Source organism: Anopheles ziemanni, chromosome 3 (genome assembly GCF_943734765.1).
Source record: "Anopheles ziemanni chromosome 3, idAnoZiCoDA_A2_x.2, whole genome shotgun sequence".
Classification (NCBI taxonomy): Eukaryota; Metazoa; Arthropoda; class Insecta; order Diptera; family Culicidae; genus Anopheles; species Anopheles ziemanni.
In genome coordinates this window covers 4,863,787-4,924,734 of record NC_080706.1, presented here as the reverse complement: position 1 = coordinate 4,924,734, position 60,948 = coordinate 4,863,787, and the positions used below count along the sequence as shown (strand labels likewise).

Below are 60,948 nucleotides of genomic sequence, written 5' to 3'. Positions count from 1 at the left end.
TTCAACCAGATTCACGCATTCGAAACTAACATGTACAGTGCTCCGTTTAGAAGTATTTTATTCGGTTTAGTATGATTTTAAACATGAACTCAATACCATAACTCTATTTTATATACCAAATTAGTGACCATAATCTCAACAAACGGCAAAAGTTATGTTATGAAAGAAAACAGTGCCATTTGAAATGAAAAAAATTATACAAAATAAAAACAAACGGGAAACACAAAACCGTAACGATTTCATCTCATCAACACGAACAGCAACAAGCCAAACTGTTCGCCCGGAACCCGTTGGTGCGTAAATAAAAATGTTTCATGCGTTGGCGGTTTCTCGTCATGGCGGTGCGTTCAAGTGGTGGAATGACTCTTCATAACATCAAATTAGCATAATTTACTCTTTCCCCTTGCCGTTCGCTTCTTTATTATGTTTTGTTTTTGTTTTGCTGAGCCAAACCCCGCTCCGGGGACTGACCTTTCAGGGGCTGTGGTAAAATTATGGAAAGAAGGGCTGATATGCCCATCCGCCGATGATGTTGCCGATGCTGATGATGATAATGATGATTATGAGTAAAAGTGCATCATCACCAGGACCGTTCTGTGGTCGACACCAAACGGAAATGGAAGAGACTCGTTAGTATGGGGGTGTGAAAAATACAAGCTAACCTTTTTTTGTTCATTCACTGATTTCAGGCCTCGACCTATTCGCGAGCTGCAATAATCCTCCAGAGTTACGTGCGTAATTAATCTGAATTTAGTTTCTGTTAAATATACTCCAGTAAAACAACACTAAAACATATAAAACACACAGCTTAATATCCTTTTACTTCGTTTTTATCAGTTTCGTGTTTGTTTTAATCACCGTTATCCAATTGAACACATCATACGACGATTATGTTGCGTTTTCCTGCAACCAGGTGTGGCCTAAACGTTCGCGAAAGTGACATTCCAAAATATACGCCCCGAGGGTTCCATTTCTCGCCGATATATATGTAACACTCACAATCAACCAACAAGTACACCGTACACAGGGCGCTATCAACCGGTATCTTTTTTATCACGATATAAACATGGATACAAAAGCGGAAAATCTGAGAAAAACGCACCCCCGGCGTCTTGCGTCCGAAAGGAAAGAATGGAAGAAGCACGTGCAGCAGAGCAGCCAGCAAAAAAAGGCGAGAAAAAGGCCCATCGAGGTGCCAATAAAAAACGAAACACATGTTTGTACTCGATGCTCGATTGGGTGTGATTCATTCGAATCGATTACGATACAAACCGATATGTTTCTCCCGAGGCCCACAATGATTTGGCGATGTGGAAAAGCGTGGCGTGTAAGTGGCGCTTATGTTGATTTGGCAGAAAGTACCTTCCGCGCCCGCCCCCTAACCCCTTTTTATTATTCATCGGAAGGAAACGGCGCCGTACTGCCATTTTTATCTTCACCGAAAAGCTAACCGCCAGCCTTTGGCTTCCGCAGCATCATCGTCAATATTTTCTTGTACGTTGTTGCATACCCCCACCCACCGTCCTTTCTACTGCTGCGACGATTGGAAGTGGGCCACCCTCATTTCGGTCCACCCATCATTTCGTATAAATTTTCATAAATCGATGACTTTTATTGAAATATTATTCAGATTTACGCCACCGGAGAAACAGAGGGTTCGATTCGATGCTGTCCTGCTTCGGAGAAACCTTTTGCTGTTTGATTCCAGTTTTGTTGTTTTCCATTTGATATGACTACTTTTCTTCATTGTATGACGAAGCTGTGTAGCATGCCTATGCTATACGGCTTAAAATCCACCACCACTGAAGTACCGTGTTTTGCTGAGCGTGGAAAGCACAATGAACTCTCCATTCCATAATCAAATGTTATGAACTAAGTATCGAAAACAACTAGATCAGGTGACACCGCCAGAAAACAAACAAAACACATTTCGATAAACCCTCAACTCAGAAACAACAACTAAATACCCCAAACTGCAATCTAGGCAAATTGATAGATCGACGCACCCAGCGATACAGCGCAAGCAAGTTGCGACACGATGGTGCGCGAGCATTGCACCTAAGTAATATGACCCACGGCAAGCCGGTGCATGAAAAACAGGGAACCAACAGGTTCGGGCATTTGAGCCAAGTAAGCATGACCCACGGCGGGCCGGATGTTATGAAACAGACAGGGAACGATGCGCGCAAAAACGTTTGCGCGATCGACGTCAATAACCTAACCATGATTAAAAACACCAAAATTATCAAACCAGCATTTATAGAACCGATAAACAACTTTTGTAAAGTAGGTCAGCCTCATTACCAACACTTATTAAACCACCTGTAAACTAGCCTTAAGAAACAGTATAAATAAATCGATGCCGAATAGACAAAGGAACTATTCGGTGGAAACTGATCGGACGTGGTCGTAATGCCCGTCGCGAATCCAGTAACAAAATTTCTCTGAGTTTCATCTGATTTCAAAGTGTTTTCCCGATGACAACCTTCCGCTTCGACAAGTTCCGCGACCGCGAGTGGTTTCTCGCTGTATTAAAAATTGCATGGTGACCACGAACAATGGATACCGTATATCCACCACATGGCGACCGTGACCATAATCAGCAATCTTCGGAGTGAAGTGATTAATAAGTGACTCGAATCATCGTGACCAACAAGAACCCTGATGATTGATAGTGCGGAAAAGTGTAATTATACATTCAAAAACGATAACCTTTAAAAATAGACAAAATGGGAGGAAAATCGTCAAAACCGCAGGCTGATGTCTCTGGAACAAAAGACATTACAATTGTGCAAAATCAGGAAGTGCACACAGAAATGCACGAAGCACATGAGCTCAAGCTCAACATTCTTTTGGTTTTAGTGACAGCAATCTTACTGCTGCAGTGTTTAAAATGCGCATATAAACTCGTTGTAAAACACGCAAAAAAACAAGCATTAAAGGCATTAGAGCTACCACGTTAAAAGTGACGATAGTTATCGCAAATTTGAGTTTAACGAACACAGACACAAAGTGCCAATTATACAAAGATAAAAACAATTAAAATAATGGTGCGCGAAAAAGCAGTGTCGACGCACGCAGCAAACAAAACAGAGTGAAATGCATAACGCCTATCGTTAGAAAATCATGTTGTGTGTATGAGTGACTATGTTACGCAAAACACAGTTATTGGCGGAAATGAATCGAATGGTAACCGGAACGGCACTTGTATCAAAGGAAAAGGCGCACACCAAGCGACTACAGCAGTGAAGACGACTCTACCGAAGGAAGGAAGGAAGGAAGGAAGGATGACGATAGCAGCAATATAGGATGATGACGAATATCCCTGCACCCCAGGTCAACGATACACGATGGTGGCGAGAAGCATGAAAGTTAAGTTTATTACATTTTTATCATAAATATATTAGAGTAAGAATAAGAACTAAAGTAAAGAAAGATGCTCCACGGATAAAAGAAAATAATACGACAATGAAACAGAATATGAAGAATGAAACGAAAAAATATGAAAATATGAGACATTGGGGATAATATGCGTATAAATGAGAATTTCTATAACAAAGTTTACAATTAATCCAACAAATAGTTGCACGATGAACGATGCCAGACAATATTAAACCCGCGGATGGAATTAAAAAATTAGAAAGGATCTTAGATAGGATTAAAGATTATACGAAAAGGCATAGAAAGGCCACATTAAGAGCAATCGAATTAACTTCAGAAGAAACATTCGAAGGGTTACAACATTATTTCCTTAAGCATGAGAGCAAGTACTCGGACCACGAAGTAACTGCATATATGGTAGCAGCAAGAAACTTGCTGACAAAGATTAAAGAGTTAGTCAAGTTGCATATGTCAAAACCGCAACACGTACAGTTCAGTATACTGGTACGTTGCATTATTAATTTGACAAAATTACACAAAAAGCATAAGAAAATGGCTACGTTCGATTTCAAAACGATTAACGCGGTTGTACCGTCGTTTGATGGCAAGCCAGAAAATGTGAAAATGTTCATCAAGGCGATCAAGATAGCCAGGGATCTGGCCAAGGATAATGAACCAATGTTAGTAAGGGTATTAGAAACAAAGCTGATAGGGAAGGCAGCTCAAGCGATGCCCGAGGACATTATGAAAATTGATGACTTCATCGCCGAAATCAAGAAGCGATTTGAAGAAAAAACGGATCCATTGAAAGTGATCGCTGCTATCAAAGCAATCAGAAAGTCGGACAATAAGGCAATAGGAGAGGAGATTGAGCTCCTCACGAACAAGCTGATGGCTTTGTATAGGGAAAATAAAGTCCCTGACGACTTTGCAAATAAGATGGTAGTAGGACTGGCAGTCGATACACTGGTAGAAAAAATTAGTGGCGAGAGAACGAAAACATTGCTAATGGCAACTAAATTTGCAACTGTCTCAGAAGCAGTGCAAAGAATGCAGGAGCTCGATGCAGCAAATATGGACACCAGTAGAGTGTTAGCAGTTCAAAGGGAATCAGGAAAGGGACAACCTTATAGGAGACAGTTCGAGCCTTCCTATCAAAACAGAAACGAAGACAGATACCGGCAAGCTGGGAGGTATCAGTCGAACTACAGGAACGAAAGAGGTGGAAGAGGAAGAAGAGGAGGTTGCCAAAACTGCAACCACTCTAACAATGGATATCCATCCAATCGTTATGGATACCCACCCAACCCACCCAATCACTTCCAACACCACGCTAATAACCAAAACAGACAGGTGATTCCAGGCCATGCACGCAATGTGCAAACACAGCAAAACTGGCGTCAAAACTCGCAACGGGTTTTGATCGCGCAGGAAGGTGAACAAATGAATCCACCTTCTGGCGGCGAAGCGTATATGGAAGAAAAAATGCGCCAAGCGCCCAACGCCAACGCTGACCATTTTTTAGGCCAACAGGCGCAATCTCAACAAGATTGCCAGTTTTTGCAGTAAACTTATCAGCAAGCAATTACATTAAAGTAAAACTGGATATGTCAAGGGATGCATATAGCATACTAATCTTAGATACAGGTGCAAACATATCCCTATTCAAAATGAATAAAGTCAAACCAGATCAAATGTTAAATACTAACAGAAAGATCAATCTGAAAGACCTTAGTAGCACAGTAACTACAACAATAGCGGCAACATCATCAAAAATGCTATTTGGAAATAACTGGATTGAACATGAATTTCACCTCATACCTTCAACCATTGACATTAATGCAGATGGAATTCTTGGAAAGGATTTTCTTACAAAATTCATGTGCAACATTAACTACGAACATTGGTTACTTCAATTTCATCATAAAGGTGAAGTGATATCGCACCCAATTGAGGAAGAAGCCAGTAATCGAATAGTTTTGCCATTTAGAAGTGAAGTCATTCGAAGAATTAAATTAACTAATGTTCAGGAGGACTCAATAGTACAAGCCGAAGAAATTAAGCCAGGTATATTTTGTGGAAACACAATTATCACACAAAATGAACATTATGTTAAATTCATTAATACAACTGACGAAAATGTAATTTTATGTTTGAATTCATTTAAACCACAAACAGAACCACTGAGAAATTATAACGTTCTCAAGTTCATGAACAACAATAGCAACAACTTAAAGCGAATACAAACAATTCTTGATCAAATTGAACTTAGTAAAGCACCAATAGAAGCACAAAAAGATCTCGAAAAATTAATCATTGATTATTCAGACGTCTTTTGTGTTAACGATGATCCAATTACAACCAATAACTTTTACACACAACAAATCCAGTTAAAGGATAACATTCCTAGCTACATTCCAAACTATAAACAAATTCATTCACAGGCAGAAGAAATCAACAAACAGGTCGATAAAATGCTTAAAGACAACATTATAGAACACTCTGTTTCAGCATATAACTCTCCAATTCTTTTGGTACCGAAGAAATCGGATGAGGGAAACAAGAAATGGAGATTAGTTGTAGATTTTCGGCAATTAAACAAGAAAATCGTAACTGACAAATTTCCATTACCAAGGATTGACACAATTTTAGATCAATTAGGAAGAGCCAAGTACTTCAGTACTTTAGACTTGATGACAGGCTTCCACCAGATCTCTCTCGACAAAGACTCGCGAAGATACACAGCGTTCTCAACTCCTTCAGGCCATTACCAATTCACAAGAATGCCATTTGGACTAAACATTAGCCCCAACAGCTTCCAAAGAATGATGGCAATAGCCATGGCCGGGTTGACACCTGAACTCGCATTTGTATATATAGATGATATAATTGTTACTGGATGCAGTGCACAGCATCATATCAGTAACCTAGTTAAAGTATTTTGTAGATTAAGAAAATACAATCTTAAACTTAACCCTAGTAAATGTAAATTTTTCAAGTCTGAAGTGACTTATTTAGGACATAAAATAACAGATAAGGGCATTTTTCCGGATGAATCAAAATTCGATAAAGTAAAGAATTTCCCAACACCTACAAACGCAGACGAAGTGTTACGTTTTGTAGCATTCTGTAATTATTACAGGAAATTTGTCAAAGATTTTGCAAAGATTGCAAAGCCGCTCAACCAGTTGAAGAAGAAAGGAGTAGCATTTTTGTGGACTGACGAATGTCAGCTGGCGTTTGAGCAGCTAAAGCAATGTCTGCTATCGCCAACAATCCTTAAATACCCAGATTTTACAAAGGAATTTATTATTACAACGGACGCATCCGACTTGGCATGCGGGGCCGTATTATCCCAAATAACAGACGGAAATGATTTCCCTGTTGCGTACGCAAGCAAAAGCTTCACGCCGGGAGAAAAGACTAAGCCCATCATTGAAAAAGAGCTTACAGCGATTCACTGGGCTATCAATTATTTTAAACCCTATGTGTATGGTCGGAAGTTCAAAGTAAGAACCGATCATAGACCACTAGTATATCTATTTGGGATGAAAAACCCAACGTCTAAGTTAACTAGAATGAGATTAGATTTAGAAGAATTCGATTTCGAGATTGAATTTTTAGCAGGTAAAGCCAATGTAGCTGCAGATGCATTGTCCAGAATAGTCATCAATTCAGATGAACTAAAATCATTTATTCCCAAAAATAAGGAGGATAAGATGAATGTACAGATGAAGAGCACAATCTTAACAGTGACAACGAGAGCAATGTTAAAGAAGAAGGAGATAAACAAATCTGAGAAGAGTGAGGAAAAGAAGAAGAAAAATGAATCGAGGACTGATCATCCTGCGATGTGGGAAACGGATAGACCTTCCGAGGTATCCAAAATACTGAAAATAAAGACAAATGAAAGTAGAAAAGGAATAGAGCTCATGGTATATAACCATAAAGGAAATAAAGCGCTAGGGTCGATAATAATCCCCTCTAATAATGATGCACCGAAAAATGGAAGTCAAGCACTAGAGCTTGCTCTTCTAAAGTTGTGCCAAGTAGCAAAAGACTACCACAGAGACAAGTTAGCTTTGTCAATGCAAGATATATTGTTCAAGTACTTCTCCCATGAAATGGTAAAGGAAGTAGCCAATAGGACTATTTCTAATTTCAGTATAATTCTGTTCACTCCAACCAGTTGGATCACAGAAAGGGAAAATCAGCTGAGAATAATCCACGATTATCATATGACCCCTTCGGGAGGACATATAGGCCAGTACAGAACGTATCTAAAACTTAGAGAGAAGTATAGATGGAAAAACATGAAGGAAGACATAAAAAATTACGTACGAAATTGTAACGCGTGTATTAGGAATAAAACAATTAAGCATACTAAAGAAGAGACAGTTGTGACGACAACCCCTTCGAAACCATTTAGCGTAATATCCATAGACACAGTTGGACCACTTCCAAAAACAAACAACGAAAATAGATACGCAGTTACAATTCAATGTGACCTAACAAAATACGTTGTTATAATCCCCATACAAAACAAAGAAGCAAACACAATAGCCAGAGCATTGGTAGAAAACTTTATTCTCACTTTTGGTAATTTCTTAGAACTAAAATCTGATCAAGGTCTGGAGTACAACAATGAAATTTTAAGCAAAGTAGCAGAAATTCTCAAAATAAAACAAACATTTGCAACCGCATATCATCCACAAACCATAGGAGCGTTAGAAAGAAACCATAGATGCTTAAACGAATATTTAAGGTCATTCTCAAACGAACACCATAATGATTGGGATACCTGGACTAAATTTTACGAATTTGTGTACAATACCACAACCCATACAGATACAAGATATACACCATTTGAACTAGTTTTCGGGAGAACAGCAAATTTACCACAAGATTTATATAAAGCAAAAACAGAACCAGTTTATAATATCGAGCAATACTACAATGAAATGAAATTCAAGTTGCAAAAATCAAACGAAATAGCCAGGGAAAATTTAATCAGAACAAAAGAAAAACGACAGGCAACCTTGAACAAAACCACAAATCCAATAAACCTAAAAATAGGAGATACAGTGTACATTACAAATGAAACAGGAAGAAAACTAGATCCCATGTACATTGGACCATTTTTCATAAAAAGCATACGGGAAACCAATTGCGTAATACAAAATTGTCAATCTAAAAAGGAGAGCACAGTTCATAAAAACAGAATAATTAAACAACCTAGTGAGTAAGGTCATGATTCTTGACAATTGAGTAAGAACCATAACCTTCCTCAAGAAAAGGGGGGCGTGTAGCATGCCTATGCTATACGGCTTAAAATCCACCACCACTGAAGTACCGTGTTTTGCTGAGCGTGGAAAGCACAATGAACTCTCCATTCCATAATCAAATGTTATGAACTAAGTATCGAAAACAACTAGATCAGGTGACACCGCCAGAAAACAAACAAAACACATTTCGATAAACCCTCAACTCAGAAACAACAACTAAATACCCCAAACTGCAATCTAGGCAAATTGATAGATCGACGCACCCAGCGATACAGCGCAAGCAAGTTGCGACACGATGGTGCGCGAGCATTGCACCTAAGTAATATGACCCACGGCAAGCCGGTGCATGAAAAACAGGGAACCAACAGGTTCGGGCATTTGAGCCAAGTAAGCATGACCCACGGCGGGCCGGATGTTATGAAACAGACAGGGAACGATGCGCGCAAAAACGTTTGCGCGATCGACGTCAATAACCTAACCATGATTAAAAACACCAAAATTATCAAACCAGCATTTATAGAACCGATAAACAACTTTTGTAAAGTAGGTCAGCCTCATTACCAACACTTATTAAACCACCTGTAAACTAGCCTTAAGAAACAGTATAAATAAATCGATGCCGAATAGACAAAGGAACTATTCGGTGGAAACTGATCGGACGTGGTCGTAATGCCCGTCGCGAATCCAGTAACAAAATTTCTCTGAGTTTCATCTGATTTCAAAGTGTTTTCCCGATGACAACCTTCCGCTTCGACAAGTTCCGCGACCGCGAGTGGTTTCTCGCTGTATTAAAAATTGCATGGTGACCACGAACAATGGATACCGTATATCCACCACAGCTGAATCTCTTACCATATCTATAAACACGTCTATAAAGGGATCAGTTGAATATTCCTATCATTTACATCATTTGCAATGTAATGAGTGTGTTTTTGATAACTAGAAAGGCTATACAATTTAAAAATATGTTGCATAAAAATCAAACAGCAAACTAATAAATATTTTAAAGAGAGATGGTCAAAGCTACTGGACACTAGCATTTTAATTTAAAAAAAGCGACCATTCTTTACGACACTTCAATAAATGATACTCAACAGTACCGCCTCTCCTGCGCTGAGTGTGAGGGTTTATTCAGCTCGTCACGTTGTTCACCACTTGATGCCCAACATAAAACGGCATGGTGTCCGGACACTTAATTAAAAATCACAACAGACAGTTACTATTAATAATAATCTTCCATTCATAAAAAAACCACTTTCATTTGAAATGTAGGTTGCAGTATGTTGTCTGCATGTTAAAAAATAAAACGATTATAACAAACCTATCCAGTTGTGATGCAATCAGTGATTTCCGATAGCTGGTTTGCAATCAATAAATAAGAGTAAACGATTCAAACCTAACACCGTAATTATACGAATGCCGTTAATTCATTTGGACGTGACCAACAATAACAATAAGTCTCACATTATGATAATAAACTGTAATATTTATTCTATTGCGATTACATCAGTCAATGGTGCAAACATAAATACGTTTCATTTGCATCAGAATGTGTTTTCGAATGAATAAAGACAAAACATAACGGCTGTCCGTACTCGACAGATTAGGTATTTTCCCAATGTATTTAATTCATTGGGCAGCTTCTTACATCAACTTTCACTTCTTCAACCGCACGGGGCAACGACTTCAATGTATATTGAATGAATTTCATGCCCTCTTACATATTTATTCCTATGGCCACCGCAGCATCCGCAGCTTCTTCTCATCCCATTGCGTAAACGCTAATCCACGGGTTTCTGCTACAGAAGCGTAACAGCGGAGTGTAAATCGTCAACGCTTGTGAACAAAGATAAATGGACGAAGATAATTTTTAACAACCCACCCACCCAACAACCCAAGACGAGCCAATTGTGCGCGCGGGGCAGAAAAATGCGTCAGAAAAGACGGCATCCAACTGGTGGCACCGTAAATGTTTGGACTGACCACAGGGGTCAATTCATCGTTTTACGATTGAATTAATAAACGTCACAAGCATCATCATCATCATTGTCGCCCTCGGTGCGCACCCTTCACATAAACTGCGGCTGGCCAACACAGATTCAATCACGCTGTCAAAGACAAATGGATAGTGAAGGCACTGAAGAATAAGATAATCAACGTAAATGTTCATCAATGTATAGATGATTCACAAAGGAAAACATTGCTCAACTTTATTGAAATAGCGAATAATCCTAATCCAAGCAAGCACGCAACATAAAATACAGGTAAAAAAGAGAGACAATGTACAATTCTAACCACAAACACCTTCTTCCTGTAGTGGATTCGATGCATCCTATTTTATTACATCCTTTACCACAAAATCACCCTAGCTATCCAAAATTGAGAGCCCTCACAAACCTCATAATGGTTGAATAATGCAATATAATAACTGCAACGGTTGCCACCAAAACACCCATTTAAAATGCAGTACATTGTATGTCTACCGACATTTTAAACAGCACCAAACCAGGGTTAGATTCCCATTCCTACTGTACGCATCTACTTCCAATGATTTTCACTACAAAACGATTTCCTAACGCAACATTCCACCGGGAGCAAAACGCCAAACGCACAAACGATTGTGACGGTTATTTTCATAATTCGCTGCGCCAAATCCTGCTCCGGTAACGAAGCGGAAGAATCTAAGCGAGAGGTGAACCCTATGGATGAATAATTCAAAATGGCTATGATTGCAGCTGGCATGATTGCATGAACGATGGAGCTGCCGCTGGACAGTTGACCGTAGTTGTAAGCAGCGCTAAGCGTTACACATTCGCGATGCAAGTCTGCCGTAAGGGAACTCACTTAGCTCCACTAAACTGGCCCTGCATTGGACCGATTTGGACTGTGCATTTGTAGTTTAGCGAACGGGTGGCTCCATTCATCTACACAAAATTGCCGATTTGAAACTGTTTGCAGTCCATTTCAGGACTTCAAAGAGATTGCAAATGGAACATTTAGAAAGCATAGTAGGATCTATGCATTTGAGATGCATACTGTGGCCGTTGAATGCTTTCAAGTGCAGTGTGTTAATACAATTTTGATTTCTGGTTGAATTGGCCTAATATCCCCTTGAAGTGGGTCTTGTTTGAGATCTTAGGACTTCTATTACTATGCATTCTTCAAAGGAGCTTAAATATGGTGAAAGATCACCTAACGGATGCCATTTTTCAATAATTGACTTTGGCTTATAACCATCCCAATTTCTCAATTGTGGTACAGATAAATGATCATGAATTGAGCACCAATTTTCCCCAAGCAGCGCAAGTGCAACAAAAGCAAGACAGGCCAGTGGCGTACTTTATTTCATTTTTATTAACCGATGGGGAACTATGAAAAATAACGAGATGTGAAAATTTCCGCTATGGCCAACGGAGGGCTTAAAATTTCTTCAATAGCAGCTACAACCTGCCTTTAAAGCTCAGGTCTGTCCCCGGAAGGATGTGTCCGTTGGTGTTTCAAAGAAGCGACTTCTTCATCGCTTCAGCTCATAAACGGGCATGTGTTCGTGTTGATTCTTTCCCTCCTCAGCTGCCCCGAACACATTCCACCATGATCAGGGCGTGCAAATATTGCGCTGAACATGACAACAAGGACGCCAGGCAAAACATCGACCTTCCCACGCTGAACTGAGCTGGCTGCTCGTTTGCCATCCCGGCGGACGGAGATTTAAATAATTTAGTGGCTCTTGTCATGAAATGTTCTCGGGCAGGAAATGTTTCCCATTGCACTCTCCCACGGCCCTTACACCTTGCGAGATGCCGAGGCCCAGGACCTTGTCCGCCAGATCGACATTTTTCTACACGTGCTTTCCCATACCCAAGCGATCCCCAACATTCGATGGTTTTTTTTCCTCGCTGGCCACGCTAAGAGGTAAGGATAGAACGGCCAAACGATGTAGCACATATCTTAAACATCGCCAACATGCCAACGAAAATCAGATTTGACGGCGCACGCCGTGCTTCGAGATTTACGCCGTGATTTGTGACGATTTGACACGATATAATGGTGTCGAGAAAAACATGCCAAGTAACGAACACCTATGAACATGGTTTGCCCCGAAAAAAATTAATGTTACTAATGTATAGTTCTTTTTCGCGTAAGTTGACGCCTGAATGACTTTCATTTTAGAAAAAGCTCTTGGATTTTGTATATTTTCTTGAAAAGAACACAAAATAGATCTCTCTAAATATTTCCATCCTTATAAATACTACATCCTAAAACTTAAGCTATAAAACTTTTGCTAAGATCACCTAAGGGTTCTAGGAATATCTTGTCTTAATTAGAATCTTACAATGAAAGGCAATCCCTTTTCCATAAAATTGTCGTTTAACCCAAACTGCCAATGAGTAATTGCTAAGCGAAACGTTATAAACCGACCTCGATCACCTTTTGAGAAGTTGTTTCATCCTTGGAACACATACTCAATTACCAAGATCCGGAAAACTTTCCTTAGGAGTACTTTCGTTCCGTTCGCATGGAAGATAAATGTATGCTCCTTTGAAAACTATTTAAACTACTATGTCTCATTTCCCTCAAGAAGTTGCCTAATTTACCCCAGGTCCATCATTGTGTTCACCATCGTGCAGCCCAAAATTTGCCTCACGGCACCGAGATAAAGTCCAGCATCTGCCGGATGTGAGTACTTTCCAGCCAATTGCCCAACATTCAAGCCTCCCGGCAAACGGGGCTTATGTGAGACGTCCATCAAATTCTAAAGCATTCCTGCCAATTTCAACATGCTTCAAAAAGATCCTTTCCTTCCGATTATACCTTTTTCGCCTGCTCTACTAAATCTACAAAGGGCTAAGGATCTGGTCGCTTAAGCTAGAAAACTTTTCCTCTTTAATCAAATATTTATGACATCTAATTCTGGTACGGGAAGGATGCTTTTTCGAACTCATTCCTGTGGGACTTTAGGGATGCCTTCCCTAATCCATACGGGTAAAACTTCGACAAAGATTGACAGGGACAAGCGTAAAGATGAAATGTTTTGACAAAATTCACTTTCAATTACTTTTATCAATGTTAAGATGTATTGCAAAAATGTTTTTGCTTATAGGAATGTACTATTTTTCAGCTTGATGTGATGCCAATTCTTGCCAACTAGGTTTTTTGTCGAATATCGAAAACATTTTTTTACTTTTTTAATAATTTACCATCATTGCACATTCGTTAAGCTTACTATTGATTTATGAGAACTCCCGACATCAACCAGAGCATGGTAATTAATCTATGCATATTCCCGTAATTCTCCTTCTGTTAGGAACATAAAAATATACACATGGAAAAATGAATACGCTCTTCAGGGCCTAACGATCCACCATGTGTGAACTTGCGGCAGAAATAAACCACCATACTTAACCCAACTCAGAATAAGTCACCCATTGTGGAACTTCTTTTGCACTAAAGGTTACGTTCGGCTGGACGTCGTTATACCTTAGCGAACATCCCAAATTCCGGTGCGTCTGTTTGACATGACTATCGAAGGATATTTAACGGCCCATGAGACCGGATACGCACCTTGCGCTTTAGGGTAATTTGTTGCACCTGGTTGCATTCAACTCACTCCAAACCCTTCAAGCCATAAATCTCATTCTTTCCACGTGGAAAGCAGGTGCACATCTGCATGGCGTGAGCTTTACTTCCGTACTAAGTTTAATTAATGCGACAGATGGCAAACAACGGAGACGGTAAAACTTAGGAAATTGAAACTCCTATAAGAAAGTTTTACATTAGTGCAAGACTAATGTGCGCTAAATATTAATCAGAAAAAACAGTAGCGAGAGAGATCCGGTTAATATTCAACCAACTAAAATAAGGTTCCCACCAAACGCGCTGCGAGCAACCGTTTCACCACATTATCGAAAAGCAACTGAACCCAACAAATAAAGGAATTGACATCGGGAACGGAAACCACTGTACGAAAACGTACATTTCCACTGCTAATGAAACTTTTGTGGTGGATTGACTCGTTTGCTTATCGTACCGGAAGCGATGGTTGAGGGTGAAACAACCGGTACACAATCCGGACCGGGTTGCTGGAAAACTTTGCGACCGCCGAGTGCCAGATTGAAGGCAGGAAACGGTAGTGGCCCGACAATGTTCATCCTGCGGCGCCGATCTCGACATCGCCTTCACCGAACCGGCAGGATAATACCCACGAGATGTACAAGGATTCGATCTCTATAGGGACTGGCTAATAGAAGAGACAACGCGAAAGAGAGAAAGAGAGATGCCAAATGTGGTACGCCATGTACTAACGAAACCAAAGTCGCTCCACTCCGCGACGAAGCGTCATTCGAACGGAAATAGTTTCATTTTCTCTGCCCGTTTTTCCCGACCATTGTCGTCGTCGTTGTCACCGGCCCTTCATTGACTGTCGATGCGAGTACACTGTACCGTAACGGTCGCTTATCCATTTCCCGTCCCTGCTGTTTCCGGCCAAGCACTCGAGGGTTCCATGTTTTCGTAGCATCAGTTGGCATACTTCCTTTTGCTTTGGAAGAACATTTATTTCGTGGCACTCGTTGTTTCTGATCGTTACAGCTGCTTGCCAAGACCTCCTCCCTATGGTTCACAGAGTCCAACGTGCACCTGATGCTGTCGATCGCCGATTGTTTTTCCGTTCCCTATCCCCTTTCCCTTCTACTACGCACATCCAAACATGTGGAAAGCGGATTAAAAGTAGAACAGATCGTTTTCTCTGTTCGATTGCTTAAAGGTTGGAAGCGGGGCAGGAAATTATTTATACAAGCTTGATCTGTACAGACACCGATACCCGAAGGATTAGCAAACGGGTCATTCGAACCAATACAGAACAACAATGGATTGAAAACTTTTTGCCACCCTTTAACAAAAGGGAAATAGATTTCTCATATCCGTAAACTTCATCGTACTCAACAACTGGTACACTTTAACGCTGATATCAGCTGCTTTATGGTAAACTTTAAATGTCAAACTTTATCGTTACATAGGAAACAATCACCAAAAAAATATTTCGATTTAAGTTTGTAGATCATCAAGTAACGATTCATCGTTAACAAAGGCAAAACACAAAAATGCCAACTCTTAATGTCTTTAAAGTGGATCTTTCAAATAGACACCTCACTTTAACACGCGTGAGGGCTAAAAACCAGAACCGAGACCAAGTGTAAAGTGGACTCCCAAAAAGCCAACCGAAAAGAACAAACGCAGCTAGCGAGGCGAGACTGAGGAAAACTTTCAACCATATGGTCCTCCCAGGGCTAAAGTAGGAAAAAAAAGAATCCCTTTACCCTTGCGGAAAGGGAAAACAGCCACCATGGGCCGAAAAGCTAAAAACCATGAGGGAAAAACTTGGCTGGTACTCGACTGACGTTAGACTTGGCTAAGGGACATTGTGGACTTACCCGACCCCATAACACTAGGAGGGTGGGAGGAAATGCTAAGCTTGATTGCGGAGTGTCACAGGTGTAGTATGTTCGGGTGTGTGTGTGTATGCGCGCATGTGAGGTTATGCCTGTGCCAGCAAACGCGTACATGTGCATGTGTTCGAGGTTTAACCGCATGGTAGAAAACGAGGATAGCGGATTTAAGGACGAACGGGCGATTATAGCATAGGGCAGCGGTGGAATAGATTTATTACTGCACCAAAAATTCGCCCTCCTAGAGCTGTGGCTGCCGACCCAAAACCCCGGCCTGCAGTGGAGCTCGAGCACGGAGTACGGAGTAGATCCAACGCGCTCCCGGGTGCCTACGCCTCGTGCAACCTGGGACCAGCATAACCACAGTCGGGCGCTCTTCTGCGCCAGCACCGACCACAGGTCCGTTGCACATGCCGAAGGAATTAAATTCCCAATTTAAATTTATTCACTTCAGCGGTCCACGTCCAGCGGCACACTTTGACGATGACAACCGAGAGCGAGAGAAGGACGAGTTCTAGAGTTGGCACGGGCTATATCCGAGGTGGCCGTTGGTCAGAGGTAAGCGGAGCGGTGGCGACAGGGGTAAATAGCAGTTGGCAATGAATTTCTCGAGTCCTGCAGTCGAAGAAACCACCGAGCGTCACTGCTGCTGCTGGTCATTGGGTTTAATAATAGTTGAAGGGGTTAGCTAAAAATTAGATGGTTCGCCTCAAAATTAGACCAATCGAAAGTTTCGACTCCTGGCGTCCGACCCAGTTCGGTACCCGCACCGGATGAGCGCCCGAGTCGGAATGGAACGGACGTGACTGCTTTGCATATGAACGGGGAATAGAAATGGGGAAAATCATCCTCGCAACCGACCCGTCTCTTTCCTCGCGGGCAATTCTTAGAAATTTGATCAGACGTCCATTGTGGATTTTTGTGAAGTCCAGAACTTTGTAAACTCCACACAAGAGGTTCATTTCTAATTCAGCTACCGCCGGGGCGAAACTAGTCCACCACACGCCACAGAATGGTCCCCCGTACGGGGTTGGGAAAGGACCGAATCACCTTCATTTGGATAGTTTCGCCAAACGCACTGAAAATCCGGAACGGTCATCCGTCCCGGGTGGGCAAGAACTTCCCGCTGAAGGGTGGATCCCGGACTGTTGCTACGTGAGAATGCCACGCCGGATGACCGAGAGACCGAGTCCCGAGCTGGTCGGTTTGGAAGTTTGTTTGTGTATCCGTGAACAAATTGGGATAGGGCACGTTCCGAGCACGAGAGCACGCCGCCGATTGCCCAATCTCGGAATGTGGATCGATTTTCCACATCGCTCGAGGAGAGCCAGGCATGCACGCAACGCAGTGAAAAGAATTGACCAACTATCGGGTCCATTCGGTCAGATGTTTATTTTCGTTCAACCCAAAAAAAGGTTCTGCCTTTGACTGTTCAAACTAGCCTATATCGAACGGTTTTGTCCAATAGGCCAAAGATACGATGACACGAATCCTGTGCCTTCGGCCTAGAAGCGTAAACAAGGGCAGTATCCTTGGGTCCACAAACCTGCCCCAGAATCGTAGGATGAAGTCGAGGACGTGCCATTTCGGATGGGTTACTTTGGGTTGCACGATGTCGGACTACCGTCCATCAACAGAGGAAGCTCCAGGGAGTGTGAACTAACCTACCGAACGGTCGAATGAAGTTCCTTCCTAGAACGGAAGACAGCGAGTTTACTTTTGCGACAAAACGCTGCTGAAATGGAACATGTTTCATACAAAAATGGCCCTCATCTACTGAATACTTATACACTTAAAGTCGGTTTAATTGACTGCAACTTTCAATTTCCGTTAATTGACAAACGCTTTTAGAACTTTTAACCAGCATTTGTAAACGCAGTTTCCATGGCAAAGTGAAATGTTTCATCCGGGCAATCCTTGGAATGGAAAAAATCATTTCAAACAGAGAAAGGAAATATCATCGATACTTCTTCGAAAATGCTTGTCCTTAAGTGGAAACCATTTACTTCTCTTAATGATTCAATGTAAACGAACACAACCACGCCTTGACAGGAGATTATGACGTTCGGAGAAAGAATCGACATCAAACGGATGACTTCCAAGAACTCATTTGTTTGCAGTAAAATTTTATGAGAATTCACTCTGAGTTCATATGTCGTAAGTAACGACGGAGCCATTTTGCATGCTATCGTGCATTGTTGCTGAAGGATGTCCGGTCGATGCTAAATGTGTACTTTATCGGTAAACTCATCATCATTCCTGGATTTTTTTGATGATACCCTAAGTACATCGTTATCGGAATAAATTACGAATTATATACCTTATTTTGAGAGAACATGTTTTGAAGCTAATAAAGCTGGCCGGAAAAACTATTCAAAAAGTGAATTGCATTGATGTGTTGGAACAACATTGGTAAACAAATTCCCTACCACACAGTTTGATGAACAAATTAACCTCCGTTCCGCATCTCGAGCCCACTACAATTCGGATAATCACTTGACCACCGAAACGATTTTCTCATCAGCGCCAGCGCATTATCCGTTATTATAAAACGCTCGTCATTCAACGCACCAAATCTAGATTATTGTGCGTGATCAAAATTAACGTCAATCTACAGAATGACTTCACCAGAACCGAACCAGCGATTGACCGCGCGTTAGGTACGCAGGGAATGGCCAGTTGTTCTATTTTGAACCAGCATTCCCTTTAATCGAATTTACGAATTAGAGAGTCTGCTGCACAAATTCTAATGAAATTAGCCAATTTTCTATTATCTTTTTCCAAGGGTTGCGTGCCTGCAGAAAACACAATTTTGCATTCCCGCGCGGTGAGTTCGTGATCGGAAAAGCCTTTTCCTGTTTGAAAACCTGTCAAATAATCTACGGTGAGCACTTTCGCTCAAAAGCACCGACATCGGGTACCATTTTCGCCCCCAATTTTACGCACGTGCCTTCGTTGTTTGGATGGCGCCCCTCAGCGCTGATGCTCAGATTTTCTCACATGATTTTCCCACGCACATAGAACGGGAAAGCACGCAATCGTCACACAGCAGAACATAAAACACAACATTGGAACTGCAAACGCCGCTTCGAGCAGGATTGTTTTCATACCTGTCGATTTTACCCGCGGGCAGATTGTATACAACTCTCCCGACATCTAATCCCTGTGCAGGCGAAAGCAAGAAATAAGGTAAAAAAAACGCCATCATGTTCGCGAACCACCTTTTGCAAATAAAATATAAAACAAAAAGGAATTTTACGCGTTTGCGAGCCGACGTGCTTCACCCGTTCTGCGCTCTGCTTTCCATCCACGTACCTTTCATTATTTTCACCTTTAATTTCATTAAATTTATCATCGAGTCCGGGAGTCCGTGCAGGAAAGCGTGCCTGGCCTAGTTGATGATGGCCCTCACGGAAGGGGTTTCCCCGGGTTGGTTTCGTTTTTAACTTTGAAAGTTGTGCGTTTTCTGTTCCATTCTGCAGTTCCAAATTGAGATTCCCCAGGAAAAAGGAATCGTTTCCGGGAAATTTTCCCACTTCCAAAAGCTTACGGAACACATTCCCGAACCTCGTAGCCACCCTTTTAGTAAAGAAGGATGGTATTTCTTCGAAAGGTATCTGGAACACTTGGTCTGGTGCAGGTGAAATATTACCAAAACAGTTACAAGAAGAAGGAAAACAACACAGCAGAGCAAGTAAATTCAAGCACGAGAATATCAACGAACGAAGAATCGACCCTTTGCTTTGCAGAAAGTAATGAGCTGCCAGTTTCATAGTGAGTGAAAAGAATATTTAATTTCATCCGGTTCGCTTCGAACGATCCAATGGGAAAACTCTCAATTTTCCAACGACAGCGTACGGGTGAAGGTAACAAATCGAAAAAGTCTAATGAAACTCAGGTGCAAATGCTCAAATGCTGAATAGAAAAGCTTGTTCGTTTGTTTTTGGTAAGAATGTACCAACAGTGTTGAAGAAATAAACAAATGCTAAACGTTTCGTTCGAACCCAATTCATCTGGAATGAAGCTCGTACTTCCCCAAGTTCATTGTGGGACATTACTTTAAAATGAAAAAATGCTCAGAAATCTTTGATTTATATCGGTTTTAATAAAAGAAACACGATTGAAAGTAGTTAAAAAATAAGAGATGCAAAATCTTCGAATCCAGTTTCTAAAGGATTCTCTAAAACAGTACATTCTTGAACATTATTTAAATTACAAATACTCTCAAGCTTATGCAAAACCTATCCCTCGAACAAAGACCGCGGATTCAATGGCACAAATTCAAATTGACACAATTCTAAATGCGCGCACCCTAACCTTCGCGGAACAAATGAAATGAAGCGTATGACAAACTCCCACGCGGCCAAGCAGAAGCTGAAATAGAAACTCATTTAAATCCCAGACTAAATTCATCGTTTCCTCCCCCGTAACCTACACTCCCGGCGGGGACATAAAATGGGGAGACTTCTATTCGCGCCTGACGCTTTTACCAGCGGAAAGCCGATTGATTATTCAGCATTCGTACGCAACGCAGCCATGCTGCTGCTGACGGACGGGATTAAAATTCGGTTTTCGTTCTCTCCAGCCGGGCAACGGAGAAAAAGAACACGGAGAAACAAACGCCTCATCAAAAGGTACAAGCTGCTGCTTACTTTCAATGCCAAGGTTTCCTCCTTTGGGCTTTTCATGCAACCGCGTCTAAAACGACTCTCTACGCTGTTCTACGAGACGTACTGCTACTGAAGAAATCGCTCACGTACCAATTCCGACACCACGCTCGCGGACGAATCGACGAAAGCAAATCAATTCCAGGAGCGATCGAACGTTTGATGAAAGCTTCCCTCCTCGTTGTTCGGCAACTTACCTGTTGAGTAAAAAAGGTTAAATGAAAGATGAATAAATAAGTTATGCTGAAGTGTGATGAATTTCAATACAATGCCCTACAGTATGGAACACGCGGGGAGTTTATTATGAGCTCGTTTTAATATGTTTCTCAGAAAAAGATGTTCCCCGTCATATGACACCTTGGTTGTGGTGTTCGCTTACATACGATCACTTACGACTATTTCAACTTATAGCCAAGGGTAAGTTGTAAAGGCAAGCCCATCACATTTGAGTTGAACACATACAGAAGCAGAACCGGATCTGACTTAGTTAAACTTAGTTAGTTAAAAAGTCACAGCGTTTCTTTTAGTAAAATGTTGGTAAAATATATTTAATCTGGATTCTAACTTTGTTTAAAATTACCACCCAAATTTTCCGTGTTATTATTCCTTTTTATATAGATTTTCATTTTATGTTACTCATCTTTCCTCGTCTACTTTTCAAACAAACATTCAAAGTTCACAGCTGTAAAGAACAACTCTTAGCAATAAAACATCCATGTTAACATTTAATCTGAACTACACATTTTACTAGAGTGCTTAAGAAGCGCAAAAGCTAGCCAACAGTGCTCAAAGTGCAAGTCACAATGCACACACAGCTAAACATCGTTCCTCGTCGTTGTACAGTAATTGCAATATTGCTCCTCTTAGCAAATGCTGATAATGGTTGTGTTGATTACTCTCCGCCGCTAGATGGCTTCATCTGTCGGTGGTCTTAAGATAGACCCGACCCAACACCTCGAGATGCTTACAAGAACGCCGGAAAATACAGAGTATGATGTAAAAGTAGCGCACACTAAAAATAAAAAGACGATAACAGCTCGACAGTAAAACTACAGATATGCGGGACTAACTTTCATCCTATAGCGTTCTGTGAGAAGGAATAAGGAACGCTTGTGTAGGTGGCAAGGGAAAGATTGGTCAACCACTAAGCTAACGAGCAGTTCGATCGGGTGACTTGCGCCATTTCCGGAAACTGCACAACATGGTCAAGTAGCAAAAAAAAAAGGATAACCATAACGATAATGTCGGTGGCATTAGTGACGACGTAATGATTGAAAAAATGTCTTAGTTTTATGACCTGAAGAGCGAGAACGGGAAGTGAAAATAAGTAAACTCATCCCCCGAAGGGGAACCCATAGGGAACATCTTCTCGGTTGGTTTTCCCGGGCGGAAACCAGAAGCGACAAACAAATACAACTTCTTCCATCAACGCCATCAACCGTCGTCATCATCCCGAAGGCGCGTCCATTCATTCCAGTGTCCTCGTTTTCTCCCGGAACCGTCCGTTTTTTCACCGCTGCTTAATTGAAAATATATTAAACTTTCCCCATTTGGCGCTATCTTCTCTCAACCGGCCTCGGGAAGGTTCTACCCCTAATGAGGCACCCAAAGGGAGGAGGGAAAAAGAACCCCGACATAGACGAACACCAATTCGTCGTCCCTTGACCATCGACCAAGACACCGTCATCCGAGAGCAAGGTGTTTTCATTAGTTAAGATGTTTGATGCCGGCGAAATGCGCTCCAGTTTTCTTCCCGATCCTTCTTCCCCGCCGATGATTGGCGATCAGACTTTACGACTGTTTTGTGACTTTTTGTGGCGATGGGCGAGGAGAAAACTTTGACACACGACTCAAGGGTCTCCCGAACTGGAGTGACGAAGTTTCATTAGAATTAATAAAATAAAATCCAATCTTCTCCACGTCTATGTCGTCGATCAATGGTGACTGTTTTTTCTAGCTCTAGGTTATGAGAAGCTCTCCAGGAACGAAAGGGAATGCACACTCCTCCATTGGACCATATGGAATGTGTGTGAGTGTGTGTGTATGTTAGCTTCAAAGGACAACTTGAAAGAAAGCTTAATTAAAATTTATTCTCGTAGCACTTTGATGTATCTGCGTTAATTATGTTTACGTTGTCATGAACGTGTGACGAGAAATATGCTTTCGCTTCAAAGCAAATTAGTCGGGCGCTTGAGCTTTATGCTTTCTTTATTGCATTAAAAATCATACTCCCAACCATGTCATGTGTCTTGTGCTGGGGTAAACAATTATGTTGGATAAGTGATTCAAATGATTTAATTTAATATTTTTTTCTGCGCAAAGCGAATTATTTCTTTTTATTAAATAGATGCCTTGTTCCGTATTTCGACGTGGTTGTATTAACATATGCGGTAAATTATTCATGCAAATAAGCTCCATCACTTTTCTTGCCGAAGGTATGTTTGTCTACAACTAGGTAGTCAAAATATGCGCTCCTCTTGCGTAAGAACTAGTCTCCAATTTGTCCAGATGGTTGGGAAAGTAACTCCCAGCGCCTCTCAAAAAGTGCGTCCTGCGAAGAAATATCTTGCCAAACATTGTTGATGCTTTAGCTCCACCAACAACCCACTCATATACCCGGCAAGACACCAATTAGCGTCGAGCAACACAAACAGCCTACGTCGAGGCTTTTACGTCAAGGATCAACTGTGTGCCGCCCAACCTGACCGTGCCGCTAACTTCCCACCGGCGTCGACCTCACCCTCAGAACTCATGTGAGCTCGAGGATGAAGTCAAATTAAACTTTCAGCTAATAACAAGCTCGACGCTACAGCGTCTTTGACCTCCCCGGCACCCAGAACCACACCTGGCCACCCGAGTCCCATAGCCCCAGACACGCCGAACAAATCTTTTCTCCCCTTCCCTTTGGCAAATTTGAGGCAAAGGAGGCATAAATTTTCAAACTTTTCCGCTTCCGGGAATACCACCACCAACCGCCAGCTGGCAACTTTTTGCTAAAACATGCCACGGATTGGAGGGCAGAGCACAGCTTGCCCGATTCGTTTCGGTGACTCCTGTAGGATTATTTAGTATTCATACGTGCAACGTGACATCCCGGGGCGAGGGAAGATTTGCGCTCGTCGACTCCATCACGTGTAAGACCCGCTACCCGCGACACATCGTACACGAAAGTATTGAGTTTTCCATAGTGTGATGATGCCGGAGCGCACCAGAGACAGTCATCGTGTCGACCAAGAGACACTAAGTCCTCCTCCCCTCCGCAATAGCAGGTACCATCGCACAGAACTCAAGTAAAAGTTCCACACCCTGTTCCTCCAACCTGCTGTTTTATTTCTTCACTTAACTAACCCCTCGAAGATGTCTGAACTCTGACGGTTTCGCTCGATGACAGGAACCGATGTGCGATTCGAACCCAGAAGAAGTCATCAAGCCGTCAGTTTATTTCCTCAACTATCACTCGACGATTTCTCAGACCCCGAGCAGAAATCCTTTATCGATTCCATCCGGACATTCTCGACATAGTGGAATGGTTGCTTCTACGACGTACTTGGTAAGGGTTCTATGTCCAGCTATGTGTATCTATCCCCAAAACCGTACGCTTGGCCGCGATTGTCACCGAACATCGAGTGCAAACTTTTCCCACTCTTCCCAGCTACCGTAAGTGGAGCACAAACATACTTCCAGAAACAACCAGTTCTCCCAAAACTTCACGACCCACCGAAGGGGGATCTCTGCCGACGTGGTGACGAGATTTGGAAAGTTTACGTTTTGTACCAACGTTAATTTCGCACACACTAGCAAAAGAAGGGAAGAGAACCAAAAAAGTTGCATTTCAGTGCCCGGTAAACTTTGGGAGAAAGTTTTCCCAGGTCCGGAAACATCCACCCAATGGGACGATTGACAGTATATTCGCATTCGCTGTATCGATTTTCGAATCGACCCGTTGCTGGTGGTGAAGTTTGTGCTCTAGATTTCACCACCATTTGAGCTAGGACTAGTTACGTTCATTCTGCAAGCAATTCAAGGATTACCTTATTGCGCGCTAAATAAACTTTCTGGCAAGCGTTTTGTGTGTTATGTTCGTTCATTCTCTTGCGCTTAACCACATTCAATTAGGTTCCTAAACAAAGCATTCATTCTCAATATTGTTAAAGGAACTTGTTACTTGATACACAACCATGCATAACTGTAGTCACAACAACGATTTGCACATTAACCACATTTAATGAAAAGAATGAAAAATTTATAATTTTAGAAGATCACACTTGTGTAAAAGAAACTAGAAAGATTATAAAAACATGTGAATAAAGCTTAAAAAAAAATAAAAATGATTTAAGAAACCATGTATGGAGAAAAGCATTATAATAAAACAAATCCTTTTGACCCATTTTGCAGACAACATTATTTTTATTCCAACCGTTGCTTAGAAAACCTGGATACACTCAACATTCCGTGTACGGTCCTATTGACGGAAAATTAGTAGTTTTGTTCAAATGTGGTAGTTCGTTACAGTCGAGCGGATTGTTGATTAAATTTAAGTAATCTATATCTTTCGGAAGACTGCTCATGTTCAGTGCAGATATGTTATTATCATAAAGATACAATGCTTTCAGGTTGATAAGTGGCGTTAGGTAAACAAACGAAATATTGTTGGTCGAAAGAAACAACTCACTGAGCCTTATTGGAACTTCGTTTACATTCGAACTTACATTCACCAGCATGTTGTTAGCCATATCCAACGAATTCAGACTGTTCATAAAAGAAAAATGCATAAAGTCTAACTGTTCTATTTTGTTTCTTGCCAAATGGATGGATAGCAGAGATGCGAAGTAATCCGTACAGTTAGGGGTGGGTCGATTGTCGCCAGGTAGTTGAGATCCTTCCTGTTCCAAATAATAACTATGCCATGAGCAATATCCAACAGTCGTTTCATTCGAATCACCAGATACATTTAAGTCTGAGGAATTTTTCGTTAGTTCGACGCTCATATTCAAACTAACCAGTTGGTTTTCTTCCAGAAATATTGTCTTCAACTTGGCCATCAGCGCTAGCACGCTAAAGTCTAGCTGTTTCAATCGATTGCCGGATAGAAAAATTTCTTCCAAATTCTCGCAACAAACCAACCCTGGTGTTATGGAGATCGTCTCAATTTTGTTTCCCACCAAATAAAGAAGAGAAATGGACGAGTTGTGTAGTTTGTCGAAATTGAAGGATGTCAACTCCGAATGCGTTATCCAAAGAATATCCAAGAAGAGCAGTTTGGATATGGTCTGTGGTACTGTTTGCAACGATGTGTAATCCGCACGAAAATCTTGTATACCGGTGTTTTCATTGAAAATTAGCTCCTCAATGACCACGTTACGGAAGTTTACCACACTAGTAGTCATTTTTGAGGGAAACACTACTCGCGACACATTTGATCCAATAATCGACACCTTCCATGGCGTAATTTTCCTCATAGCCCCTGAGAGATCCAATGTGTCTAGCGATGCGTTTGTAAAGATGAGCTCCTCCGTTCTGTTGCTCAGAAACGAATAGTCCCCCATTTCGCTTTCCTTCGACAAGTTGATCACTGTACACGATACGTTTCCATTAATGATGGTAAAATTCAATGAATGCACCTCGCCAATAGCCGCAAAGCTGCACAAGGCGAGCCAGCACACCAATCTAAGGGAATGACATTTTTCCAATTTTAGTTGCTTTACAATTCACTTTACCAGTCAGTCAAATCTGGATATGACGAAACATTAAACAAACTTCAAAACAAAACGAAACCATAAAAGAAACATGCTACTTATTCGAACACGTGATTCTTATGTTTAGTCTGCATTATCCAGGTTTGACTGTTTATATCACTTTTACCTTTTCCACAACATCACAACGAACGATGATCTACGAGCCACAGCTTTAACTGGATTATTCGAAACTCACCACAGTGCGCCAATTTATAAATGTAATCTCTGTGAAATAATCATTTGCCAAATTTGCCATAATCAGACTAACAAATTATCACACCACGAATTCCCGGTATTCAAATGTGATTCATATCCGTTTTCAAATTCATCTGAACATCATTAGCATTGTTGAAAATTGAAACAGATCAAATACACATTACTAAAGTCATAAACATTAATATCAAAGGACTGAAGACACGAATAAAAACCAAGATGTTGTTTTTACCCACTTTATTTCTTCGCTTCACAGCAAAATTACCCTAAATCGAAAACAATAATTCTTCTTCTTCTTGGCGTAACGACCTCTTGGTCATGCCTGCCCGTTAAGGGCTTACGAGACTTGTTTCCCTGTTGTACGTGGATAGTCAGTCCTCTCGTACAGGGGAGGGTCCGATCTCGGTTGGGATTAGAACCCATGCCGTCGAAGTGGTGAGCCCCGACGCTCATGGGCCGATTTTCTAACAATAATTAGGAAGCTTTATTAATTTTGTTTCAAAAATGTAAACATATGTAAATGCATACCAAAACCGTAAGTGGTTTTATAAACGATATCATGTCTCTTACAGGTCACTCGAAGTCAAAGACCCGCGTCATAACCGTGAGATGCAACGAAGTCCACTCAAGCTAAACGATATAAATAGCATTTGTAAAAGTCAACGTCTTATTTTTGTAAATGGATGGTACTGCCTCGAATATTTAGTGGCCGAGGTATCTGTTAAGAGAAAACTTATCTCTTCAGTGCATCTCAGTTTACAGATACGTTATCAGTAATCATCGAATGCTTAATCGGAAACGAGAGCCAGATGAGGAGGTATTGAAAACACTTCCTGAACCAAAATCACGAGAAAATGACAATCGCTACACCCTGCTATGCTAAAAATACCTTAGCTTATATATGTTAAACATAGTAGTGGTGGTCTAGACCCAGGGGTCGCCATCTTTCGGCATAGCATGTCATTTTATCTCATGCATCTAATGGAAACGAACGACCAGGATCTAAAATGTATGATAATTTCATAATCAACTAAATAGGGAATAATGCTTTCTTCTACATAACAACTAACACATGATGAACACTTTCTTCTATTTAGAAAACATTATGAAAATACAAAAGAAAAAGGCATGGCAGAAGGTTCCTACAATCTCTTTCGTTTGAAAAGAATGTGCTACTGTTTGGCCTCCGGGGTTGCCACCCCCTGGCCTAGATTCTACAGGATACGCACTAATATCAACCCAAAGTGGCGCGACCGACCGGTACCCTCAGCTGATTATTTTACACATCGACCAGCTGTATCAACGACAGCGTTCCTCCAATGCTGTCGCGCACGCACGTCTTTTACGAATGTTTGTGCAATACAGCCCTCTCATAAAGTAATAATGCGAGATAAACACGCGCTACTTAAGCGTCTGCGCTCGACGCGAAACAGTGCGTTCGGACAGATGCAGGTTAACGGGCCAGTTTAAGATCCCATCTTCTCAACATCGCGTGTCGTTTGTCTTGTGTGTTGTTCTATCGTTCCTTCTTCGCTGCACAGAGGTATTCTACGCCTACGGCCGAGTTGCAATGGCAGGGATAGCGTTCGATGACATTCTTATAGAAATTGGATCGTTTGGGAGATTTCAATTACGACAGTTCCTGCTGATGATTTTACCTCTCGTATTCAACGCGTTCTCTAATCTATCATACGTATTTACCGCAGCGGATCTCCAATATAGGTGAGTAAATTAGGAGAATTGCTGTAATCATACTCATGCACTTTCATGTGAATTTCAGATGCTTTATTCCAACCTGCGAAAATCGCAGTAATGCCATCTACCAAACGGATTGGCTTCAAGCGGCGGTTCCCTACGAGAATAATCTCCCAGCAAAGTGTCTGCGATATGAGCCACTAACTAACACCACCACCGACCATTGTCGAGCCAATGATTTCAACCAATCTGTTATCGCCCAGTGTTCCAGCTTCGTTTATCAAGAGCCAACAGTAACAATTGTCAATGAGGTATGAGATGAACGCTATGCAAATCGTTCGAGTGTGTGGCAGAAGCGCAAATTCTGTCATTGGACTACAGCCTTGTACTTTTTATTCAATGTTTCTTTTTAGTTTAACTTAACATGTGACGAAAACATCTGGAAGATAACCCTCGTCGGTACGATTCACAGCGTCGCACAAGCCCTAGCGCTCTTGATCGGTGGTATGTTCTCCGATCGATATGGACGCAAATGGGCTTTACTAATTTGTATAGCGCTGGGTTCCAGCCTGGGTATAGTGCGGTCGTTCTCGGTGAATTACGAAATGTTTCTCGTGTTTGAATTCTTGGAGCCGCTCCTTGGATCGACGATGTACACGACGGCCTTCATCCTCGGACAGGAACTGGTTGGACCGAAGAAGCGCGTACTCGCCAAAAGTATGTGCCTGGTAGTGTTCGCACTCGGTGAAGCGTTCATGGGACTGATCGCGATGTTCATCCACAACTGGCGTTACTATTTGCTGGCCCTGTTTGTACCAGGACTAGTTTCGCTGACCTTTCTCTGGACGGCAAAGGAGAGCGTACGGTGGTTGCTTTCGAAAGGACGCCAAGGGGAAGCGATTGTTATTTTGCAACATGTGGCACGGGTCAACGGAAAGACACTCTCTGGAAATACCCAAAAAGCACTGGACGATCATTACCAACGCGAGCTGGCAGAACCGGCTGAGCAGAGTGCCTCCTTCGGTGATCAGTTGTTAGAAGTAATGAAATCGAAACGTCTCACCATCCGTTTGCTTATCTGCTCGTTTTGCTGGTTCACAAACGTGATGGTGTACTACGGACTCACATTGAACTCCGTTAGCTTGGCAGGAGACAAAAATGTTAATTTCATCCTGATAACGCTCGTTGAAATTCCTGCCGCCCTAAGCATGAACTTCATCATGAACCGATTCCCCCGACGGATGACTCAGTTTGTTTCACTGGCGATATGTGGTCTCCTATGTCTGGTTACGCTGCTCATACCAACAGGTAACACTATTTTAGGGTTACTAACTAAAAAATCCCAATTGATAAATTTATAATATCTTTCATTTTTCTCTCACAGATATCTTCTGGATGAACACGTTGATGTTCCTTCTAAGTAAAATGGCCATTTCCTTTTCGTTCGGCGTACTCTACATCTACACGGCCGAGATTTTCCCAACGAATCTTCGACAAAGTCTGCTTTCAATGTGCTCCATGATTGGACGACTGGGAGCGATCGTTGCTCCACAAATGCCACTGTTGGCGAAGGTTTGGAAACCGCTGCCGATGGTACTGTTCGGAAGCATCGCGCTGTTCTCCGCCGTCACAATTCTGAAGTTTCCCGAAACGGGCAACATACGACTGCCAAATACGGCCAGCGAGGCGGAAAATCTCAGGGCGGATAGCTCCGACTCGGAGCGATCGGAAAGTTAAGATGTAGAATAACGAAGGAACGAAAACATAGGTTAAGAAATATAGGATATCTGCAAAGAATGTACAAGAGTAAGAAATCTGTGGTTAAGTTAAGTCTTCTTATAAGAAAACTAGTAATACTCCCAGATATTTTGCAAAATGTTATTTGATTGACATTTTTAAAAACATGAACAATAAACAAATTGCATGTTATGTTACAACTGTACGTATATTTTGTGTTTGGATACACACAAAATATGGTTAATTCTTTCAATAACACGTGATAAAAAAAACTGCACGGAAAATAGATTGAACATGTAACTCCAGGCACCCAGCAAGAACCCTGGCGCTGTATAAAATAATTGCTTTAATAATTTTTCAAACACATACTTCGGTTATGAGTGTACGTGCTAATAAACGGTACGTTTGACTCCTGCAAAACTCCACAGTCATGCAACCTCACCAACTTCTGCAACAATTCCGTCGCCAAACGAACCGATTTGTGTCCAGGAATCGATACAGACCCACCGCGGTTCGCATCGTTGGGATGCCGTACGCTACCGTTAGTGGTTCCAGTGGGCCCAGATTGTGTTTAGTTAAGGATCGAAGCGTTCCATGACCTGCCCCCATTTCCGGCTCCATTCCCGCAGCGTCCCTTTGCCACGAGAGCGAGGGCAGGCAAAAAATCGTCAACATAGCTTCCTTTATACACGCGCCACATGCAGTGGCCGAACAGAAAAACCAATTTCCTATTACCGATGATTTATCGACGGTAATTCGCAACTTGGACGCAGTTTGCCATGGCGGGCCACAAAAAACGGTCAACGGCGGGGAATAAAACCATGTGTTAGGTACTCACAAGTAACCTCGCTTACTACGTTTTCCAATGAAGATGTAGCAAGCCCCGTGTTCCGGAGGGTGTTCTCGACCTCTTGCGATGTGAAATAAACTTAGAAGGCGAACAGATGAAGGAAGGAAGGGAACGACTTAGAGCAAGACGGGATGGAGTGCCAATTTATTAAAGAACGATTTATCGACTTCGATCACCTCCATGTCCTCTGATGAGATCGGTCGATGTAACAAAGGTCACCGTCAACACATTCCGAAAGTTGTTGAATAATTTCTATAAACTTACTGCTTTTCCATCTTGGCAAACAAGCCATAATGCATGATTACTTACTGAGAGTGGCGAAACTATTCTTCTAGCTACAGTTACTTCAACTCAATAACAAAGAGTTCAATTCCTTCTATCACAAAAGCACGTGAAGTATAATTTGTAACCAGAAAGCAGCACAAAACCAGACTCCAGTGGACCAGTTCTCCTTCTTTACATTGTCTTGTAATGATAAACCCAACCCCTTTATTAGCTCCCCATACTTTTTTGTTCCTGGTTCCACCAACCCATTCATCGACGAAGCACTTATCTACGCAAATGTTAAGTGTTGACATGAGCTTAATCTCCATCAAGTAAACAGACACCACCGCCCGAGACCTACTACCCAGTTCTCGGTTCCCCTTCGAACCCAACACCGGTACGCATTTGTGCCCCATTATCACCTCCAAGACAACGCGCGACGTTATAGGCAGGCAGGCGTTCAGCCTTATTAGCTTGCGGACGAAGCTGCGGACGCCTTATGAGGAGGAAGAGCATAGAACCACTCCGGGAGCATGTGGAGCAAAGAACATAAAACGCCGACCGGCTCGATTCGTCTCAAATCTGCGCAAACCAAGAGTAGAGTGAAAAAGATAACGAAGAGTAAAGAGAGAGTGAGAGGGAGTGTGAGCGAGCGCTCTATAACCACCACACGACAGCATAATTATCATTTTATTCGCATAAAATGCAAAATTTATTATAATAGTTCGTTAACATGGAATCGTTAGTTTATAAATTATTTATTAAGCGACGACCAAACACTATCGAGCGCCGAGCGCGCGTTGCCAACCGGGACGTTGGATGTATGTTTGGGAAACGGTGTATGTGTGTCTTCATACGCAAAAACCCCATCGATGGCAAGCCGAATACTCGGGAAGCTCGGGGATGGAATGGACCAAAGTAGGGCAAACCGGTATGCCACGGTTCGCGACTTCGCCGGGGTTGGTGGGTTAGTCCCTCTCCTCGAACGTGTGATGCGTGTGTTGTCCAAATGCCTGTATCGGTGTCCATCGCTCATGCCGGAAATGTGATGAAATGTGAAGGTACCACAAACGCCCGAGAGCCTGGAAGAACGTGCACTTTCAACACATTGCCGCACAGGCAGGCGCCTTAACCGTCGTCAACATCTTTGCTTTGCGACCCTATCGAGCTGAACCCCAGAAGAACTCGTCCCAGGTTCCCCAGCATACAACTCACACATACACACAAGCGCTCGCGTTCATTCAAAATAAGTTCCTCGAATGGTAGGCATGTCTTCGACGGAGGTTTTGTATAGCTTGTCTGCTCGGAGGCCTGGTCAGCACAGGCGCAGCCCTAGATGTGTTTAGTATGCAAAACAGACCCTATTGTTGTTGGGCCCTTCCTTGCGAATCGTTCTTCATACACACAGGGAGCACTCGGGAGGGCCGCCGTCTGCTGGGCGGAACTCGCTAAATAGGGGAATTCTTTTCCGCTTGGGAACCACAACGGGGCCTGACATCAGTTCCAAAAAGTAAGTCCATCGAGCAACGACTTCCCAAGGGGTACTGCCCAAGAACCCCAGTTTTTTGGTCAGCAACCGTTTTGGGACTCGATGAAAATACCCTATCCCGGTCCTTCTCGGGTATTCTGGCATGTCGAGGCGCTGTTTAGGAATTGGTAGTTGATGTGCCTACTGCAAATCCAGGCTATAATAGTCTCTCCTCCCAAGCGGGAGTTGCGCGACTGCGATTTAATCGAAAGGTTAGCCACAGTGACCACCACCTATCCCTCTTCCTATATCTCTCCCGGTGTGTCATGTTTGATAGAAGTTTGCCAAGAATTGCGCACCAAAGGAATGGGAGGAATGCGTTCGTTAGCGTCTCCGGTTCCGAGCTCTTCCGCTTGCCGTTCCTTTGCGGAAGAAGAAAGGCGTGTAAATTATACAACAGAATAAGGCCAACGGGTGACAGGAGAGCTGTGGATGTAGATGAATGGTTAGAAAATGTTAATGAAGATCTCCCACTCCCGAAGGAGGAACTCACACACTTTGTACAGCAGACCACATGCAGGCCTTTGACATACCGCCACTACAATGTCCACCGTGTCTCGCGGTTAGAGTTCTGGCAGGAACTTGTCGCGCCATTATCGCATACACTACCGTATACAACGGTGGTAAGGAATTTTATTAATCAAATTATGCCACCAGGGAATTTGTGGCATTTTTGGTCGAACAACCCCGTCCCCTACGTTCCGAACCTCGCGGAATCGCTGGAGAAACACTCGTTCGCCTCCGTAAATGGGTCCTGCATGGTGTTTACTTGTTGTCCAAAAAGTTGTCCTTCCGGAAAACTTGCTCCCCCCCAAAGCCACTGCGCGTCCCCTTTCCGGGAAATACACCGGAATCCATTTCCAATTATTAGGCAAACAAATGGCACAAAACCGGAGGCAAAGTTTTCAGCCCACTCGGTTCTTGTTACCGACAAACTTGGTGTAGGAGTAGGGGGTTGACCCGGTCATAGCTCTTTCTATTAAATCCAACAATGTGGGAGACGGCTTTAGTTCGGCTGCCGATGCGGTTGTTCTACAAAACACGGTAACATTGTACGTAAATCATTTTTTACGACTATTATGACGGTTTTTGGGGGGACTGCTAAAGAAATCCGTGCTCCATAACCTCAGGGGTTTGGGGGTTTGTTGATTTAATTAAATGGATTTTCGGGAAATTTTGATACGGTGGATATTGCTAAAGTTACGCTTCTACCAGTTCGCTAACATTTTCGGATATCTTTCACCAATATTAATTACAAAAATTGTTAATCCTATAAATGGACGGAAGAGTAATATAACGTCTAGGCACCTACTAAACGACTCCTAACAACCCGACCGTATAATCGGTAATACAATTCAACCAATGAATGCAGAAACCGCAAACCTTTAGACCCTCTTGCAGATAAATCCAAACACGAAAGCGAGCTCTGGTAATAAAATAAATTGTAAGCTCTCCATACCAACAACACACAGAATCTTCCAAAGGGGCTCTCAATGGACAATGAATCAGGATGCCAATGACACACGAAATGGGTAGAAAAACGCATTCCGCTATCTATTTTCACCCACTAGAAGGGCTCCTTGACAAACGGAAGTATAGCCCCAAAAAAGGGCACCAGAGAATCTTTTACAAGGCGCATGGCAAAGCCTGCAAGAATTACACGAATGTCTTCCAGGAGATGAATATCCTTTTTCTACGATTGCAAGGAAGCGGGGCAAAAAATTATCTAATAATTTTCCCGATGGGCCGACGGAGCGCAGCTTTCACCGAGGTCCAAAGAAAAAACCGAAGGAATGGGACAAGTACAAGAACATGATGACAATCCTGTGGAGCATCTTCTTAAGATCAAGCCCAACTCCCGCGAGAAAGGTGCTGAAAGCGGTGGAGAATCTGGAGAAAATTTATTCGACTTCTGCCCGATTCCTCCATATCCATATCCTCCGCTAAAACTGCTTCCTGAATGTAACAATCTCATTGCTCGCAGTAGAAGGAAAATGTCCTTTTTTCCACTGGTGCTGGCGACTAAGCTCTTGTCTCTCTCTCACCTTTTCGAGCCGCAGCTGCAGAATGCCAAAGTTGCACCACCAGGCACTAAACTATCATCCTTTCGCCCCCGTCGAGCATAAAATCCCGCACCGGAAGCGGGAGCGAAGGAGAAACTGTAAACCCAAACGAAACAGGTCACCGTCGTCTTTCTCATTTGCTCATTTCATATTCATAAGGATTTAAAAATACACCTTAAAATATCTATAAAGCTGAATAAAACATGAAACCGGCGCGCCCGCGCTTACGACGATGCGGTGCTGATGACGATATGGAACCGTTTTCCGTCCGCCCATCGGGAGCCCGGGATCGGGAAACTAGTTCTCGGTAAGCCCTCGCTGCTAAAACCGACTCGAAAGGTGATGGTGATCATGGTCTTGGCGGCGAGAAGATTTATTTGCGACCCGTGCAAATCTGTGTCCATCGCTGGAGAAATTTCTTTCGGCAAAAAATTAAGTTACTTGATTTGGGGACATTTTCCTGCATCGTTTCCTGAAGAACAACTTACGAACACCACAACGAGGAAATGTTGTTCTTGAAATATTCTTTTTCTGTTTTCTGTATAAACTGAACGCATACCTCCCCTTTTTGGAGATGCGAATAAATTAACTTATGTGCACGCAACCGGAAGCAGCTTATTACGCAAAGCGGTTGCATTTCCTGTTTCTCACGCCAACAGCTTCATGATTCATCACACGACATAAACGATTATCGTTGAGACCTCGAAATTGTGGCCAATAACATTTCCATCTCCTTCACTCGCTGCAAATTCAAAATTAATTGAATGAAATGATATTGCAAAAGAAAATTACCGACTGACAGCAAGTGGTAAGATTTGAATATCTGTGGTGTGTTGTGAAATATTTCAACAAAAACCTGCGTTTATGACATTTGCAAAATATGTCAATGATGTTTTTCTTCGGGTAGACCATAAAACGCACATGAGTACCTGACATACATTGTCTTCTAAATGCTTAGACGCCTCGTTGCCATACAAACATTCCATTTCAAACTGCGCCTCACTCTAACGTCTGCCAAAGTGGTGTGAGAAACAGTGGAATGAAAAAAAAACACTCGAATATAAAATATGCCACCGCCGGTCAAAGACCAGACAGCGAGCGAAGCTGACACCGACACGTTCGCGTTTTCGGGCGGCATCTTCAATTTAAGTTGTTCCCTTTCAAAACGTCAACCCGTCTGCGTCGGCCTGTCGGCTTCGCGAACCACCGACTTCACTCAAAACTCACGGCCCGCCACGACTTCGTCATAAGTTGTTCGCAACAAACTGTCCAAAACAAAACGAAAAAGAACACCCAAGGCATTTGGCAAGCCCGCGTGATCCCCAAGCAGAAAACTGGCAAAAACAGGAAAAAAAGCTCATCACCCGGAAGGGATGCCAGAATCGCTACCGCTCTATCCGAGTTCCGCTTGTGTCAGATCTTCTTGCCGCGTGCGTCGCGGTAAATGTGTGTCGGATGAAAATAAATCCTTGCCAAATCGAAAAACTCCCCCCTTTTCAACTGGCGGAGATTTGTAGGCGGTCCTGCGACATTCCCCATCAGCCATACAGCCAATAAAACTAAGTTTAATGCAGCACAAAGTTATCAAAAACTAATCATCCCCAACTCTTCTGCTGAGTGGCATCATGTTGAGGAAAGTGAAGAAGGCTGGAGAGATTTCGTTTTCTCTTCTTTTGATTCGCGCCAATATTTTTGGATTTTGTATTTTGTCGTCTTATACACAAGTACAACATTCTAAGCACGTCTTAACGCAAGTTAAAATTATCCACAATTTAAACAGGTAACTTTCTAAACATGACAAATGAATTCGTTCACCGTTCACTTCCAGTGTGAGCCAATGAATAATATGTCCTTCCGTAACTGCCTAGCGGCTGAACCACTCCCTACTAAGTGGAGATTCCTAGTCTGGAATTCCACACCATCGGACCGCGAACACCGGGAGGATTCGAACAGTTCTTAACTTAAAGAAAGTTCAAAACTAGCGGAAGTTACTGCTCTCGGAAGGAAAATCGAACCAGGAAGTGCCTTCATCACGTATTCGATATTAAACTTTTACTTTCAATTCTCGCCGGCATTCCATGGCGTCTGTCAGTCAGACGCGGCCGGGCTTTCTTTATCCTTTATCCTCCGCAAGCAATCGGAAAAGGGCACGAAGAAGGGACCAAAGATCTAGCCGGGCTAAAGCGTGCGTCCTTTGCAAAGAGCACGTAGGAAGCTGGAGCTCCTAAAAATTCAATGGAGCCGAAAAAGCCTCCCAAACCCCTCAGCACGAAGGGGGAGTGATGGGAGGGAGGAGGGGGAAACACTAGCCTGCCTGAACGGGGAGATCAACTTGTGAATCGATTTTCTTCTCTCGTTAGTCGCTCCCGTTTTTGGGATCGATTTTTGAGACGTGGAGTAACCTTTTTCCCTGGCCAATCTTTCTCTTTCTCTTACACTGGAAGCACACTGGAAACTCATTGCTCCGCGGGCACCCCGGCAGAGCCCTTTTCTTCGTAAAAGACTACCACAGCAAGGCAAAGGAAAATAAAAATCGCTGCATAACCAGGCTCACCTTTTCTCGTTTTACGACTCGCCCTCGTTCGACTGCCGTGCACGTTGCTTTTCTTTTTTGTGATGAGTCCCGCAGATGAAAATATGACAAAACTTTCTGCTCCTACCCCCCTCTCATCCTCTTCCTCCAACGCAAAGCAGTGGATATAAAAATATCCTTTCCCCGAAGCCGACGATCGATACGACACGAACACGGACGACAGTTTTTGACAGACCCTGCCCAAGGTAACTCGATTATTTTGTTGAGTGTGACGGTGCGAATCCCCTTGCCCTGCAGCAGGACCATTGGGGGAGGGGGTAGGAGACCTTTCGGTTGGCATTTACATAATTTTTGCAACCCACACCCACCCCCGACGGAAACTTCCCGTAAAAATTATATCAACTTTGCCGGGTGACCTTTTTTCCGCTTTTGTTTTGGTTGCGAAAGTGAGCTTTAAAATTTTTTGATGAATTTTGTCACACACCTTACGGCGTGTGGCCGTGCAAGGCCAGGACGAAATTGGAAGTTGGAACATTGTGGAAAGCGAGGGGACATCTTTATAGCGCCAAACCATAAACTTTACGAGCGCGAAAAGGAAAACTGGAGGGTTGGATTAAAAAAGCGCGAATGTTCCAACACGCCACCAACCACCAACCGCTTTTGCGTGTGATGCACAGTCACTGCATCCATCCATGGAAGACCGGTACTTCTGGGAGCCCTTTCCTCGCGGAAAAGTGTGCCACACACTTCCGTTTCGCTTACGAGAGTGCGTAAAGCTCTCATCGGTAACGGCGTGTAAAAAATCACAGCACATACCTGCAAACCACGTCCCAAGGCATCCCTCACAGCAACAAGACTTTGCTGCTCACATTTGCATGATACCTTGCTGTCGAGGTGTCGGTCTTTGTCTTGCGAGAAACAACAACGACCAAGATTAAATGTTTATACCCAAAAAAGGTTACCGCTTTCACTCACTTTTGGGCCGGAACAAGGGATTGGGGATCGTTTGGACCTACCATAATTTGTTTGCCGGTGAGATGTTTACGCCAAATCGAGATGAAATCGGCAAATCACCAGTGATTGCAGGACATGGCATTACATAAAACTTTAGATTATGCGCCTGAAATTCAATTGTTGCTACAACATCTACAAAGAACCAAAACAGGATTCGATCAATCTTGAAAATAACGACGATTGAGAAGTTTTTTTAAAAATAAAATGAAATCTGTGCTATTACTACCATTGGATTATTGCAAAATTTTGTAAAAGACATTCGTCCACATCACTAACTCTAATTATACCGCAAAAGAAAACAATCATTACTAAAACAAGCTAAGACAACAATAAACTGGAAAATATACAGGACAATCGAATCAAATCTGACCATTGCGATATCAAGCGATAATCAGGATTCTTTTGCCACTTGATAAGATCCCGTGCCATAAGGCTACGCACCTTTAACAGCGGATTATCCGATCCTTCCACCTAATTTCACCCGAAAAACGATTCCAACTAAATGTCTCGTTCCGCAGCGGCCGTGACTTGCAAAAACGCTGACCGTTTCTGTCAATTTATATAAATAGCTACTTAATTTGCTTCGTTAAACGAATGTCTCTCAACCGTTCCGCAGCACTCCACGGCGAAAAGCCAAATCTATTAGCGGGCAACAAGATTTTCCCACCCCTCGTTCGGCGCAAGAAGTTCCCCTTGAACGTGGGTTCAAAGGTCTCGACCGGCGTGGATTGTTTTCGCAGTCCGCATCTCCATTATCAGGACACGCTTGTACCTTGTGCAGGTGCTTGGCGGGAGGCTATTTTCCGACACCGACCCCGGGACGGCTTTTACCCTTGACCCATTGGAGGAGGAAAAGGCAAAGACACCTGGGCAGGTGAATCTCGATGAAGCTCGATTTGCCTCTTACGGTTAAAGTAGCACCATTTTTGTGCGCTTCCAGGAACGTTCATACATTTAAGATGAAGAAACGTTTAAAGCTGGAACAGCTGAAGATGGGGAAGCGAGGAGGGCTTTTATTGTAACGTCTAATCAGCACGCGCCTGACCACGACCACCAAAAGGACGGTTTTCGACGATTCTAGTGAAAGCTTACGCGATTCTCAGCGAAACACACGGAACGACACAAGTAAAGCTCTTCTGGACCAAGGATAGAAATGGATTCCTAACAACTGAAGTGACTTCGTCCTTCGCAAGGTGAAACAGAAGCAAAAAAACACAATCCAAGCATCGCTTTAAGTCCGTACCGTCCGAGTATCCTCTTTCGGGAGGGGGGCCTGAATTATTAATCGAGAACGACTTTTCCTTTTCATCGGAGACCAATTCGATGGAGATCGAGATTAGAGAAAACAGAACACCCATCCAGTCGTTTACGGTACAACAGATTTTGCGAAAGAAGAACTTTGGCACGAGAGCCGCTGCCGGTCTCCGGGGAATCTACTGAACCGAAACCAGCTCTTTCTGCCTCAGCTTTTGCTAATGGAGTGTCTCGGAAAATGGTCCCTTTACGCTAACCAACCCTGAAGCTTGCTCGTCTTACCGGTCGGTTGTTGTCTGTTTGGTGTTGTTTCATTCTTTTCACACACACTCTAGTGGATCAAAATTGTCGATGAGTCGTTGTATGAATGCGCAAAACACACAATGCACCCTTTTAGTGAACAATTTAATCGTACAAAGATTGTGTTTTCCTAAGCAACAAAAACCAAACGCTGCTGATAGGAGAACTGAGCAGGATCTAATAGTAAAATAAACAAATGAATATTAAAGCCAAATACTATCGCAAAAAATTATCACCTTTCAAAACGGTACAGGCCACATCACCAAACGAAATCTTCAGTTATCACTCGACGATTAACAAAACCTTGCTAATCAACGCGGTAAACACTCTCGAATAATCGAAACCGCAAACACTTGATGCACACGGTGACCTCACGCGGACGCACCAGACGGTTCTACGAAGATTCTACTCGAGACAGCACGCAAAAGCGACCCGATAAGGGCACCCATCTTGCCGACGCTGTCATCTGACAGTAGACAAATACCTCCTGTAGGCCTGACTTTGTAGAAGACACTTGTTTTTTTTCCTCCTTACTGAAGTCTGTAATTCAACAGGGAGCAAAAAAAAGTCTCGTGTCAATTTCCATAAAAAAACGGATGAAAAAAATTAGAACATGCGATAAGTCAACCCAGGCAAGCAATCTGTATCAAATGCTGCCGCCCTATCGGCCATTCAGTAGGTCACCCTGGGTTTTTTTACTTCTGCCCCGTTATCGGTTGAGTGATAAGCTCATTGATTGGGTTTGTTCTAGAAGAAAATCCTGCTTGACGCGAACCGCCGAAAACTGGTGATTGTTTTGCTCGATTATGTAAGAAAGGTCAGGTTTATCTTCTTGCATTGACAAATTTGCTGGTCATCGGTGCAATGCTGATAGCTTTTGTTTATCAAAAATCCCCAAACCCCATAAAAAATAATCCATGCCACTCCTCTCTCTTAATGTTATCGCGCAATCTATATATGAATACAATATTCAAACCACCACTACCTTGCATCTTTGAAATGACCCGTGAAAGATCGATCATCACTGAAACCCGATAATCTCCGATCTCAAACGAACTCTTTAATGATCAGAATTCTCATTTTCGAATTCCCGGACGAAAATATTCGACGTCAACACAATGACAATCATGCAGGAATACTGATGATGAGCTTTGGGGGATCGATTTGCATAACCCGTTTCTCAAACTGAACCAAAACTTGCGAATGCAAATACATACACGGCATAACACCATGCCAAAAGATCGATTTTGTATTCGTATTGAAACGAATTCGGAAGATGATTGTCCAGTCGGTCTTCAAACCGATCCAATTTACGAGCGATGCTGATTCCTGTGCGTTCTTCCTTCTCTGTATCTTCCAAAGACAACCCAATCGTACAAACAAATAAAATTCGCCATTTTTCCTAACATGGACAAAAACAAATCAATACCAATTGCTGCCAATCCAATGTAAACTGAAGCGAAGGCGGACAACAGATCAAAACCAATTTCCCTAGTCAAACGAAGTCTCCCATGCCCTCAACGTCAAACGAGGTGTAATGCAATTTGTGAACTGATTTTTCGCAATCCATCATTTCTTAAGCATCATAAATCACGTCACCCCGGTACAACCGCGAACTGCTGTTAGTCCGGTGACACGATGACCCTGGCGCTGGTCCGCTACAAGAAACGCTGGAACCCGTTTCTGCCTTTTCCCTTCGCGAACCACAGAAGCCATGCCATGCAGCTGCAATTTCTAATCCAGCGTCTAGACCAGCCCCTCCGGCTCGATACCTGGCATTTGGATCAAGTTTTTTGTTAGTTTTCTTGTCGCAACACACAACACTGTTCTCTTGCGTACCGCGTTCTCCCGATGCCGCAACCCCTGGGACACATTCCAGGGTACTCCAGCGCCAAGTTCTTCGCCACGCCATGCACGATGACGAGTGCAATTGCAATCCAGTGCATTAGGCGAAGGGAAAAGGTCCCCTTGCCACCACTCCCTAGCTTGTTTCGTCTAGCGGAGACCAGATCCAATCAACTCCTAAACGCCACACCATTTCCAGACATTCGCCGTTTGAACGTCCCAAGTCTCGTGGACGTGGTTCGGGTCCCCAGTATATACCCAGCCGTATTGGTCGCAGAGTCGCGGCGTTGTCGAGTTGATTGAACCGGGAGGACCCACGGGGCGAACCTCCTAATCGAGACCTCCCGCCGAACTACCCCGCCAAAGCATCAGCAGCCCCCGGGACTTATGGCAAAATGTCGAAGAATGTCGATTGTATGCACAAAAGTAGACAAAGTAAGACAACATCGAAAAGAAATAGCAGCAACAATTTCAGGGCAAGCGCAACAACGTCAGAACACCATCGAGAAACGGTTCACTGCGTTGTCATTCGTTGGCTGCCGTTACTGAAGAAAGCACAGGATCCGATGGATGTACAAGAGTTGGTGAGGATGAAGCAAGGGCAGGACGAGAACTGTGGCGTGTGTTATTATTATTATTATGACGACGTTCACAACGACAAACGAAGGCCGGAGTGCCATCTCGCGATGATGCACGTCGGAGTTTGGCGTTTGCAAAAGCGGGTTTCTTCGGTGCCGTTGCCATCCATACACACCTCTATCAATGTTTGTCATCATGGCCGTTGTTTTTGCTGTGCTATACGACTTCAGTAGACTTGATAGAATAGAACGATCGTGTGAGAGGGCATCAAGAGTGATGCATAAAGATTAGCAAACCAGCATGGGAATGAGAGGAAAAAAGGCAACAAGATAACCAAAGCACAAAGCGCTTGTTGTTGTTGTTGAGCAGTAAAAATTTGGAACCGGTCCAAAACCAACAAGTGATGAAAGCTCCAACATACGAAAACAGACTTTGAAAATGGACGAAACCAGTCACAACCAAGGACCAGTATTTGAAGGACGTTACTGTACCAAATTTCCTTCCATAAAACTGTGCTGTAATACCTACGGCAAAGCGACGACCTCCTAGGAGCTAACGGTTTGGCATCGATTGCAACTCAGCGGACGTGACACAGGGGGATACACGGCCGATGACAGCTCATCATCTTCCTCACCACCGAACGACCGAACCGAGCTGACGCTGCAATTTCTGGGCCGCAAAGTGAAAACCTTCCATCAGCTGTACCGACGGAAGATCGAAGGCCAACAACGGGCTTTGGTTTTGGGTAGCGTGAAGTGATCTAATTTCTTTGTCACTCGTCGTACGCGCACAACCCGGAGCGAAACTGTCCCTGCCCGACCATTTTTATTGCTCATCAGTCAACCATGACCAGCCTAATCCACAGTAAACTAATTTCCGGACCAGTGTTTACGATGAGCGATGAGGGCCCCCGAGTTGGGTTGAGTTGTTCCGAGTGGCCGACGGCTGCACCGGTAGACGTTCGCTTTGTGGAGCAAGTAGTAACCCTTATTCTGACATTTGCTGACTGGATGAACGAACCTGTTTGCCTGTGGCATGTTAATGGCAATGACAATAGGTCAGTAACGAACGGGCTTTTGGGTGACAAATTGATTAATGGCACCTTTTGTTTCCTCAGAAACGAATATATCATAACTTTTTGAGACGGTAATGGAATTTCCTAGATGCTGGTCTAACTCCTCTTTGTAGTGAAAAGTCATATTTTTCAGACTGGTCCAAAGACCGCAAAGATTTGTTTTGTCTTCCGGCCTCAAATCAGAGTCTTCGATTTGAAGACTCAAGTGCTTATTTATTCTAAGCGATAACGTTGCCTTAATTCCTGCAAAGAAGTGTAAACTACAGGCGGCACACGTAATCAAACAGACTGAGTAAATAATCCGAGTACGCGTGCGTCGCGATAACGGCACCGAAGTCAATGACTCCCTCTGGAACATCCCGCCACAGCGGCAGAGTTGGAGATTAGCAAGCTTAACTCGATTAACCCTTCGTGGCCGCCCTCGGCGATTTCTTAGGAAATGAGATGCTAGTTTAGATTCCCCGGTTTGCTGTGAATCCATCACTGTCGCGCGGCGGCATCGTATGAGGCCGAGGAATTAAATAATTTCATTCCTCTCCGACAAACACACACACGCACATCCTATCGGCTTTAATTAAGACAAATTGTCCCCCAAGAAAGAGGTTCCTCCCAAACCGAGGTCCCGACATTCACACTCCATTGGGTTTGATTTAAAATTCGTTCGGTTCCGAAAATCGCAATGTCACTCCTCGCAATCTCCGACGGACAACATTGTGGAGCTCGGTTTGAAGGTGGGGAAAAGAAACACCTCCGAGGAACGAACCGTGGACAGCGTGGTCTCCGCGAGGCGCATAACCTCTTCATTTGACCTTATTTTTTCTCTTTTCTTACAAGTCTTACAAGACACCGACGAAGAACTCGCGAACATTACGCTGTCTTAACGGTGCCCGGCGTTACGAAGTCTTACGAAAGTGTGGCGACAGCTGGTTGGAGCGCGTGGACGCGTTTGAAGGTCGACGCGAGGAAGGTGAAGGTTGCGTGCAATTTAAAGGCAAACCAAATTCCGAAACGCCTTTTTTTCTTCTTTCCCATCGAAGACTCGTGAAGAGGAAGAGAGCTGCCAACATATAAAATGTGCGACGCAAGAGGAATGCGTTATTCGTTAAGCTTACAATGCAAAAAATGAACACCAACAGTTGAATCACAATCGAATAATGCTGTGTCAAAACCGAGGAGTAAATTCCTAGCATGGAGATCGCGAAATAAAGAAAGAAAACATGGACATAAAAATAATGATTTATCGAATGAAAGGAATTTTCATTCCCTGGATACCTTTCAATCGTGGAAACTACAGAATCACATAAACTGATTATTGTGCATGTTTTCTGACGGGCCTTCATTTGACTAATGAATGTTATTGACGAATTTTGTTAACGGGAAACGTTGTCGGGGGTTCAACTTTGAACTGCCGAACTTTTGGTTTTTTTTCGAATTGAAAGAACGTTAAATGTTGAATCCGGTAATTGAATGGATATTTTTTAATTTGTTTCTTTCTCTTCTTTCATCTCTAGACACAACATCTCTAGTGGGACTTGGCATCTCTCCGAGGAGAGTTTCTTGCGTAGCATGTCCTAGCGACCACCACTGAGCCATGAACACTCCTAAGGTACGATTGCCTACAAACTCTTCGTTAAAGTTGCCCTGGGAACCTGAACCACCACGAATTATGGCCATTTAAACGCATAAACTATTCCAGATTTGTAGCTCTTGCGGAAATTATCCCTCGGAGGACCCAATTCAACACGATCCAGCAAAACTAGGTTAAATTGTGTCTGTCTCTATGGCTAAAACAGTCCCTTTAAAAGAGTTCAGGAGGACGGCCGCAAGGCATTATTGATTCAAAGACTAGAGGAAGGAAACCGCACAGGAATCGCACACAAAAGTGGATCAATCGAACGCCTATCCAACACTCAACTATTACTCTCCACGTCAACCTCACCCAACCCTCCTCTGGCAGGTTTCGATTTGGTCTCATGTTTATGCAAAAGGTCCCACCGAACGAATGTCGCCCAGGTGCCCTCGCATTGCCATCTGGGGACATCGAGGGCTAGGCGCGTTCCTCAAGCAAAAGGGTCGCTGCAACCTTTGGTAATGCAACCCCCGTGCCCTAGAGAGAGCCCCCGGCCCGCGTAGAGAAATAGAGAGAAGGGTGGGGAGGCAAATCTATCCAACACTAGCATCATCCAAGGGTATCGGAAAGTCTCTGCGACACTCTGGGGACGAGGAGAGTTCGGGCAACTCTTAGGTTCCATTTTTGGCATATTAAATTAGTCGCATCGTGACGAAGAGCCCTTCGGTGCCCACTTCGTTTTTGGTTTGGCCCGCAGAAGGTAAGATTCGGTCGGGAGTTGTTGCTTTCCAGCTCTTGGAGTTGGAGTGGCTGAGATTGGAAATTGTACTTTCCGAAGCTGCCGTACAATCCCTGTCAGACGGTCCAAAATTGTGTGCTAATCTAGCGATCGGTATAAGTTTGTAGCTAGAGGCATTGACAAAACCCTTCAATCGCACCCTAAAGCATCGGAAATTGGTTAGGAACTAGTAAAGTTAATTGATTGTTTATCCAATATAAGAAATCTGAAATCTTGTAATAAAATATTATGAGATTATTAGAAGACTGATGAAATGGAAGAGAATAGAATGTCTAATGCAGGCAAATAATATTCATTACTAAATTGGGATGTAAACTTCACATTATTTGAGTTTAATACGCACACCACCGTACCTACGAAATAAACTAAGCAACTACCTCTCCCTAGTCGACAGCAATCGTATTGAATTGCAAATTAAAATCTCATCATCACACGTGTTTAATAAATCAATGTTCAAAAAGCAACACTCCGTGCGGAGAGCTACCTTCCTCCAAGGCCGGGTGTATGTTCTCTTTCCGGCGGTCCCCGGACTGCGCGTATCTTCCCCTCCTCCCTCCCCCTTCTTTGAATTGAATATTTATACGACCACAATCATCGAGATCATGAACTTAAGCGATGATGAGTAGCGATGTTGGTGGTGACGTTGAATGAATATTCAAATTTGTCGCACCACTCTAACTCATTGCCACGCTCTGTCACTCTGGTGTCGTGGTCGATTTGCGCTTCACGGCAGGCAAAAACGGAAGCCTAAGATATTCGATACTTCATACCATTCTTAGCTTAGTGTCTGTTAATATCCTATTAATTGAAGATGCGTCGAGGATAAGTTGGCGAATTCGTGCAGCAAAGAGTATAGAATGTTTTAAAAATGAAAAAAAGAATGATTATTTTCCAGTTCGGCTGGAGTAAAAACCATACTGCAGAGGCATCAAACTCCACAACTGCAAAAGATCACTCAATATTTATCCAAGCATCAGTCAATCACTACACAAACTACGTCCATCGATCGGAACTACTCTTCGTGTTTACACAATCTAAACCCAAACAACCCCAGGTTCCCGGGAAATGCTTGACCGATGATAAAAATAACACAAGCTTAAAGATCTCAACAGAAACGGCTGCAGCTTCTTTTCTACACAGCCTTATAAGAAGATAAAAAAAAGTATGATCGTCTACCTCAAGGATTTTTCCTGCTTTCCAATGTGCATCGGAGCAGAACTCACCTCTTGGCGAAAAAAGACCATAGTATGTATACACCCTAACTGAGGAAGGACACTCCAGTGTACACGGCATACCTTCGCCGAAGCTAAATAAACTCCCAACTCATCATCTTCCGGAACTGTGTTCGAACCCATACCGTTTTTGTTGTTCTTTGATATCGTTATATCCTGACGAGAAAGGATGCACTTTCTTTTTCGCCTCACCGGATCACATCGTGTGGTTTGTTGTTGTATTTTTTCATGATTTAGTTTATTTTCTCCTTGACGTTCACATGAAACGTTATTTATTCTTCCTCACTTGTATCCTTAATACCGTGAACGAGTACTCTTAACGATTTTTTCTTGACTTTTTGTTTTTTCTCCACCGAACGTAACCAGCACGATATAAGATTCTGCTGATGATAGTGCACATTTCTACCGGATCGCCTTTTGCACTGCGTGTGGTTAAAAGTGGGAACCAGTCGGGGAGCATAGAGATGGACGTGCACGAAGCTTACACGATGAGCCCCCCATGCCTTCGCCATCACAAGTTTGCATATATTGTCGGATGATAAAGGATGCAACGGCTACGAGTTATTTTTAAAGTGCTGTCAGAAAAATAATGCCTGCAATGTTTGCAATGGCAGCGAAATATTTTTTCAATTTCTTTGCTTTCTAGTTATTGTGCCTCGTAAAGAAAAATAGAGAGGCAAATATATAATAACCATAGCGTCCACTATGGCCGGTCGGCCATTCGGTCACATAATCTTGTTATTTAAATTTATATGTATCGGTTTTCACGGTCGCAACGTAGGAAGGTGCAAAATTAGTTCATGTGCTAAGAAAGTTCTTGATTTTGCAAATTAACTTAGTTCTTGTAATCCATTATGTACAGGTAACTACAATCTATAAAAAAATATTTAAATTTTATCTGATAAAAAATGTGTGCAATATGGAAGGAATTTTCGAGTGCCATAAGTCCTCATGAAATTCTGCATCGTCTTCCACTTTCAATTTAAATACCCAGAATTTCTTTCTCTATCGTGTGTCAACCGGCTTTTGATCGGAGCTATCATTCGCGAGCAGGACATCGTCTATCGTCTAGATATCCTAGGAACTGCTCCAGTTGTTCATACTTCAGCTACCTTTGAAAAAAACATATTCGAGGTTCAATTTTAACAGTCGTTGTCAAGTTTACTTCGAACTAGATTTCAGGTTTAACAGCTAAAAATCGTAAAATGCAACTCTTAAATGTCAATGAAGATGGGTGACTACAAAGAAAAAAAAACTGTTGCATGAAACACTTGCAAAATTTATTTTTCATCTTAAACACAAAAAAGGTCCATCACTGTAGAATTCAAAACGATGAGAGTTGTGTTCTGTTTTTTATGCCCAACGGCAAGCTGCTAAGGGTTTTTTGCCGCCATTCTCATCGACTCACTTCGAGCCCTGGCCAAGGCATACCAGCCGGAACGTCCAGATTGTCGGAACCAGATCAACTTATATTGAACACACCGCTGCATCCCCATGCAGTCTTCGCCGCACGTGTGGCCGTTTTAGATTTCTCCCGACCGACCGGGCCGTGGGTAAATGGACATAAAATAAACGCAATCAACCGTTAAAAACCATCAAACTCGATCTCGGGCTCAGCGAACTGATGGCGCGGAGGGCCATATTTTACCCATATTTGTCCGGAGTCCACCCCGGCCGGTGACGTTGGTGCAGCAGTTCGGAGCTTGGACAGCTGGCCGTCTCGGCAATCACAACAACGGCGTTCGGTCGCCTCCAACGATGGATGGCGTCGCTGCACTCAACGGCTTACGTTGTACGTTACATTTTTAATTCCTACAGCGTGGAAAAAAAGCGCCCATGCAAAGGATTAAAAAATCAATAGCCAGAGGAAACGAAACGCTGAAAAAACACGAAACACTCAAACACGTGCCAGCAACAAGAGTGTTGTTATAAAAATGTTCCTAGTTCGCTCGATTTTTTTTCACTGTTGTTCATTACAAAGGCAAATCAATATTTTATAAAAGCGAAATTACGGGTTTTAAACATCTCCCAAGCCGATTTTGTTCATCCCTTCACGAGCGCTAGTAAATAAAAAGCACACAAAACTTACAACACAACTGAAAGTTGGTGGCTTTTCTTCCACCAAAAGCTGCTCTAAAACTCTCGAAACCTCATTCCCACCACCCAGCTTAAACTACCTTGGCTTGATCAGATACAAAAGAAAAGGGGAGCAAGAAAAAAAAAACAAATAAATAGGGCAGTTCCCAAACGAGGCAGATCCCCAACACCGACAAGGCCGGAGCATCTTCTTACCTGTAATGATGGGCAGGGCAAATGAATGAAACCCATTCGCAAGAGAAACCCGGAACAAGCGCGGGCCAACAGTTTCACTATGCTGCACTGCACTCCGGTGCAACAGCACGAGCATAAAACATCGTACACCGTTAGGAAGCAGCATAAAACAGCACACTGCGTAACGGACAAACGGTGAGGAGGGCATAGGAAAAGATAAGCGAACGATGAGTAGGAAAGCAGCAGAAGAAAAACGAAGATAGAAACGAAACAAAACACAAAACAAAGGCATGATTCAATCGCACTCAATTTATCCCAAAAACCTTCACCGCATGGTGGTGCGCTTCATCAATGGACAACCACCACCGTTTTCCTTCGTGTGTTCCGTTCCTTTCTCTTGGTTACGCGCGTTTTCTACCTCTCGCTAACGCGCTTTTCCCTATTGGGTTTTCATTGCACCTGCGGAGAATTCCCAGCGCCCGGATGTCTGAAGGGAAAAAAACACGACCAGCCGGTCGGGTCGCTTTATTCAATGAACGATTTTGGTTATCCACTTTCTCACAAGGGTTTCCCTATCTGCAGTGTTTTATGAGCTTCTGGTACGATTAGATGTATTTTCTATTTATCGTTTATTCATTTCATCTTCATCTTACATTTTTTAAATTTATTGTGACACAAGCTGGTATTTTCATCAAACATATTTGTTGCATCTTTTTTTTCCCTCTTCTTTCTCCTTATTGCCTTTTCTCTACCTTTAAATCTTTATTCAACATTTTTTGTAAACCTTTCCTATTTCAATCACGTTTGGGTTGCGTTTCTATTATTGTTTTGGCTCTTGTCTCGGCTACCATCTCCCATGTTCTCGACAGACAACGGGAAAAAAATCGAGGGAACCGTCAATGTCAGCACCGTTACTGATGATGAGACCATGTTAGACACGTACACTCTATCCGTTCCAATCCAGCTAGCTAGAACCTCGCATGCTACCTTTCACTGCAACAACGCTGTGCTGCTATTCTGCGCTATAACATTTATGCTGCGGGTGTTGCCGTTACCCTCCGTTTCCGTGACGACCCCAGCGTACATTTGAAAATACACCCTTCCCTCTTGTACCCTTTATCAGAAGTCATGCTCTGCTCGGAGCCACAATGGGTCGACACTTTATTTCACTTCAGCCACTGCCAATGTCTACCGAATGGGGGTGAAAAACATGTCCTTTCTTTTCATCACACCAGCGTCTAAACCCATTCTTACCTCTTCAGGTACTGTAGAAACATTGGCCTAGTCGCGGCATTGAAGAAGGGGCGCATAAAATCGTGAGAAGTTGCGTTTTATGAACCGACGCAAACTCCCATTTTCCTCAGCTGAAAGCGGGGAATGACGGGGTGGAGCGGAAAATGACGGTTCTTCATTTCATTGAACCGCCCGGACATTCGTTACCATCGTGGCAGCGACTTTCTTGATCGGGTTTTCACGCGATCGATCGATAGCAGAAACGTTTGCAAACATTGTGTGTTTGGCCCCGTCACGTAAAACGCCTATCGTACAACAATCTGTAGTGTCTGTCTGGCGTCAACTTCGTTGGGCAAATCCACTCGTTGGTGAGGGCAATATTTCACCAAATTTACAGACGTGGAATAAACAAAAAGTAAAAGCTACACTAGTAAGATAAAACCACCAACATGTTACGGAATTTTCTGTTTCCCATTACTTTATACTTTGAGCCGAAAGAAGCTTATCCTAAACCATCTCAACAAACCCTACAAAGCAGTGCTGCACTAACAATCATAATGTGTAACGGCATAGAAATAAAAACCCCATAATCATCCAACGGCAACGAACTAGCCGGAGGCGACGAACAGACGTGCAATGCAAGTGACATAACGTACGACAAATGTCTCGATGATACTTTCATTCACCCTTGAAGGGCCACCGGGCAACCCGCTCCCTGGCCGACTGATTACTGGCCTACGAGAGTGGTTCGTGACTTCTCGCGAATGGAATATAATTTATGCGCATTGTAGCTCCACAAGTGTGGAACAAAAATGTTTCCATTTGAATCATTACGAAAAATCTCGCCAAAGCTTCTCTCGTAAGCTTTGGTGTTTTTGCACGACTTCGTCCGTGAATTTCGTGATGTTGTTACGAGATTATATAAAGAGCAAATCTCGGCTTAGTCCGACCGAGGTTTCACATAATACATCGAAGCGGACTGCACTTCGCGAACTGTTTGATGCAGAATATGTACACGTGTAAGAAGATTACTCGTTAGCGAACATTAATTAACAATACCGTCGGCAAAACGTCGGTCGTTAAAGTTGTCCAACGCAATTTAAGTAGCTGACATACGCCGACTTCGTTAAAGCAAGTAAGTGCCTCCAATCGACAAGCAATAGAAAACCGATACGCGGCGTTGAACTGCGTATCATTTCGAAAAATATGGTGCTGTAAAACCAGTAACCTTCGCTTGTAACTGAACGAATCGCGAATTAGGTAATGAAGTTTACGGTGCACACCAGCTGCATTTGCTTCGCCTCGCGGATAAGCCTTCACCTTCGGCAAAGCCGGTGTACCAAAGTGCAGTAACAGCAGCACAAACGCAGGAAGGATTGCAACGCAGTTAGTTGCAGGGGGTTTTATTTTCTTCCCTCACGCTTTTTTATGTTTTTTTTTTGCCTAATGACTGCAACAGCTGCAGCAGCAGTTTTATTTCACGGTTGAGTGAAGGGCTCGATTAGAGGCATGAATTGCTAAGTCTCTAGTGATGGAGTTGAAGACTTCCTACATGTATTTGTCCTGAACCTTGTAGTACTGTTGAGTTTTCAAATGTATCCAAAACAACTTATCTCATTCCAAAATCGTAATAAATAGTATTTCAAACCTAATCCAGTGACTTATCAATTCATTTGTAACGCATTTCAACAACCAACATTCCTAGGGGCGAGGCTCTTGTTATGTGTCGAGATCGGAATGCGACGTATTTTCCACCAAATGTTGTTCCAAGAGTGTTTCAGAATTCGTCTTAGGCAAGCTAAGCACTAATGTGGCGAAATCCACGACTTGTTTACAACGAAGAGTTTCAAATAAAAATAAACTATTGACGAAACAAGTTCCAGAGTATGGCGTACCATACAATTACAGCTTGCTAAAGCATCTTTCACCTAACAGCCGTGAAATGATTTCGTTTTATGAACAAGCTTTTGAAAGATCTTGAAACTAGAACATGAAATCTCTGGAGGGAAAAGGCAAGTAGGACATGGCATTCTTCCAAAGACTAGGTGGTGTATCTTTGTTCCCCCTTCGCTTCGTTAGTGCCCTATTTTTCCTTTCAACTTTTCCCATCCGTCCTTTCTTATTCTTCACTCGATAAACAGTTGTTTTCAAACCGCCATGGGGCGAAAAAGGAACCTGCATCTTCAGAAAGCTGTAAAACAGTTTGAAACTTACATTTTTCCAACTCGTCTTTCAGCGCTTTTTATTGAAATGGCTGTTGGCTCGTGCATACGCGTTTCGGATCCAGCGGATGTGGAACCTTTGCACCTCCCTGGTTCCTGGTGAGGTGTACTTTTACCCAACTCTCACTCAACGATTCGCCAAATTTCCCTCTTCCATCGGCAAAGGGCGACCCAATTTTTTCCCCATCCCTTCTGGTACCGTGGCGTAATCCATATGTTTTCCTTGGAAACTTCACCGCGTACACCGCATTCGTATGCACACAAACACACTCACACACACACACAAGCACACATAAACACACTGGCAGGCCCGATTTGGCACCGGAGGTATATACGAAAACCACTCGCATCAAAATCAATAGAGACACCGGGGCGTACAAATACACACAGCGTAAACGCAGTGTCCTACCACACGCGGACGAGAAGGATATTTTTCGAGCCGGCTTTCATATCCTTTCCACTTTCATTCACCGGATCGGGGGGAGGGGTGCCCGAGATAAGCTTACGCAAGCACACATACACTCGTGCAGCGCCGGATATGGAAGGATCCGTCGTCATCCTTGTGCAAGCACCAGCAACTACCAGCACACAACAAACGCACCACGCTCTCCGCACGAAGCATTAGAGAGATTCCTCCTCCCTTTGCTCAAGTGGCACCTTTTCTTTTACTTTTATTTTTATTTCCCTTCCGCCGGAGAGGAGCGCACATAAAAATACAGAACGCACGAAGCTGGGACACGTTGGAAACGAACCAAACTACCAGGCCACCCGCGCCAAATCACCTTCAAAATTCCGCTCGTCGGCATCGCCGTTTTACGGCGGCGACAAATGCCATGCTTGATTATGTTTCCTCTCGCGCGTACAATTTCTTCTTCGCTGCTTTCCCAAAAAGGACACTAGCTTTTGCTCCGTCTCGTTTTGTTTGACCCTTCACATACGCTCTTCCTGTTTCACTCAAAACATTACATGGAAGGATCACGGCAAGGATCAATATTCAAGCTCACTACTCACTCGCTTGCACTCACTGAACGAAGAGCGGATTCACCAGATGGAATGAGAATGGATTCTCCGAATCACCGGATTCGATTTCGTTTCGCACGACCGATCTCTCTCGCACTCTCACGCACCACATGCTTCGCATGTAAACGTACAAACAAGTTGCGTCAAGCGATCTTCCTGCTTGATGGACTCTGTTAAAAAGATGTTTAACCTTTCGTTCGCCGGGGATGCGGGTTTCACTGCCTTTGACAGACGCCCACCCGAGGTGCCCAGTTATCAACAACAATCGTAACGCATCGTTACGATACACACGCATTCCGAAGCCCCGATTAACAGCGCGCACACGGTACGAAGCACACCTTCTTCACGACGTTAGCACGACACCACTGCTGGCAACTTTTTCATCGAAACCTCGCGGCGAGGCGCTATTTAGATGCATCTACGGAAAGAAGAGGGAGAAACGGAAAGCGCATGGACGTGAGCAAGACAGAAGAATCAGAGAGAGAGAGAGAGAGTGAGAAAGCGTGGATGATATAAAAAAAAACAAAAGCACACTTTGCAGCAAAGCACATTATTGCTTGCTCTGCAAAAGAGAAGTTTGATATGACAGTACGCGAGAAGTCCAAGGGACGCACAGGCACAGTGCAATGATCGATTGGAGAAAAGTTATACATTTCATTCACAATGCGGGTTAGAGTTGTAACGCACGTAACGCAGGCAAATAAACAACAGGGAGCGAATCTAGCACAACAAACGCACGTTAGACATCGAGAAAACTGACAGCGAACGTAGCAGTACCAAGTCGAAGTGGCATGGTTTGTTTTTCCAGTGTTTCTTAATCTCCTATTATAGGTCGCTTTTCTTGATTATCCACTCTCGCGGAAATGCTCTCGTGGATTCCTTCCTTTTTCACTCCCTCCCTCCAACACGATGGAAATTCTCTCCACGATGGACACCTACCTACTGTGGCCACAGTGGCGGAAACTTTTCGACGTACAACGAACCCCCATACCACACGCACTTTTGGATCCGCGGGATCCATGGACGATCGTCGTTCAAGCAAGACTGGAGCTTGCTCCAAGCTAGCTCATTCTGTGAAGGTTCCTCTCTCTCGAAATAAAATCTCTCTTCAGATCTATCGCTGTCTCGCGTCGAGAAAGAGACCACGAGCTGACGCTCTATTCGATCGATCGTTCAAAACGTGAAAACACAGCTGACAGTATCGCTCTCTGAGCGGGGAACTTTTTAAAAACCCCATCGTGTCTCGTGGAATGTGCTGCTGGAGTGTATCGAAATTTCAGCGCAAAAGAGATGGAAATAACAAGAGCAAAAACAGATGACAGTTCCTCCGACACGTGAGAAGCTGAGAAGATGGCGAGCACAGCTCACTTCTCGAGGAGAAGCTTCGGGGAAACCTTCTCATTGCTTCGGACAGTAGAAGGATTAATTTTTAATTTCAAACACGTGGTAGATCGGAAGGACCGGTGAATATTGGAAAAGCTTTTTGGACGAATGGATGAAAATATTATATTTCCATCGATCTTTTATATGTTAATGTAACTCCCATGATAAATGCAATAAACTTCCAAAATCATCATCTATGAATCTGAATTTCTTATAAACAATATCATTTAGTATGCTGCGGTTACATAGTTCTAAAACAATCAGCATTAACGAGACCATTATTCGGGGACTCGTAAAGACATTCAATCTTCACATACCAAGAGTACGAGTACTGTACGTATAGTACTGTCAACAACAAGTTTAGTTTATGTAAGCCCTCGAAAGAGCGCTCCATGTTCTCAATTTAAGTAATTGAAACTACGTACAAGAAACCCTCTCCATAAACTAACTTTTTTGCTTCTTATGAAATCACACCAAGGCAAACAAATGCTAACGCAAGAAGAAAACTAGCAGAAAAACATCCCTCGGTACGATTATTTATCTTCTCCACATGAGTTGATTCTTAAAGATGATCCTATAAAAAAGTGGCTTTCTGTTAGCCAAAAGGGGACAATAAGAGGAAGGAACAAAAAGGACACCGAAGAGGAAACTTGAGAAAAAATCAAACATCCTGAAACGATGCTATCGACGCCAGAAATCTGCCTTTACTGCTCGGCTCTATCCTGCTTGAATCCCCACCAAGGATTGTCGCAACGAAAGGGGTCAACTGTGTCGAGTAGTAGCACAGGGAGTGGTGCAAGAAAGAATCGAAAAAGAATAGTTTGCTCGTAATGAGATTCATTTATCTGCGGAAAATCAAACCAACCACCCCGCCTTCGGACGGATTCCTCATACCGACGGTTTCTTGAGCACCGGAAAATTACGGGACGAATCCATTTTCACAGCAGAGCGCCTCGTCGTATTCTTTTTGGAGTAAAATAAAATCAAACATTCTTGTTTGCCCTGCGTGCCGTCTACCGCCGAGGAGCAAAAAATAGACAACCCATCATGACACATAACCCTGCTTGTCGTCCTGCATTTGCCACAATGGAAAGCCAACTCCACTTTTCTTCGCTTTCATCTGGCTTTCCTTCGGCTGTAATCTGATGGGGCATGGGTGTAAAGAAAAGAATAAATGAAATGGCAAATATTTAGAGCTCGTTTCGGTTGATTAATATTGGCGCTCTGCCAGTTCGGGCGGAAGGACGAGAACGAAAATCCCCCCCGCCCCCCCCCCCCCCCCCCTCCCCACCAAACCGTCGAGCGGTTCGTTCGCTTCAGTTAACCTGTTCCGTTTGTAGCAAAGCGTGACGGCTTCGGTCGTGGAGGGTTGAAGCGTTTTGTATCCTTCAGATAAGACGTTGATGAGCCGAACAAGGTACGTACTTAACTCAAAGCGGAGGAAATACATCGTTCAAGCTAACAACAGGGCGGGCCGTGACGAGCGAGCGACGACAGAGTGTGGAAAAATTGTGAAAAATCACTGTTGACATCGTGTGGCGGCGCTGATTAATTCCGAAGACTGAGAGGAAAGCTCTTTTCAAGCAGGTTGAGGTGATATGTGCCAAAAAAGATGGAGGGCAAACATATTTGGCTTGCGAAGCAGTGTGACTTATACAAGCTTGTTAAATCACACAGATTAGATCGATGAACGAACAGTTTAAATATGATTTGCTTTTGTTTCAGTTAGATATCGTAATAAAACTGTGGCTTTTGTCGTTTCGTCGTTTACTGCAGAAATCTTTCAAATTAAATCAAAGCTATATGTCTCGTTGTACCATAAAGCATTCACCGTTCTCATTTGTTTCATCTAAGTCCTCAATACATCTTCGTTGAAGATGTCGCCTTTTACAGCATAAGCCATGCAGAATCTTTCTCAAGATGTCATATCGTCTGGACATGCACAAGAACAATTCACTTTATGCGGTACTTACATGCCCTGCATTTCATCCCCAATTCTCTCCGAATGGTTTCCTTGGAAGAAGGACTTCGTGAGTAGAAACAGTTCGGTTCTAGAGCTCAAGGAGAACAGACGTACAAAGCGAGAGCTGTAATACAAAAAGGAAAGTAAGAGAGAAGAGCCACGACAGGATGGCAACTCGAGAAGCAACGCTGAGGCTCGACTTCTCCAAGCTGCCGGTGAGACCTCCGGTTAAAGAGGTCATGGAGTTTATTGCCTCCAAGCTGTGCATAGCACAGGATCAGGTGACTAGAATTCACCTACGCACAACATCCGTCAATGTTCATATTGACGTGAAAGATCAAAATGTGGCACTGAAGATTGTGGAGGATCATGACGGAAAGCACAATTTTATGTGTCAGGGATCCGAATATTCCATTCCTGTCGTCATGGACGATGGCTCCGTGCTGGTCAAGCTGCACGATCTACCTTCCCGTATATCGGATGAGGATATAAAGGAGTACTTTTCTAAGCACGGAAAAGTAATGAACATTTTCGAAGGAAAATGGACGGAAGGACTATACGCTGGTTCTTCAAACGGCTACCGTTTTGTGAGAATTGTGGTCGAAAAACCCATACCATCGTTCGTAGACATTCGGAACACAACCACACTGGTGACTTACAAAGGCCAGAAACCGACGTGCAGGTACTGTGCCCAACACGTACACCACGGAATAACGTGTAACCAAAACCGTAGACTGGTTACACAAAAACAAAGTGTCAACGTTCGACTGCAAACTTCATACGCCGAGGTAGCTAGCACCTCGAACGCATCCTCCCGGCCAGAGCATCAAAATGTGAACAACGCACAACAAACTCACACAACTAAAGAAAGACACCACACAGCCATAGAGGCTCATGGAGACACACACGCCAACGCAGGGATAGTAGACCAGATAATAATCACCGACAACGAAAAAACGCAAAAACCACGTATGACCGATACAAGATCCAACTCTCCCAACGACAACAAGCACACTGGACTGACAAGATCATTATCAGCAAAGAGACAAGCGGACAGGCTCATAACAGACACGATAACTTTCGAGAGTAAACGGGGAAGGACTCGATACATCACAACACCAACAGCAGGTACGTCATCAAGAAATAGAAAGCACGCATCAAAATGAATAGTGTAGATATAAGTTTACGTATCATTTCCATAAACACAACCAACATTTCAAGCAAAACAAAAATAGACTGTCTCCAATCCACTATTAAAAAGTTAGACGCTGACATTGTGTGCATGCAAGAAGTATATCAATCCGACCTAACCATCCACGGATATACAACCATCACAAACATAGATCATCACAAACGTGGAACTGCGATAGCAATACGAGATAGCCCCGATTTAAAATACTCAAACATTGAAAGAAGCATCGATAGTAGAATAATCTCTGTATGCATTAACAACAAACTTAAAATTTTGAATTTGTACGCACCATCAGGAACTCAAAACAAACAAAAACGTGAATACTTCTTCCAACACACATTAGCGTACTACCTGAGAGCTCCATACGAATACTTAGTAATAGCGGGAGATTTCAATAGTATTATAAATGACAGAGATGCGACAGGCTTCTCCAATCACAGCGCAGCTTTGAAAAACGCTATCCAACACCTTCAAATGTACGATTCATGGAACGTGCTAAAACAAAATGTTGAATTCACATACATAACACACAACTCTGCCTCTAGAATTGATCGTATTTATGTATCAAGAAACTTAAGGACACAACTGCGTACTGCAACCATGCATAGCGTAGCATTTAGCGATCACAAAGCCTATGCCATAAGAATGAGCATCAAGCACAATGCTCCACCAATAATTAGACACAAACTTTGGTCATTCAGGAAACAAACCGTAAATGAAAACATTATCAACGAATTCAAGAACAAATGGACCCAATGGACAAGGCAAAGGAAAAATTATTCATCTTGGATACACTGGTGGGTAGAATTTGCAAAACCCAAAATAAAATCATTCCTTCGTTGGAAAAATAGTTTAAACTTTAAAGAATTCGATCATTACTACCTCAAATTACAACAGCAACTTGATACCGCATACAGTAACTACATAGGAAACGCAAATGAACGTATTAGCATTAACAAAATTAAAGCAGAAATGCTATCACTACAAAGAAGAATGACTGCAAACTTTATTAAACAGAGTAACACGTTCATAGCAGGAGAAAATATTTCCACACTTCACCTAAATGAGCGTAGAACAAAACGCACTATAATCAACAATATCAAAAACGAAAACGGACTGTTAATAGAAACACCAAGCGAAATTCACGAATATATTGTTAACCATTATGAGCAACTATTCTCAGCAGAAAACTCTAAGGATAGTGTTCCATTTACTTGTTCTCCAAAAGTCCCTGAAAATTGTGAAATTAATCAACACTTGACGAAACAAATATCCACCAACGAAATATACGAGGCCTTGAAAAATGCTCCATCAAATCGCAGTCCAGGTAAAGACGGTTTGTCAAATGAATTTTACCTTATATTTTTTGATATAATACACAAAGAACTAAACTTAATCATAAACGAAGCTTTGTACTTGAACGTACCAGAACAATTTGCAGAGGGTATAATTGTTCTGATAAGGAAACAATATTGCACTAAAAATTGTATAGAATCATTCAGGCCAATAACACTTTTGAATGCTGATTTCAAAATATTAAATAGAATCATGAGATCTAGACTCTCTAAACTAATTGATACCCATAATATATTGACAAAATCTCAAAAATGTAGTAATAAGGATAACAACATATTTCAAGCACTTTTGTCAGTAAAAGATAAAATATTAGAAATTAATGAAACAAAGAAGATCGGAAAATTCGTCTCCTTCGATTTATCCAAGGCTTTTGACAGAGTAGACCATGATTTCCTGTATGCTACAATGAACAGACTGGGCATTAATCAAAGCTTCATAGATTTCGTTCGTAAGACAAATGAAAAATCGAGCTCAAGAGTTTACGTAAATGGAAGTCTAAACAGAAAAATACGCATACAAAGATCCATACGACAAGGAGATCCTCTCGCTATGCACCTATTTGTAATATATATCCATCCTTTACTAGAAAAGTTAGAACAAATCTGTAAAGCCCCAGAAAATGTTGTTAACGCTTATGCAGACGATATTTCCATAATCGTCACTAAGAATGAACTACTAAGCAAAATCAAAGACACATTTGAACTTTTTGAGTCAGCGTCAGGAGCAAAACTCAATACAGAAAAAACGAAAGGACTAGATATAGGATTGCATACAAAAAATAACAAAATCGACATAGGGTGGATAAAAACAGAAGATCGGTTGAAAGTTCTAGGCATTGTCTTCACGAACTCTCTCAGGCTAACCATAAAGCTAAACTGGGATGCAACCACCAAAAAATTTGCCCAAATCGTAAGACACCACAAAATGAGAGAATTAAATCTACATCAAAGAGCCATTTCCGCCAACACTTTCCTCACATCTAAATTGTGGTACTTAGGGTCCGTTTTATCTGCCTACAAATATCAAATAGCAGCCCTGACATCATCGTTAGGTGAATTCATGTGGCCAAGAGGAGGTCAAAGAGTAAGCATGATCCAACTCGCCCTACCAAAAGCTAAAGGCGGTCTAAACCTGCTAGTTCCAATCACAAAACTCAATTCACTATTAACCAACAGACATTTAAAAGAAATCAACAACATGCCTTTCACAAAAAATAAACTAAAAAAGAATGAAAACCCCCCTAA

General features: G+C 42.9%; 1 protein-coding gene across 1 annotated transcript; it reads left to right on the top strand.

Annotated features, from left to right (window-relative positions):
• The first annotated feature begins 3,933 nt into the window (after positions 1 to 3,933).
• On the top strand, positions 3,934 to 30,158 carry LOC131289360 (organic cation transporter protein-like). Its single transcript, XM_058318596.1, has 6 exons — positions 3,934 to 4,280; positions 11,402 to 11,496; positions 28,268 to 28,448; positions 28,507 to 28,732; positions 28,835 to 29,729; positions 29,806 to 30,158. The coding sequence occupies exons 1-6, from the start codon at positions 3,934 to 3,936 to the stop codon at positions 30,156 to 30,158; spliced, it is 2,097 nt and encodes a 698-aa protein (XP_058174579.1).
• Positions 30,159 to 60,948: the final 30,790 nt, after the last annotated feature.

Coding starts and splice junctions, on each gene's coding strand:
- LOC131289360 (XM_058318596.1), top strand. CDS start 3,934: ATGGCTACGTTCGATTTCAAAACGATTAACGCGGTTGTACCGTCGTTT. Junction 4,281..11,401: donor ACGAACAAGCTGATGGCTTT/GTATAGGGAAAA, acceptor CTATGATTGCAG/CTGGCATGATTGCATGAACG. Junction 11,497..28,267: donor ATTCGCGATGCAAGTCTGCC/GTAAGGGAACTC, acceptor TTCGCTGCACAG/AGGTATTCTACGCCTACGGC.